The 50,803-nt window shown below is 41.8% G+C and overlaps 2 protein-coding genes across 2 annotated transcripts in view; both read right to left on the bottom strand.

The window, feature by feature from the left end:
• Positions 1-1,243: 1,243 nt before the first annotated feature.
• Positions 1,244-40,535, bottom strand: LOC116505854 (cytochrome P450 2K1-like). Its single transcript, XM_032213294.1, has 10 exons — positions 40,496-40,535; positions 37,377-37,600; positions 35,145-35,307; positions 32,550-32,699; positions 23,971-24,131; positions 23,225-23,398; positions 16,303-16,447; positions 15,590-15,774; positions 4,124-4,265; positions 1,244-3,934 (listed from the first exon to the last, which is right to left on the bottom strand). Exons 2-10 carry the CDS (start codon positions 37,557-37,559, stop codon positions 3,750-3,752), a joined length of 1,488 nt encoding a protein of 495 aa, XP_032069185.1. The 5' UTR covers positions 37,560-37,600; positions 40,496-40,535; the 3' UTR covers positions 1,244-3,749.
• Positions 40,536-46,629: 6,094 nt separating this feature from the next.
• Positions 46,630-50,803, bottom strand: part of LOC116505856 (cytochrome P450 2K6-like) — a 14,478-nt gene continuing 10,304 nt past the window's right edge. The window contains exons 7-9 of the mRNA XM_032213298.1: positions 49,905-50,089; positions 47,038-47,179; positions 46,630-46,853 (exon numbers count right to left, since the gene is read on the bottom strand). Coding sequence (XP_032069189.1) covers positions 46,669-46,853; positions 47,038-47,179; positions 49,905-50,089 — 512 coding nt within the window. The 3' untranslated portion in view covers positions 46,630-46,668. The remainder of the gene's footprint in view (positions 46,854-47,037; positions 47,180-49,904; positions 50,090-50,803) is intronic.

The raw sequence follows: 50,803 nt of genomic DNA, 5'->3' as shown, positions 1-50,803 counted from the left end.
TTTGTCCTGCACAAGGCAGTTTGAAGTTCCCAGCACGGACAGCCGTTCTGCTTTGGGCTAGCCCCCCTCTCCCTGCAAGCACAAAAGCTGCAAAAATCGAGGAGCATTTGCCAGCAAAACAATTTCTTCTTTCCTTCTTGCCTGAAGGATAAGAAAACCTGATAAGACGTCAGATGGAAGATCCTCTAAACAGGTACGTAGCCAGGAATTCGGAGGCAGCTGGTTTTTTGCTGCCACCACCAGCAGGCTTCACCCAGGAAGCCCAATATTATTATTGTTCTTGTAGAAGGAGCCAGACAGGGCACAAGAGATGGGTCAGATGTGTCATCAGTCTAGAGTACCTTTGCAGCCACAAAAGTCCAGTGCACCTTGAATTCCATTGTGTCTTGTCTATTGCCAATTGTCTATTGCCAATTTGCCTTCACCATTAGTAATTCAGATTCTTGAAGAAAACCTACGTTTGCGATAAACCTTTATATTCAGTTGAACTGCTCTGACCTCTGATTTTCCTGTGTTCGACATTAATGTGAACTACTAGTCATGGTTCAGAACCCAGAACTGCAGCAAGAGTGGACAAGGTGGCTGTACACTCTCTCAGCAGGTGCCAAGAAGGCATGTAAGACCAAATGTGCAATTTATCAGCCAATTTTCACCAACTGATTCAACAAGTTCACATCTTGTCTCAACCAGGGTTTCCACAACAACTACAACCACCAGCCTCATCTGCCCAGGCAGATGAGGAACAACAACGTCAGCCCCCTTCTGGAGAAAGGTCTCTATTGGCACCCGAAGAAGCGCAAGATGGCCTCAATGGGGCACCAGTCGGTCCACTCTGTCCTCAGCGAAATATCGCTCTACGTCCTGCTGCAGTCGCCAGAATTGTTGCAGAAAATGACAGGCTTTAGACTTCTCAGGATACAGGAAAGGTTTATTTGGCAGCCAGGTTCAAAAAGTTAGCAAAAAATGGCTAACGTTGCAAATTCTGAACAACCTTCATTATCGAAGCACGCATTCTTATACATTCTCAAAGGCAGCGTAACACGGAAACACTTAATTCATTTCTTATTGGTTACCTTGAGGAAAAAGGCTTATAAGGAGATGGGGCCTTACTTCTCCTTTTGTCTTGAGCCATAGGTACTGACTACGTGCCTTTATGAGAACTTTAATTGAACCTTGTGGTTTGGACTTTTAACATAGGAACATCTTGTGGTTAGAGGCTGATGACATTTCCCTGTCCCTTTAAGCAAGCTTCTAACTGTCCCTTTTGCCACGTCTTCATTCTTATATTTTTAATTCATATTTTATTCTACTTTATTCCCCCCTTCTAGATTCTGTTAATGCCCACAATTGAGTCTAGCCTGTTAGATTAACAATATAAGCATGCAGGATACATAATAGCAAAAAAGCAAGGAAACAAGCAATACACATTTTAGGGCTTATCTTCCAGAATCACTTTCTCTACTTCTAAGAGTGCAATTTGAATATAGGAGCTAGTATCTGAAACTTCATTTCCATTGAGGGTATGTGGGATTAGGCTTTCCATTAACATTAACTCCTTTTCAGCCCGTATCTCTTTTACAGACCTCATAATGAGCTGCTCAAGCAAGGGTATTATGCAAGGGAGGAAGGCTAAACTTGCGATTCCACATAATAAAAGAAATAGCATTTGCTTAATCCAACCTGCTCCCAGTAGCCAAGAGAACCACACATCTGTTCCTTTTATTTTTTTGACCAATAGAGGAAGCTCGATCTCGTAGTTCTTGAACCTCCCCCACCCGAACTGCTCCTGATCTATTCGTATAGAAACAACAATCTTCTCCCAGGAATACACATAGCCACCCTTTTCAGCAGTTAAAAGATCTATGGCACGCCAGTTCTGTAACACGGTGGCTGCTAAGGAATTTATTTGGTCTTGGACTGCAATCAAGGTGCCAGCAATTTGGTTCAGGCTTTCTTGGAATTCTTCTGAATTCTTCTGAATTGCCTGAACTGTGTAATGGAATGGATCATTCCACCTACACCCGTTCCAACTGCAGTCCCTATTCCCAAGATCACTAATAGCAGAATTAGGAGTAGCACTCTTTTCTGGACATGTCCCATGAGGGTACATGGAGGGCCTGTTCCCCACTTACCACCCCCATTTTAAGGAGGAGGTGTATTAGAGTGCATGTGCCAGTCCAATTGGTGGGTAAACATAGATATGCATTTCTCCCACATAGAAAGAAAACTCCATTTTCTCCTACACATATGCCGATGTTCATGGAGAAGGCATGGGCTTGGAAGTTCCTTTGTAAACACAAACTCCCATAGTGGATTGTATTGAAAGCCAAACAGGAAGTCAGGGTGGTTGGAATGGCCTTGGGCAGCTTCCAGTGGTCAGATTCCCCTCCCATCAGTTAAAACAAGTGGAGGTAGGAGCGAAAAAGTGACTTTCTGTTGGAAGGGCTTGTGAACAGAGGGAGACATGCTGCGAGTCAATTTTACATCTACAAGGGTTTTCCTGGGGGCAAGGTACATTTCAGATGGGCATTGTTCCTCTGATAGTGACCCCACAGGAATGCCAGGCTCCTGATATCGTTTGGTACACAAGGAGGGTGACCCTATAATTTCTACACCAACTGCTATGGGGCCAATAATGGGGAGATGGCTCATCCCCAGTCTTTTAAGTGCGTCATACAGATCGCCAAGTAGCTGGGCTTTTGCCATTTTAGTTCCCCATCTACATCCCTTGTCAAAGACTATCATAGCTCTGGTCTTTTCCCAAAGACCTGACTCAATTGAAACAGCATGATAAGGTGAAGGTCCAGCAGACAAACACAACCAGTATTTTTGACCCAGGGCAGGGTCAGACTGATTAAGCTTTGACCTAACTCCAGCACTCTTAACATATAGTTCTCTTTTCTGCAAAATGTTGCAGGGGCCCATTTTTCCTATGCTTTGCTTTTTCTTACAGGGTTTGTCAGATAGTTGACTTTAGGTGTTGGTATTGCTTACGGTTCCGTCCCCAAGCATAAATAATGCGCTGTTGACGGGAGCGGACCTGTTCCACATCCTGTAACTTGATTCTACCCTGGTCCCCGGGATTTTTGACATCCCTGGATCTTTCTTCAAGAGCAAGGGGGGTTGTTCGGGTATTTTCGCAACATTGGGAACTACTATTAAAGACGTCATCACTTAGCAAGCCCAATAACAGCCCAAAAAAATGTAAACAGAAATAGGAAGGAGACAGAATAGTAAAAGCCAAAGGAAACAAATGGTCCTAAAAGAAAAATTCAGTAATAATGATACAAAGCACTTTGTTTTTTATAATTTCCAGTTGTTCTACCCTATATTTTATGTGTCTATACATTATTGCTATTCAGCTTTTACGCAACATATGAAACCTGAACAATAGATAGCTTGGTCCAGGGATTAAGACACCAGCCCAGAAAACAGGAGGTTGGGAATTCAGGTCACACTTTAGCAATGAAATCCAGCTGGGTGACTTTGGGCTAATCACCAGGAGACTGTGAGTTCTAGCTGGCGTAACTTTGGGCCAGTCTCCCTTCTTAACCCAAAGAGCTTTGGGAAAATAAGGGTAGGATAACTTCCTTGAGTTATTTGTAAAAATAATAAAGGTGGAATTCCAATAAAATAAAGGTAATGAATATAATGTAATATGTAATCAGGTTGTCAGATTTTGACTCTCTGTCAAAGTAAAGGTATTTAAAAGCTGAGAAAATAGCTGATTATGAGTTTTTTCTGTCAGATCAGGATAACACAGCACAGGTCTTGTAAGGCACGGGAGGGGTCGTAAGTCCAAGAACAGGAGTCAGGTCCAGATCATCTTTAGATGTTCCTGAAGGCGGCTGGAAGGTAAATCTCTGGAGGAGGTTGGTAAAGAAAAGGAAGAGCTCCATTTTGGCAAGGTCCTCACCAGGACATATTCTCTGACCTGGAAGAAAGCATTGATGGCAAAAAGGTGGGTTGTTTTTTTTTTTTTGGCTTCTTAAATTATTTTACATGGCTTTCCATAGTTGCATTGCCTCAAAGGAATGATTATAATCTTTTTAAAAAAATCTTCCTAACTATTCTGTTGCACTGAAATTCTTTCCAGCTTTTCACATATACAGAGTGATGTTACCTGCAGAGAAAGCCATGAACGCATCCCTCTTCACAAATTTTCCTTCAGAGTCAAGAAAATGCTCAGGATAGAATTCATGAGGTTTCTCCCACTGGGATTCATCATGGAGCACAGAGGTCAGCAATGGAATGATGTACATGCCCTAAACATTGAAATTATATAAAGAGGAGTATTGTCAGCCTCTGTTTTGCTGCTTGCTTTTTGGATGCCATTGAAATGGGGAGGGGGGGCATGGTAAATGGGTGAGGGAAGTATTCTGTGCAGGAGAGACTGTAATAAGGGAGTTGTTCTCACCATCTACTGCGCATGTGGCAGAGAGGGGTTGCCGCCAAGGCCAACTGTCCGGCATACCAACCTGATGATGATTTTTGAAGTTGTCTCCCACATGACACCTATGGGGTGTTTGGATTGGACTATGGGATGGGGTTACCAAGGGGAGGGGGTTGGGTCACATATTGATATCTATGATTACGTGCGCTTTTGCCTCAGATCTTGCTTTGCCTAGCTACTATCTACTCATGACCAGTAAAAGTACTCTTAATTCTTCAAAATGGAGTTGAGTGGTTTCTTTCTTGGTTACTGAGCAAAGCAGCCCCGACAGTATTTTCCATTTAACACATTATTGTAGAAATTATTACAATGAAATTTATGCCATCGTTTTAAAGGTAAAACAATTGACAACATTATTATAGTCTAAAATAAAAATAACATCCTGAAAAAGACATCCATTTGAATAACCAAAAGTACCCAATAACGACAGTAATTTGTTCCATCTCGCTAAGTCTTTTGTAATATCATTCCATATTTTAACATATTTTCTAAAACAACATGCAATTCATACTGGTCAGTGTGACCCCTAGATATTTAATCTTAGTCTCTTTTTTTTAATCCTTTTTTCCATTTTATTGTGAACATCTTTCTCTTCCTTTGATTAATTTTAAAACCAGCTAATATGCCCTAATGCTTCAGTTTCTTCATTAGATGTTCTATACTATTCTGGTATTTCTGTGCTATCAAAACTAGTAATATGTGCTTTCTGGCATGTATAAATAGATTTAATCCCTCCAAGAGAATTATCCCAAAAGGCCATATCTTCCACAACTCTGAAGATAAAATCCCAGTTCAAATTATCAAAGGCTTTCTCAGCATCCAAAAGGATCACAGCTACTGTCAGCCTCTGCTTCGCTATCGCTTCGGCTGCCATGAAACGGGGAGGGGGGGGCATGGTATTTGGGAGGGGTTACTCATTGTGCTGGAGGAAGGTTCTGGAGTTCACCGGCTGATCGGACTACGCATGCGTGGGTGTTTCCGCCAGGACTAACGGCACCGACATTCCATCTTTGTGATGCCTTTTGAAGTTATCTCACACCTGACACTTGGAAGAATTATGATTGGACTGGAACTGTGATGCCAAGGGGTGGGGAATGGGCTATTCTATATATCAATTGCTTTTGCGCCTAAATAATCAGACTTCGCTTCGCTATGCCTTTAATCATTCTTAATTAGTAAAAGTACACTTGATTTCCACACATGGAGTCTTGTGGTCTTTCTTTCCTAATTAATTAATGGAGAGGTGCTGACAGTAAGCGAAGTCTCACCAACACCCTACCAGGAGAATACAATATTCCGTGGGGGGTGAAAACTGCAAGGAGAAACAGAGAAAATGTCTTCGCACGCAAGTGATGAAGAAATTGAAAAAGAGACTGCTGATTTATCATTACCCGAGAGGATGGCTGAGCTGGAAATAGCGGGCCCTGCGATCCCCCCCCCCGTTGGTCCTTGTCTGTGGGACAAAAAGAAGATAGTGCAAGCTGGGATGCTGGTGTTACCAGAAGAAAACATCAGGAGAGGCCGTTTGAAGCGGGGGCCGAACGAAGACCCCGAGAAAGAGGTCAACCGGAGAACTTGGAACAGAGGTACTCTAGGCAAAGATTCGGGGAGGGTGAAGAGGCCGAGGGGGAATGGGAGCAAGCTAACCCACAGACAGCTTCACACACCCCCAGCCAGGGGAGCTGCCAGGCCAGGCGCCCAACCCCCCAGAAGACGCAGAATGGCTAAAGTCCCCCCCTTAACCGTAAAGTATGATGGAAATCCTAAGAAGCTGGGCTTTTTCATTATGCAAGTTTATAACTTCATGGAGATTTATGGGCCCGATTTAGAATCAGATGCCATGAGAGTGCGTATGGTGTTGCTTGCTTTGGAGGACGAAGCTGCTGATTGGATGATGGGTCTGCACCAAACCAACTCCCCCCTCCTGAGGAATTTTGATGCTTTTATGACTGCATTCAAAAAACGATTTGATGACCCCCTAACTGAGAAACGGGGTAAACTTAAATTTATGGCCCTCACACAGGGAGATAGGCTGGTGACTCAGTACATTCAGGAGTTTCAACACCTTTGTAATTATATGAGAGGATGGGGTGAAGAAGCCCTTTTGGATAAGTTTGCTTTGGGCTTGAATGAAGACATTTATCAACAATGTGTTAATCGCCACCTTCCTAAGCGCATTACTGCTTGGTATGAAAATGCAGCTGATATTGAGCTTGATTTAATTAGACTTCAACGTGCAAAAGAGGAGAGAGAAAAAGAGAGAGAAAGAGCAGCAAGATCTCCCCCCCCCCAACACACAAGCCCCCTTTCCGAGTGAGGAGTGAAGGAAAAGGAGGCCCCACAGGCAAAGTCAAGCCGTTCACATGCTTTCGTTGCGGGAGGGGAGGCCACCGCGCTCCGGAGTGCCGTGCTAAACTACCCACGACCCCCCCCACCCCCTGCCAAGAGGGAAGGGAAATCAAACAAGGCCCCGGACAAAAAGAAAAAGGAAGCTGCGTTCGCTGCAGATTCCACCCCCCCCCGCGTTTCGGACAGGCCCTGGAGGGAGAAGCTGACGTCTCTACCAGCTCCTCTGATGACTCCGATGACGACGCCTCACCTCGCTGGGTGAGTTCAAACAAAGGGCCCATGCTAATCCCTATAGAGTTAAAAATTCCGCCCGATGGGGTGTCAGAAAGCCTTCCCGCCCTCCTTGACTCAGGCTGTTCCCACTGCATGATCAATCCTGCTATGGTGAAGAAACTGGGCCTCAAGTTAAAAACTTTGAAAACCCCTATTGTCTTTTGCCAGATAGATGGGTCCATAGCAGGGGGTGGCCCAGCCCATTTCTATACTGAACCTCTAGAGATGAAAATGGGCTCCCACACCGAACTGATCTCTTTTATTGTGGCTCCAGGGATGGACAGGCCCCTCATTTTAGGCCTCCCTTGGCTTCGAAAATGGAACCCTCGCATAAATTGGAGGGAGGGTTGGTTGCGCATTCGCACGAACACACCTCCTGAGGGGAAGGGCGTTTCCTCAGAGCCTGTTAACTGCAGTTCTGCTTTGGCCGCCAGAGGGCAGGAGAGGATTGAAGGAGAAGAAAAAATTCCAAAAGTGTATTGGGACCTGAGAGGAGTTTTTAGTGAGGAATCTTCAGATATACTTCCGCCCCACAGGCCTACTGATTGTTCAATCGACATTTTACCCAGGGTGAAACTCCAAAAGCCCCAAATATATTCCATGTCCCCTAGGGAGATGGAGGAAATGAGAAAATTCATCGATAAAAATTTGGAACGGGGTTTCATTGAGCCTGCGCGCCCAAAAGTAGCTGCTCCTATATTATTCAGAGAGAAGAAAGATGGCTCCCTGAGACTGTGTGTTAATTTCAAAAATCTTAATGGGATCTCAGCCCAAAACCTTTACCCGCTGCCATTGATGAAGGACATGTTAGCCCAATTGGGGAAGGGCCGCATTTTCACTAAACTGGACCTCAGGGAAGCATACTATAGAGTCCGCATAAAGGAGGGGGATGAATGGAAGACTGCGTTCAACTGCCCTCTTGGTTGCTTCCAATTCCGGGTGATGCCTTTTGGCCTGCAAGGGGCGCCTGCAGTTTTCATGCAATTAATTAATGAGATCTTGCATGACCACCTTTACAAGGGCGTTATCGTATATTTGGACGATATCCTTATCTATACTCAGACATACAATGAACACGTCGCTTTAGTATGCACTGTCTTGAAAAAACTCAGGGCCGCTGAACTGTATGCCAAATTGTCCAAGTGTGAATTTCACCAGGCGAAGATTGACTACCTAGGGTATCGTATCTCTCCCGCTGGCATTGAGATGGACCCTGGGAAAGTAAAAGCGGTCACTGAGTGGGAGGCGCCCCGAACACGCAGACCATTGCAAAAAATTTTGGGTTTTGCTAATTTCTACCGTCAGTTCATTCCTTCTTTTGCCAAAATTGCGCTTCCTATCACTAATTTGTTAAAGTCCAAAGGTGGGCCTAAACCTAAGCCTAGCAAACCACTGGATTGGACCATGGAATGCCAAGCTGCTTTCGAGAAACTGAAACGCCTTTTTGCTGCGGAACCGTTTTGAAGCATCCCGACATGGACAAGCCTTTCGTTGTCCAAGCTGATGCCAGTGACGTCACTGTTGGGGCCGTGTTGCTGCAAGCCAATGACCAAGGTAATTTGCAACCTTGCGCTTACACCTCCCACAAGCTCACGGACACTGAAAGACGTTGGGCCGTTTGGGAGAAAGAGGCATTTGCAGTGCGATGGGCCCTAGCCACATGGCGCCATTTTCTAGAAGGCGCTAAGCACCCTTTTGAGGTGTGGACTGACCACAAAAATTTGGAGGCTTTGAGGACCCCACACCGTCTATCCCCTAAGCAAATGCGCTGGGCCCAGCATTTCAACCGGTTCAATTTCACACTCAAGTACATCCCTGGGGGGAAAAATTTCATGGCTGATGCTTTGTCCAGACTCCCTCAATACAACTGCTCTAAACTGAGTATTGTTCAGCCCGTCGTTCCCACATCCAGCCTCGCGACTCCGGTGATCACTCGCCAGCAAGCACGCTCGAAAGTAGAGGTGTCTCAAGATTTTCTCTCTGACCTCAAACACGCCCTTCCCCAGGATGACTTGTTCCAGCAGCATCTGGATGAGTGCACGATGAGGGACGATTTACCGTGGATCGGAGCCAAGCTTTATGTTCCTGCCTCTCTTCGTCTCGTCGTCCTCCAACGAGCTCACGATTCCAAATTGGCGGGTCACTTTGGTTTCGTAAAGACTTTACATCTCGTGAAGAGACAATTTTGGTGGCCCTCTTTGAAAAAAGACATTGAACTTTATGTTGCCAGTTGTCCGGTTTGTGCTGCCGCTAAAAGGCCACCTGGAAAGCCACAGGGCCTGCTTCAATCTGTGGCCCGACCTGTCGCCCCTTGGAAGGAAATTTCGATGGACTTCATTGTCGAGCTTCCCGAGAGCCAGGGGCACACCGTCATTTGGGTAGTTACGGACTTATTCTCAAAACAAGTTCATTTTATTCCGTGCCACAAAATTCCTTCTGCTAAGGCTTTGGCTAGACTCTTCATTTCCCACGTTTACCGTTTGCATGGGGTGCCTGATCGCATTATTTCCGATAGAGGTGTCCAGTTTACTTCAACTTTTTGGAAGGAATTTCTTAAACGCATTGGCTCCGCCCAGGGCCTAAGCTCCGCCCACCATCCTCATACTAATGGGGCTTGTGAGAGGACTAATTCTGTTTTGGAACAATATTTACGTTGTTTCATCAATTATCAGCAAGATGATTGGGTTGATTTGCTACCGCACGCTGAGGTGGCCTACAATAATTCTGTCCATAGCAGCACTGGTTTCACCCCTTTTCGTGTTGTGTTTGGTCAGGATTTTGTTCCTATTCCTGAGTTGCCTCGTTACCAACCGCAAGTTTCTTCCGTCGCTGAGTGGAGCGAACGTCTGAGCCATGTTTGGCCTTTGACTCTTGCTACTTTGGATGCTGCACATCGTGCTCATAAGAAACAAGCTGATAAGAAGCGTGCGCAACCTTCTCAGTACAGGGAGGGTAACCTGGTTTACTTGTCCACCAAATTCCTTCAAACCACACAAAAGTCCAGAAAATTGGGGCCTAAGTATGTCGGTCCATTTCCCATCATCAAAATCATCAATCCTGTTTCCGTTCGATTGCAGCTACCTAAGCATCTCAACCGTGTTCATCCCGTGTTCCACGTTAACCTCATTAAACCTGTTTGTGTTTCTACTTTACGTCCGCCTGACGACCCTCCACCTGCTCCCTTGTTGATTGATGGTGAACGGCACTTTGAAGTTCATGAAATACTGGACTCCCGCAGTACTTAGTGGCTTGGAAGCATTTTCCTCCCTCTCATACCGAATGGGTTGACAAATCCCATGTTCGTGCCCCCCGGCTGCTTCAAAAGTTTTATGCTACTTATCCTGACAAACCTTGATTTTTCTTTTCTCCCACCCCTCTTCTCTCTTCTATGTTATGTTGTTTGTCTGTTTGTTTGTGTTTTCTCGTTTTCCAGGCCTGACCGCCTTTTTCCGGGGGACGGCCGGATGTCAGCCTCTGCTTCGCTATCGCTTCGGCTGCCATGAAACGGGGAGGGGGGGCATGGTATTTGGGAGGGGTTACTCATTGTCCTGGAGGAAGGTTCTGGAGTTCACCGGCTGATCGGACTACGCATGCATGGGTGTTTCCCGCCAGGACTAACGGCACCGACATTCCATCTTTGTGATGCCTTTTGAAGTTATCTCACACCTGACACTTGGAAGAATTATGATTGGACTGGAACTGTGATGCCAAGGGGTGGGGAATGGGCTATTCTATATATCAATTGCTTTCGCGCCTAAATAATCAGACTTCGCTTCGCTATGCCTTTAATCATTCTTAATTAGTAAAAGTACACTTTATTTCCACACATGGAGTCTTGTGGTCTTTCTTTCCTAATTAATTAATGGAGAGGTGCTGACAGCTACTTGTTTCTTATTTGTATTAGGCATACTCCATTATATCCAAACAGTTCTTATATTGTCCCTTAGTTGTCCTCTATATACGAATCCACATATATCATCTATATAAATAGAAATATAATGGTTGTTTGTTCAAAATCGCTAATCTCCTAAAGTTCTTCACTGATTGCTTTGAAATTTTGATACAACGTTGCATTTGAATACGCTAATGTTTTTATATATGTATATTATATAGATGTCACACCTGTGACAGGTAAAAACATGATTTTTTGTAAAAACATGCTTTTTTGAAAACCAGCACCATCTGGTGGACGTAAAAGCAACAAACACTATATTAAAAATTTCATGATTCCATTTCAATGTGTCCGATTGCATTGTTATATTGAATTTTGTTATATTGAATATATTGAAGAGCCTAGGTGGCGCAGTGGTTAGGGTGCAGTACTGCAGGCCACTTCATCTGACTGTTATCTGCAGTTCAGCGGTTCAAATCTCACCGGCTCAAGGTTGACTCAGCCTTCCATCCTTCCGAGGTGGGTGAAATGAGGACCCAGACTGTGGGGGCAATATGCTGACTCTGTAAACCGCTTAGAGAGGGCTGAAAGCTCTATGAAGCGGTATATAAGTCTAACTGCTATTGCTATTGCTAATTTTCATAGATTTTGATTTATTTTCATTTTGATTTAATTATTTTGTATGACATTGCATTGGAATTGAGCTGTGTCATTTACCATAGTGTTCATTTAGTGAGTATAATATATTCAGAACAGTTCGGCCTCTCTCCAGCTTTGTCCCAACGGTCCCTTTATATGTGTGGCTGGGCTGCGGCCGCACTCTTTCCCCTTTCTGCCCCTCCTCTGATGAGCTTTGGCCATTTCCGCCATGGGGAGCTGAAGCCCTTCAGCCTCCCCTCCCCTCTCTCCCCTCCCCTTATGCTGGGCCTTTGCTGTCTGCTGTGGGGCACCACCTACGCCATGCCTCGGCTGCCTCCCCCTGCCCTTAAGCTGGCCTACCCTCGGCCAGCCCAGTGGAACTCCAGAGGAGGCGGAGGCAGAGCATCTCCTCAGCCTGGCCAGCCACGCACACTCTCCACCACCCCCCTCACAGTGAGCCAGCTAGCCTTCACCAAGGCGACTCCGATGGGGCAGTGGCGACGGTGTAAGCCTGAGGTGCAGTGGAGCTGGGGCGGCCCTGGGTGCCCAGTGAGGTGGCACACTGAGGACTTCTCCTCCTCCGAGATCCTGGAAGTCTGACTTTCCTGGGTCACCAACTTGGGGGAGCCTGAGCGCAGCTCCTCCGAGGAGATGCTCAACAAGTTCCACGAGGCCGACAGCCCTGGCGCCATCTCCACCAACCAGACTCGCCCAGCCCAGCAGCCCCGAGTCCTGACCAATAGCAGCACCCACCTGCCGCCCCACTATGCCCAGACTGGGCCACAACAATACATGGCCGGGTACAGTTAGTCATGAATAAAATACTATAAGATCTGAAGTTAAATCTTGTGCTTCCTTTGGTAATAAGGCAAATTCATCAAATTCTTTAATAGCAATAAAAATTCATCTTCAAAACATAAATTGTGATATAAAGATGATAGTCCTTTTAGCCCTGGTGCCTGGACTTTTTAAATTTTCTTTATAGCTTCCAATATTTGGAAGATTATTATTATGGGACTGTTCATTATTTGTTTCTGAGTGAGTTTTTGTAAATCCTATTTCTTCAGGTATTCATCAACATTTGCCAATAACCTTTCACGTAAGAATAAATAAAATCATGAAAGCATTTCTTTATGTTGTTATATCTATCAATGTTGTATTGTCACCCTGTATCCTTAATATAGTTTTCTTTCTGCTTTCTTTTTATAAGCCAACAGTTTTCCTGACTTTTTAGAAAACTCAAAATTTTTCTGCTTCACATATTTTAATTTAGTTTCTATTTCTCTCACAGCTAACATAGATAGTTGTTATAAAAACTTAATTTTATGTAAAATACCAGTAGTGGAGTCTGTTGGGGTTTTCTGTAATTCATCCTTTTAACATTTTTCTTCTAATCTACGGTGCATTTTTTCGTGTGAATTGTAGTGAAAATACCCTCAGCTATAACCTTGCTATTGTAACAGTCTTTACCTCCATATTTTTATCCAAAAACTCCATTTCATTTTTTATGGTACTCCCCAATCCATTTTTTGAAGTATTGCTTCAATTAGTCTCCATCTTAAAAAAATGCTTTTGTTTTAACTGTTGAATTAATTGGATTCCAGTCAAAAAAGGTATTTGGTAAAATGCCCAACTAATCTCTCTTATTGGCCCTTTGAAATCCATATGAGATTTCACATACTAGTTCAAAAAAGTTTAAGAAAAAAACAAGGAAATAGATTATCATCTGCATTCAGGGTTCAACAGGATTTAAAATTGCATATTACTTACAGGGAATCCTTGACTTAAAATCGGTCACTTAGCAACAAGTTGCACTTATAAGAGACCCTGAAACACAATAGATTTGAAGTTCCAATGTCCTGGTCTTCCCATCTAGTATGGTCACGTAGCTACCGTGTTTCCCCGAAAATACGACAGGGTCTTATTTTCTTTTTACCTACAAAATATGGCTTGGGCTTTATTATGGGGGGAGGGTTTATTGTTTTGGGGTCGCCGGGCAGCTGCTCTCTTGCGAGCTGGCTCCCAAAGAGCCAGGCACAGCCTCATGGGTGAATGGCTGTGTTGCGCTGTCACAGCAGCGCAACACAACAGCCATGAAGCGAGTATGCTCACGAGCAGCCACCCAGCAAACCCTCTTTGCAGCCAGGAGCAGCGCCATTCACTGACCTACAGGTATCACCAAGCCGCATGAGTGCCTGTTCGCCACCGCCTGGCTCCCGTGGATTGATGCCTTCCAAATGCTAGTGAATGGCGCTCTGCATGGATGGAGAGGGGGGTTGTGTGAGTGGCTGTTCCACTCTCACTCACCTACCTCCCAGACTCACCATGCATGGCCCAGCTCTCATTAAGGAGCCAGGGCACCTACGCCGCCATCCCAGCCTGGCTTTTTCTGTGGCTTCCAACCCGTGTCTTGCGGCAGTGGCCGCTCTGGGCGCACGCTCTATGGTTGTGGGCCAGCTGCCTGCAGAGTGTATAACCATAGAGCGTGTGCCCAGGGCAGCACTGCTGAAAGATTCGGGTTGGAAGCCATGGAAAAAGCCAGGCTGGCATGGGGGCGGCGGCGGAGGTGCCCTAACTCTGTAATGAGAGCTGGGCCACGCATCGTGAGTCTGGGAGGTGGGTGAGTGACAGCGGAAGAGCCGCTCATGCAACCCCCCTCTCCAGCCATGCAAAGCGCCATTCACTGGCATTTGGAAGGCACCAAGCCACGGGAGCCGGGCGGTGGTGATCAGGCACTCACACGGCTTGGCGATACCCCTAGGTCAGTGAATGGTGTTGTGCCCGGCTGCAAAGGGGGTTTGCCGGTTGGCTGCTCATGAGCGTGGTCACTGTTATGTTGCACTGCTGCAACAGTGCAACACAGCCATTCACCCATGAGGCTGTGCCCGGCTGTTTGGGAGCCCGCTCGCAAGAGAATAGCCGCCCGGCAACCCCCCTCTTCAGCTGGGCACAGCGCTGCTCACCAACCTAGTGGTATCCCGAGGGACCAAACAACGTGATCACCTTTGCCTACCCCCAGCTTCCCGTGGCTTGGCACCTTTGGGATACTGCTAGGTTGGTGAGTGGCACTCTGCCTGGTCGGAGGTGAGGGGTTGTCCAGGAGGCTTATATGTGCGGGGGGGGGAGCTTATATTTTTGCCCACCAGAAAAATATGGCATGGCTGTATTATGAGGACATGTCGTATTTTGGGGGAAACACGGTATATTTTGGGTACTTGGGAACCATCTGTCATTTATGGTTGTTTGCCAAATCCCATGATCGTATGTCTGCAATTTATGTTTTTGCTAGAAACCAATATTTACTTTCAGTTTCTGGCCAAAAACATGCTACAGTGAATACTGGGTTCACTTAATGACCACAGCATTCATTTTATGACCCCAATGTTTGCTTAATGAGTGCCACAAAAAAGGTCATAACATTGGGCATGGTCACATGGTGATGCATTTTAAGTCTATCATGACTGATGATTAAAATTGTGGGCTCAATTATAGTCATGAATTGTTTATACCAGTGTTGGCAAACCTTTTATGCACCAAGTGCTGAAATGGGAGTGCGTATGTGTGTGCGTACTGGAAACCGGAAGAGCATCCACCTGGTACACATGCACGTGCTGGGTGGCTGATCTTCCGCTTTCCGGTGCATGCATGTGCACTAGCCAGCTGGTCTTCCAGTTTCTGGAGCACATACATGTGTGAAGACCAGCTGGCCAGTGCATATGTGTGCACCAGAAACAGGAAGAGCAGCCGCCCACCACGTAAATGCACACTGGGAGGCTGCTCTTCCAGTTTCTTTTGCTCCCACATAGGTGAAGCCCTTCTGGCAGGCACACCAGAACCCGGAATAGCAACGGGTGACGGCTTGAATGCCCAGAGAGGTGGATCTGCGTGCCACTTCCAGCACATGTGCCATAGGTTCATCACGGATTTATACTGTACAAAGAAAGGTTGGAACATTAACAATGGGATTATTTCACAGTCCTCACCTTGGGAATGAAGAATCCTTTGAAAGTTATGTCCATGGTGGTTGCATGGGGCAAATTGGTTGGAACAATATCAGCAAACCTTTGAATTTCGTGAATTACAGCATTGGTGTAAGGCATTTTGAATCGGTCTTCTGTCCTTGGCTGACGAACCCCAATCTCTTTTGCAATTTCTTCTTGGACCTTCCCTGGGAGAATAGAATCACATCAAGATGATACCATAATTTGAATTTTGCTTTAAATGAGAGTTTATGCAAAAATTCCAAGTAGAGTAGAGAAAGTCTAATTCATAGTAGAGATCTGAAGATAACCGATTGTGATCTATGCTTGTAATCCCCCTCCCATTTTTATCACTATACCTCTTATTTTATGAAATGCTTAGTGAAGTAGAAAAAATCAATTCAGGTAACATTATGATTGGAATATATCATTCTTAGCAAAAAGCTGTTTTGGTCTTATCTCATATTCAACAGTAATGGGAGGCGATAGGTGCATAACACATTATGGTGCAATTCCCCAAAATTTCTGAAAGTATACAGTATGTGTGAACTCTTCACATAGCGACATCTTATATTCACTCTCACTTCATGTTAATTCATTCAAATATACAGTAATAGGAAGGGCAACTTATTCTTGCTTCTTATTCCCCCTCCCCTTATTATTTGTCAGATAATTATATATTTTTATTGAAATTCAATCAAAAGAAAACTGCTTACTTTGAACCTCTGGATACTTCATCATTAGGAGTGTGGCCCAGCACAATGTGTTTGAGGTTGTTTCCATGCCAGCACCAAATAGGTTATCCACAAGAGTTTTAAGATTATCATTATGGAAATAGCTATGTGTTGACTTCTTATTCTCCTGAAGAATGTAAAGAAAAGGAAATTCAGTGTATTTCTTTAATCTACATACCTGAAAGTTGTTACCATGGCCTCCAAATTTCCAGTGTCAGGATACTGTGAGCAGTGTTCCCTCTAAGGTGCGCGCCTGCGCGGCCGCACACATAATATGGAAATACCGCGCAGCAGTTTCCTAGTGCCGCGCATGATTTTCAATGTTACACTTCCTGTTAGATGAGAGGCCACTCTCCACTCCCGGCGCTAACTTTTGTGCTCCTGGGCTTTCTTTGCATAATGGTTGGAGTCCCTGCCGATTCTGCTCCAAGCTGCGGAACATCCAGGCTGATTTATTTCACAGAAGTTATACCTCTCCACTCTCGGGGTGGAGGCAGGGAAAGTTTTGCTCTGTGGTTGGTTGTGCAGCCGGACTTAGGCGGCGGGGAGAGAAAGCGGGCGTCTTCCGCCCTCTCTTGCTCACACTTGCCGGTTCCCAGGACAATCTAGAGCCAGCAGGGAACGAGCGACGGCTGTTGGCTCCCATTCAGATTGGATTGCGCCCACCTCCTGTCCCCCTCCTGGCAGAGGCTTCACTTGACTGAATTGGGGAAGCTAATTAACCGACCGCTTTGGGGGGTTCCAGCTGGCTTTCGGGGCACAGTGGTATGGGGCACCGGGCAGAGAAGGCACCTCTGTTCCTGTTCCTGTTCCTCTTGGTGTTGGCGGGTGAATCTTGGGGAGGGAGGAGGAAAAGTGGCTGCAGAAAGGGATAATGAACTGAGGCGGAGGGGGAGATTTTAGTGAATGTGAGATCATGCTTTTTGCAAGACAGAGGGTGATGGTCTGGAGCCCTCAATAAAGTAGTAAACAATAAACACCCCCTGCCCCCTCCCTCCTTAGCAATGAATTAAAAACATTTATCTTGAGTTTTCACATTTAAGTAAAATGGTAAAAAATGGGTATTTGCAACGGCTCCTTTAAGAGGTGCATGTAATTATTGTGAACTTTCCAGTTGAAAGATTTTTAGGAGAGGGGGAGGGAATGTTATCTTTTTTGTTCCTGCTGTGTTTTGGGGAATGTCTCCCCCAGTATGGAATACTCAGTTTTTGCGCACAACATGCAAAATACTAATTACTATCAATTACTTAAAGCATAATCACTTACCCTATTTATTTGCCAAATGCAAATAGTTGCAAGATATACTGAGTGTCAAGAAAAATATTGAAATTAGGAGATACAAGCAACAATAATAGCTTTAGAATAATTGGTCATCCTCTGTTAAACCTAGCAGATATAAATATGAACTGTTATTCATAAATACTAGGAAAATGTCCTTTCATGAAAAATTACTTTTTCAGTTAACTCTGCCTGGCATTAGTTGGGGGAACAGAAATATTAGTTGGCCAATTCTTAAAGAGAGCACCACAAAGAACTTAAAAGATTTTTAAGAGAGCTGGGTTTTTCATTTATATTATATGTATGAACAGAATTAACACAAATTGCAGATACCAATCAAAAATAAAGAAAAAAGGATGAAATAATGCTCATTTTTAAAAACTCAATGAAAATAAAAACAATATACCAAGAAGGTGGCATACTGGTTGTGATTTGATCTCTTCGGGGGATCCCGGGGATCCCCTATACAAGTATTTTAATATTGCAGACTTGCAGTATTATAAATCATACTGATATTATAGAACACTTTAATTAAGCGGGTCCCTTGAATAAACATAACTTTGAGTTTCAAATAACACTGATTTCGTTGTTGTCTTAGGTGACATCTGTGAAAAAAATTCAGGTGCTCAGGCATGAAAATGTACCACTCAAACACTATACTTTTCCGCTCACACTGAAAAAAAATTAGAGGGAACATTGACTGTGAGAGTTGTAATTCACAAGAACTGGAGTGCACTGTTTTGCTTATTGGTACTAAATCTTAGGAATATTATTTATAAATGGGGAAAAGGTTATCATTCTATTTACAGTGTTTATGAGCATCATTAACTCTAGACTGTAGATTTATGCTTATATAAATCCTTATTAAAGAAACTAAAGCAAAATATAAGCATCCGGAATATGTCATGTATGTATTACCTACAAATAATTTTTAACCCATGGCCATTCTTATGGCCATTCATTCCAGGAGCGTTTCAAGTTAAAATGATAGTAAACAAATGGTGGTTGTAACCAATTCTTGCAGTTCCAACCATCTGAGCGGTCCCACAATTACATGATCCGGCTTTGGTAAGTGCCATCTAGAACTTACTATAGTTCAGTAGCTGTGATTATATGCCTGCCTTTTGCACTCTTCCTTGCTGTTTCCTCCATAAAGACAATGGGGAGCCAGCAGGGATTTTCTGGGGTAAGTCTCTCCACTTATGCACAGGGATTCCCACCACTAAGCAATCCGGTTGTGCTTCACAACCATCGCTCAGTAACAGAAATTCCAGGCTGAATTGCTTTCATAATTCAAGGATTATATGTATTGTGTTGCAAACTATAGTAGAGTGGCTTGCAAAGTAGACTTTAATTTAGCGATCACGTTTTTTTCCTTATCAAAAGGGCTTTAACCAAAATTTGAGGCGGGAGGGAGGCCAATTTTCATGATCTTTAGAACCTAGTTCCAAACCAAAACCATGAGATAACCAATCAAATAAAGAGGTAGGGAGTAAAGAGAAAGAGAAAGAAAAATAAATGTTAATAAAGTAGAGAGTGATGGAAAGGATGGAAAACCCAGTTACAAAGTAGGAGATATAAGAAACATACCCAAGACTCATAAAGGACTCAAATGATATACACTAATGCTTCATTCTGAGGGAGCAAACAGAGTAAACTTGAAATATTAATACATGAAGGCAGATATGATATAGTTGCCATTACTGAAACTTGATGGGATGAAACTCAAAACTGGAATGTACTGATGGAAAGATACATTCAAAAGAAACAGACCAAACAAAAGAGGAGGTGGAGTTTCATTATATATAAAAGATCACTACATCTCTACAGAAATACACAAAACCAAGGATGAAAACCTCCAAGAATCCATATGGGTCAATATAAAAGTGGGGGGGAGGACATTGCTATAGATGTATACTACAGGCCACCTCACTAAGCAGAAGAAATAGATGAACTCTTTGCTAATCAATGAACATATGTATATAGGAAACCTACCATAGTAGTAATGGGAGACTTTAACTTATCTGATATCGAATGAAAGACAAACTCTGCAGCAAGTGGGAGATCAAACAGGTCCCTAACCAACTTAGCTGAGAACTTTGTCATCCAAAAGATAGAGAAAGGAGCTAGAGGAAAAACTATACTGGACCCAATTCTTGCTAATAGAGAAGTTATAGAGAGAGTTGAAGTTGCCGGAACATTGGGTGAGAGTAATCATTTTATATTGGAACTCAATATAATGCAAACACAAGGAATAGAATACAATCTAACCAGTGTCTTAAATTTTAAAAGAGCTGATTTTAACAAACAGAAAGAGAACCCAAGAAAAAAATCCATGGATTAAAATTCTAAAGGGAAAATCAACTCAAGGAGCATGTGAAACTCTGAAAAATATGATTAAAAAGTCCAGTCCAACACAATACCACTGAAAAATAAAAAGAAATTCAGGAAGAAACCAACATGGTTGCACAAAAATCCCTCTATAAACTGAAAGACAAAAAGGACAAATACAAAAAATGGAAAGAGGGACTCATAAATAAGGCAGAAAATCATCAGATAGCCAAAAATCTGCAAAAATGAACTGAGAAAAGCAAATGAATAAGCACTTGCAACAAAAGTGAAAGATAAAAAAGGTTTCTTTCAACACATAAATAACAAGAAAAAGTCAAGGAAACAGTCAATCCACTAGAGGGAGAAGATGTCAAGGAGGTAAATGGCAGTAGAGAGAAAGCAGAGCTGTTTAATTCATTTTTTGCATAAGTCTTCATAGAAAAAGAACCCATAGACCAACATCCCAAAAACATAACTGTAAAAGACAGACTAGAAATAAAAATTAAAATAAGCAAGAGAATGGTAAGAGAAGGCCTGTCTGACTTGATAAATATAAATCACTGGATGGATTACATCCTATAGTTCTGAAGGGGCTGGCAAATGTTATCTCAGAACCATTGTACCATATCTTTTAAAATCCTGGTGTACTGGGAAACCATCAGAGGATTAGAAAAGAGCTGATGTGGTCCCCATCTTCAAAAAAGGAAAAGAACTAGGACCCAGGAAACTACAGACCAATCAGCCTTACATCAATACCTGGAAAGATACTAGAAAAAGTAATAAAAAACAGATCTGTGAATATCTAGAAACAAATAAAGTTATAATAAAACCAGCACAGGTTTAAAAGCAGATCATACCAAACCAATCTTATTTCATTGTTTGAGAAAGTGACTAAATTAGTAGAGCAGTGAAATACTGTGGACATAGTATTCTTAGACTTCAGCAAGGAATTGAAAAGAGTAGACCACAATCTAGTTGTTCTAAACTAGAAAATGTGAATTAGACTGCATTATCACCAGATGGATTTGTAACTGGCTAATAAACAATACTCAACAAGTAATCCTTAAAGGTGCTACATCTACATGGAGGGAAGTAAGCAATGTGGTACCATAATGTTCTGTCTTAGGTCCAGTACTCTTCAATATCTTTATAAATGACTTAGATGAGTGAATAGAAGGGAGCTCATCAAATTTGCAGATGTCACTAAATTGTCAGGAATAGCCAACACCCCAGAAGAAAAGCTTAGAATCCAAAAGACCTTGACAGACTTAAACAATGGGCCCTATCCAGTAACATAAAATTTAATGTGGAGAAAAGCAAGGTTTTACACCTAGGCAGGAAAAAACTAAAGATACAAGTACAGTTTATGTGAAACCTGGCTCAAAAACAGTAACTGTGAGAGGGGTCTTGGAGTCCTAGTGGACGATCACTGAAATATGTGCCAGCAGTGTGCAGCCACTGCCAAAACACCCTAATATAAACAGAAGCATAGAATCAAAAATATGAGAAGCATTAGTACCACCTTATAAATCCTTAGTAAGACTATACCTGTAATACTTCACCCTGTTTTGGTCACCACATTACAAAAAAAAGATGTTCAGACCTTGGAAAAAGTACAAAGAAAAGCAACTAAGATGATTAAGGCCCTGGAGACAAAAACATGAAGAACGGTTGCAGGAATAGGGTATGGCCAGTCTAGAGAAAAGAAGGACTAGGAATGACGTGATAGCAGTATTCAAGTATTTGATGAGCTGCCACAAAGCAGAGGGGGTCAACTTAGTTTTCAAATCACCAGAGGCCAGGACAAATAATCAAGCAGAAAAGCAGCCTGGAATTAAGGAGAAACTTCCTTACAATAAAAATAATTAACCAGTGGAACAGCTTGCCTTCAGAAATTTGGTGCTTATCACTGGAGGTTTTTAAGAAAAGGCTGGACAGTCACTTGTCTGAAATAATATAGGTTTTTTTTGCTTGAGCAGGAGGTTGGACTAGAAGACCTCCAAGGTCCCTTTCAGCTCTATTCTGATTGATCCTAAATGTAGCAAAGCTGATTTTGGTTGTGTTTGTGGCATGCTGGCTAAAATGTGTCCACAGTGGCAGGTTTTGTGTTCTATGGTTAGCAGGGAGCCCTAACACTCATAATCCTGCCACAAAGAATTATGTCAAGGTCTTGATTGACCAAAAAGATAATGAATACTAGGGTTAATGGGCTCATCTGTTTATGGTCAGGGCTAAAGAAGATTGTGATTTGTAATAATGAGAAACATATGGTAAAGACCATGAATTACTGAATGAATTGAAATTAAGAAAAATTAAAATCTTTTCTCTTTTGGAATTTAAGAGAAAATGGGAAAGGAACTTGATCTAAATAAAGACAGCTTGATCTTGTAGATTGGCATTTATCAATGTATGCAGGGGAATTAAAATTAGGATTAATTGCCACAGAAAGGGCAGAAATATATGTTAGAATACATGAAGTCAGGACATCCTTCTGCTGTGGCTGTGTATGGAAGTGCATAGGCCGAGTGACTGTTGCATGTTATGTTCCAGTGAACTTTCCCCACCTCTCTGCCATTTCTTCTCAATACATGCTTGGTCAATACTTTCTTTCATGAAGAGTGATTTAATTTTAACTCACATGAAGAAGAAAGACTTCAGGTTTCAGAGCTCACCTCTACTTTTCCATGGATTTCCTTAGACTGCAATTTCTTTAAAAAGGGAGAATGGCTTTCCTCTTCTCCTGCACTGATGAGTTTCTGGACCAATAGGAAGATCACATATCCCAACCCATATCACAATAATTAATATCCTAATGTTTAAAAATAAAGATAAAAGGGTTGCTTCCCAAGGACCCACCTGACCATCTCCCTACTGGAGTCATCCTTCCATAAGAGACAGTAGAAGTGATACTACAGGTAATCCTTGACTTATGACCATAATTGGACATTGAGAAAACTTGTTGTTAAGCGAGACTCCCATACGACTGCTTCACTCGACGGCTACAAAAAACTAATGTTGCTTTTTACAGGGAAAAATTCCAGTCAGAGTTGTACAAGCAACGTAGTAGCTTTAGTAAATATGCGAGGAATAAAGACATGACATGAACAGTGAATCTGTTAGCCATTCACATATTCACTCCTTGCTTTCACTCCGGGAAATTGTGTTCCCTGACATTTCTAAAGGAAAATTTTCCCCCAGCTACAATTATTGTGGCACCAGCAAGAATATTTGTAAAACATAAGAAAGAAAGAAAAAATCACCCATAATTTCTGTCATACATAAAGTGCTTTATTACCTGTTTCTGACGAACAAGAAATGCATCAATAAAAGTCCTCGGGTTATTTTCGTCAAACTCTTTGATATCTTTGAGGAATGTGGACTCTATGAAATCATGGTACTTTTCCCGGTTATTCATTACTGTCCTATGAGCACCCAGAAGGAATCCCAACTTGGGAAACACATTATACACCTGAAACAGTATAGAATAATAAGAGAGGCAGCATTATTAAGAGAGCTGAATACTATGACTATATTCTCTGGTAGATATCCCAAAGCATTTTTATCCATTTGTTTCATAGTCTACAACACAGGTGTCAAACTCACGATATCATGTTGCCATCACATGACATATCACAACTTTTCTCCCCTTTATGGAACTGGAGTGGGCGTGGTCTGCATGTGACGCATTTGATCTACAGGCCACCAGTTTGACACCCCTGGTCTACAAAATCATCATCATTATGGTCAGCTATGAAATACGTGGGTGCTAAAGAGATGATAAATCACTTTTTCTAATTAATTAAGATCCAAATATCACAAATTAAACCTTAATAAACTGTAGGAATGAACTTTTTCTTCATATAACCAATTTTGTTATATTTAAGTACAATGACAATAAAGATTATACTTATACTTATATGAAAAATTACATTACCAATAGACCTTAATAAACTGTAGGAATGAACTTTTTCTTCATATAACCAATTTCGTTATATTTAAGTACAATGACAATAAATATTATACTTATACTTTATACATTACCAATATAGCAGGGCTTGTTGCAAGATGTATATTTTCTTCAACTAATTCCAGTATTCTTATAAGTGTAGCATCTTCATATTCAAACCTCTTGCCAAGTAAAAAGAAAACTATGATATTGGCAGCTGCAGCTTTCAAAATTGTTGCTGGATCAAATGGCTTTCCTGGTTATGAGCAATAAATTGAAACAGAACTGTGAAAGAAGCCCAGAATTAAACCTGTTCTTCAACACCTTAAATATTGAATATCAGATTGCTTATACATAGCATTTATCACAGAAACCAGCTTGCACTCTGCATAGAAGATAGCAGGAGAATGCTTGTTTCTGAACTAAAATTTACTGGCAGTAACACAAAGAATAATTCTGTAACCCATCCTTTTAAAACAGAAATAGTTACACATTAATGTAGTCAGTGATGGGATTCAAATAATTTAACAACCAGTTATTTGCCCTAATGACCAGCTGAGTAGGCATGGCTGGGTGGTCATGTGACTGGATGGGCATGGTCAATTTGGCATCACTCACATTGATGGGCATCTCGCCCGACCTCTCTTCACCACATACGGCCCCACCTCGCCCCTCCTCTCCCAGCCACTCTTTGTCAAACCTGGCCGCTCATCTCGCTGGACTAGGTAGTTTTCAAATAAAAAGAATGCTCGCTTTGTGCAAATAAATAACAAACATCTTGACTTCAGGTTTGATGCATCTTGTAAAGTATTACTGCTCATTCTAGTCTCCTTTCCTACTAGCAGGTCCATGTCAGATTATAATTTGCTACAACCTCTCTTGTTTTTTGCATGATTCTATGGGAGATAATTCTGAAATGTTATCTGTGATGTTTGCAGCTTTACCAAGTTTGTTTCCTCCAACATTGTTTTTGTATGCAATTCTTATAAGTTATTTTGATATTCCTTCCTCCTTTTTAAACAAAGTAGTGGTTAAGGTGCTGGCCTAGAAACCAAGAGAGTTGAGTTCTAGTCTCATTTTAGGCTTGAAAAAATGGCTAAGTGATCAATCACTCTCTGCCAGCCCAACCCACTTCTTAGATTGTGGTTGTGGGGAAACTAAGAGGAGGAAGTAATATTAGATAAGTTCACCGTGTTGAGTTCCTCATAAAGTAATAAAGACAGGATAAACATCTAACAAAATAAATAAATCATTTGTGAGAATGATGTCCTTCTAAAGGAGAAGGGGTGCTGATTGCCTTGTCACATGCCATACACTACTGCATTTATTTCATTTTTATCCACTTTATTTTTCTCTATTTTTTGGTTTATTCTTCAATGATGGAATAGCCTGTGAAATTCTTACCTGTCTCACATGCCAGGTTTATGTGGGAAAACATCAGGGAAACACATCCATGTGACTGACAGGCAATGGCAGCAGAAATCACTAAGCAGCTACATTAAGACAGAAAGATGGAAGCACCAGTATGCACAAAGCAGAGGATCTCAGGGTGAAGAGAGCTGAGACATCCATCTTTCATCAAACTGGCATATTACGGAACTACAGAAAGGTAGGAGAGTCATCCATGCCCTTTTTATGTCTTCTTGCCATTGGAAATTGCCCCGGATCTACAATACTGGTGTTCTTTTTAATGATCTTTCACTTTTAATCTAGAGAAGTGCTGACAGGATTTAAAAAGCAAATTCAACTATGCTCTTTTTTCCATTTAATCAATTTTTGCCAAACATCTCCCCAAATGACAATAAAATAGCGTTCACATCTCACAATAAAATGGCACAATAAAATAGCACTGTTCCAATGTTTGAGGGGCTTCTAAAAAATGAGAGGGTCAGTCTATTTTCCAAAGCATCAAAAGGCACAAGAAACAATGGATGGAATCTAACCAAATGGAGGAGCAACCTAGGACTAAGGAGAAATTTCCTAAGGGTGAGACCAATCAACCAATGGAATAGCTTGCCTTGATAAGTTATGGGTGCTCCATCACTAGAGCCTTTAAAAAAGAGACGGGACAATTATTTTTCTGAAATTATACAGGGTCTTCTGCTCCAGCAGGGAGTTGGACTAGAAGACCTCTGAGGTCCCTTCCAACTCTATCATTCTATGTTCTCTATGTTCTAAATTGGGTGTTTCACAGCAGAAGCAATACAGGCCCTGAATCATCCTGTATCTTTTCCCCCAGAAAAACACAAGTAGTAGCCAATACTGTAGCAGGGCTTGGGGAACTCCAGGGAGTATCAGCTGATCACAGAAGGGTTACTTAATACCCTTATAATGAAAATGTTTGTAATCTTCTCCTTCTTCCTGAAGGCAATAGTGATAGCAATAGCATTTAGACTTATCTGCCGCTTCACAGTGCTTTACTGTGGTTTACAGGATCAGCCAATCTGGGTCCTCATTTTACCGACCTTGGAAGAATGGAAGGCTGAATTAACCTTCAGCCTGGCGAGATTCAAACTGCCAAACATCTGGGAGCTGGCAGTCAGCAGAAATAGCCTACAATACTGCGTTCTAACTACTGTACCACCACAGCTCATAAGAGGTTAATTCTGTTATATACGGATGGACGTAGCTGGAATTGTCATGTCCCCGTGGATTGTTTTGCCAAGGCATAGGAAAGTTAAATTGCTGTCATTGGTCGGCAGGCTTGCCGGAGCTGAATAAATGGAGAGCTCCAGCAGCCTGCCAGCAGATCGCATTGCAACACATAGGGAAAATAAAGTGTTGAACGTTTCATGAGCCTGCCATCTCTTCTTTGCCCGTGGCCTTCTAACACTGGAGATGAAGGACAAAGGAATCTGACCACCCACCTCCTGGCATCCGTGGCTATCTTAGAGCAAGGACACCTTGTATCGGCCAGCATCAGGATGGCATCACAGACATCCCCCGCACCAGCAATCTTCGACCCATACACGGAAGTCTGGCACATATATATGGGGAGATTTTGGATGTTCCTGGAAGCAAACAATTTCCAGGATTTGCCAGACAACTGCAAGCGCACCCTATTCCTCACCTACTATGGAACAAAGACCTACAAGACGCAAAGACACTCATCACCCCCGCAAATGTGGAGTCCATCTCCTGGACAACCCTGCAAAATGCCTTGGAGGACCACTACACCCCATCTGCCACTCCCATAGTAAGCTGAAATGAATTCTACCACCAGCGCCAGTGCGTGGGGACTTTGTAGCCAGCCTTAGGGAAATCGTCACAAAGTGTGAATTTATGAATCTGAAACAGATGATGAGGGCCAGATTATTCTGGGGATGAGAGACCAGTCCCTACAAAAGAAACTTTTGGTCCGTAGAGTGGTCACTTTCAAGGATGTGGTAGAGGAGGCGAGAGCTGCAGAGTCCTCAGACAACTTCACGGGAGATATCAGGAAGGCAAGTGGAGTCCATCTCACACAGAGGGAGCCTGACTGGGCCATGGAGTTTCCGGAGAATGAAAATGAGTGGGAAGATGGGGATGGAATCCATCGCATCTACCTGGAGTGGCAACCAAACCCCAGGGACTATGATAATAAGCAGCTGCACTGTTGAGGCTGCATGGGATTTCATGTCCGCTCAGCTTGCCATTTTAAAAAGACAGTCTGCTGCCGCTGCCAATGGAAGGGCCACATAGCCAAAGCTTGCAGAGCCACACAGCCCAAACTGTTGCAACCCAAGCTCAAAGGGAACCCGGGGAGATCGAGGCACCCCAAACCAGGCCAACAGAAAAATAAACACCGGGATGATCAAGATCCTGGGACTTGGCATCACAGGACTCAACCACATCTCCAGAACTGAACTAGACCAGCTGGTGGTGGTGGAATTCAGGGGCATGTTCTATGGGTGGCTAGTTTAATATACGGGGAAACCCATTACATTTAACCTAGACTCCAGGGTAACCCCTATATAAGGCTCAAGCCCCAAAGAGTCCCCTTCACTCTACGGCTCAGGGTGGACAAGCAACTGGACAAACTCATTGCTAAAAGAATCCTGGTGCCGATTGACCATGCCGCCTGGGAGACCCTGATAGTCACCCCTGTGAAGCCTGATGGCTCTGTCCGCTTATGCACTGATTACAAATGCACACTGAACGGAGCCCTTCAACAGAGTGCATATCTGGTGCCAGTAGTTCAGCATCTGCTCCATTCCCTGGGAAGGTATTCGCCAAGTTGGACTTAGCACAGGCATACCAACAGTTTCCCATGGATGATACCACAGAAGCCCAGATGATAGTAACACACAGGGGGGCTTTCAAATGCACAAGGCTACAATTTGGGGTCAGTGTTGCCCCGGGGCTATTTCAGAGTTTGATGGAATGCTTGTTGCAAGGAATTCCAGGGGTGGTGCCATATTTTGATGACGTCCTTATTTCAGGAAAATTCATGGCACAGCTCATGGACAGACTATGGCAGATATTGGACAGGTTCCAACAAAAAGGGCTTAAAGTCAACCAGGACAAGTTCAAGGTGGGAGTGGAGCAAATTGAGTTCTTGGGATATCTGATAGATGGGTCGGGCATCCATCCTACAGGTGCCAAAGTAAAAGCCATCAAGGAGGCCCCCACCCCAACCAACAAAAAAGAACTGCAGGCATTCCTGGGGCTGCTGAACTTTTATAGTATTTTTTTGAAACAGAAAGCAAGTGTTGCTGAGCCCCTGCAGAAACTCCTGGGGAAGATGAGGCCATTTGTCTTGGGACAGAAAGAGGATAAAACATTTCCCTCTATAAAAGAATTCCTATCATCAGACAGTGTCCTCATCCAATACCACCAGACCTTGTCACTGCTGATCACCTGCAATGCATCCCCCTTTGGAGTAGGACTCATCCTCAGTCACTGCCTACCAGATGGATAGGAGGCTCCAATAGCATTCTATTCCAAAAAGCTGTCACCGGCGGAAAGGAATTATAGCCAAATTGACAAGGAAGCTCTGGCTGCAATAGCAAGGATCAAACGTTTCCATGAGCATGTTTATGGAAGGAGTTTTGAGCTGATTATGAACCATAAACTGCTGCTGGGTCTCATTGCTGCTGACCAGCAGACCCCAACATACATGTCTCCCAGAATGATTCAATGGTCCAAGTTCCTGGCAGGGTATAATTACAAACTCACCCACCGGCCCAGGAAGAGCATAGCAATGCAGATGCACTCAGCCGTTGCCCGTTACCAGAACTAGTTAAGGATCCAGCACCCACCTCCCAGATGATGCTCATCGATATCGAGTCATCCAGTCCAGTCACATCAAATGACATCGCAGAACACACCCGAAGAGACAAGGTACTGCAAAAAGTTTTGAACTGGGTGTTGAGGGGGTGGCCACAAGAGAGACTGGGGGAGGAATTTAAAAACTTTCCTAAAAAACAATCAGAATTGTCCACCCTCAAAGGATGCATACTATGGGGGGAAAGAATAATCATATCCCATAAGTTAAGGAAGCAGGTGCTGGAACCATTGCATACTGGCCACCCAGGAATTGTATGCACGAAAGTGTTAGCCCGAAGCTACATTTGGTTGCAGAGCCAAGGTGGCGCAGTGGTTAAATGCAGCACTGCAGGCTACTTCAGCTGACTGCAGTTCAGCAGTTCAGCTGTTCAAATCCCACCAGGCTCAAGGTTGACTCAGCCTTCCATCCTTCCGAGGTAGGTAAAATGAGGACCTGGATTGTTGTTGGGGGCAATATGCTGACTCTGTAAACCGCTTAGAGAGGGCTGAAAGCCCTATGAAGCGGTATATAAATCTAACTGCTATTGCTAACTGCTATTGCTATTGCTGAACATGGATAAAGACATTGTGGAGTGGTTGGCAACCTGTCAACTTGCCAGGAAGCATGACCAGAACTGCTGACAACACAAGTGCAGGAATGGGAGGTGCCCAAGGGTCCATGGTCAAGGATCAACATAGACTTTGCAGGACCAGTGGGGGGCCAGGTTTTCCAGGCCATCATCAATGCCTATTGCAAGTGACTAGAAGTGGTGACCATGCCATCCACCACTAAGGAGGCCACCATACAAGCACTATGATGGCTGTTCACCACCCACGGAGTACCGGATGTCTTAGTGTCGGACAATGGTTCCTAGCTGACCGCGAAAGCTATGGAATCATTCATGGCAGAGCAGGGCATCTGGCATGCATTGATTGCTCCATTCAAGCCAGCCAGCCAGCAACAGACAAGCTCAGCAGATGGTGAGGCTGACCAAGGAAGCCCTCACCCGAATGGAGCCCAGCAACTGGCAGGAAAAATTGACCAGTTCCTACTAGCCCAGTACATCACACCCAGTGTGACCACACACAAGAACCCAGCTAAGCTGTTGACGGGCCAGAGGCTGATGTCCCAGTTGGACTGGCTGCACCCAGATTACCATCTGGTAACACCCCTGGAACCAGCCAAGTCAACCAGGGCACTCAGCATTAATGACCTTATTTTCACACAGAACTATGCCAGGTACCCAATCTGGGTAAGGGCCAGGGCCATCACTGGCCCTAAGTCATACCGGGTGGAACTGGATTCTGGCAGATCTGGAGAAGGCACATCGACCAGCTCAGACACCAGTTGAGAAACATCGAATTAAGGCACCAAGACAACTGGTCTAACCTTGCTGCCAAGAGGCTCAATGTTGAATAACCAGAGTCTTTGCCCCACAGACCATACACAACTGTCTACCGGGAGCACCACAGCCAGGAGCCAGCCCTCGCTAGCAACAAGCCAGGCAACCTGTTCTCAATGCCGATGCCAGAGCACGAGGCCTTATCTGTAGTTGCCAGCATCCAGCGACATGGCGCAAGGAGTTCCAGCAGGTTCCGTTCCAGGAAGCTGGAAAGACAACAACCTTAACTGCATTGGCTGGGGACCCATCAACAACTGAACTGCGCAGGCCCAGTAGAGACTTGAAACATCCCACCTGCTTGTGTGACTATGTTACTTACACCGGCAGGGATTGGACAATATGCCAACTAAGGGGGGGAGGGGTGTTACATATGGATGTAGATAGCTGGAATTTGCATGTCCCTGCAGATTGGATTGTCAAGCCACGGGAAATTTAAACTGCTGTCATTGGTCGGCAGGCTTGCTGAATAAATGGAGAACTCTGGCAGCCTGCCAGCAAATCGCATTGGAATAAATAGGGAAAATAAAGTGCTGAACCTTTTGTGAGCCTGCTGCCTCTTCTTTGCCCGTGATCATCTAACAAATCCCACCCCTAGATGGCCATTGATGGGTTTCCTGGGTATTTCCTGCCCTAATCCTGTCAGTTTATTCTGTCAGTGAATAAAATTGAAGGTGTGTGACAGTTTCATTTCTGCTGTTTTGTTATCACAACTAAGTTTTGCCTGTTAAGTGGTTCTTGACTGTCTGCCCGGAGCTATTATTTAATGGGGGGGGGGGGGACCACTTTTGCACTTTATTTTCACCTGGTTCACTGAACTGCACAAAAGGTAGCTACTGGTTCGGCTAAACTGGTGCAAACTGGCTGTATCCCATTGTAGTACTAGAGCTATGTATCTTTTGGAGTGAGAAGCAGTTACATTTCTGATGACAGGTAAAATGGAGCAGCAGCATTCTAGTCCCTGTGTTCAATGTGGAAGTAGAAGAACAGACCATGTTGCTGGCAGCATGAAAAATAAAATGACTAACACAAAAACTTTTAGATTAACAAATACATCTAAGGCTTCAGAGGACACAGTTCCTCTCTCTATAGTCAAGAGCAGAGCCTCAGCTATTCACATCAGAGAAGAAGCTGTCACACTTTTATCTACAAGATGTTTCTGCAGTTATTCAGAATGAATGCATTCCTTGCAAAGTGTTAAAAGTTTTTAAGGATATAACTCTCCAACCATGATTTCAGGACTGAGTTAACAGAGAGTCATATCATCTAGGTCAGAGAGTGTCAACAGAGCTAATAGACACAAGACTTATAAAAGGATGTACAGGCATTTTTATATTTAAACTTTGAAATATTTCTCGGAGGATTTTGCATCCACTATTTTGTCTCTCTTTCTTAATAAAATTTATACAGGGCATGGGCATTGCCATAATAATTTCAATAAATACAAATAAGGGTTTTGATAACTTTTATGGACCATAATCATTCTTCATATTTTGAAATGTGGCATTTCTGATCACAAGCAGGAATTTAGATATGGTAATAAATGCATATTATACTCCAGGGAATAAAGTTAATAAAACTCTGAGCTGTGGATCTAAGGGGAAATTGTGCAACAATCTTCATATGATATTGTGATGATAATTTTACATGACAGGAATGCACGGTTGGGAATCAATGAGAAATACAGAAAAAGTGATCGGATCATTTGTAGAATGTACATGAATGGTATTGGTTTATTGTTTAGGTTTTTTAAAAACTTATTAACTGATTCCAGTTAATTGGATAATATGAATATCACTGACTCAATGCCTAGAGGTGTAGTAAACTCAATTCTTAACACATTTTCATGTACAGAAATAATGCTCATATTGGAAACTGCATCATTCTGTACTCTTCAATAGCTAATTTAGTAGAGCAAATTATAGAAAAACCTCACAAATAACAGTTCTTGGCATATTTTTCTGAAAAGATTCCTCTAGATGCTGAAAGATACAATGGTAAATTTGCAGGAAGAAATATCAACTCACCTTCATAAATCTCAAATGCCTTTGTCAAGATACTGCACTCTTCACTGATTTTGTCTTCAACAATCTTCTTGCCCATTCCATAATCCCGTAATGCAGAGATTGAAAACTGCCGGATCTGTCTCCAGTTCTCACCATGAGAAAAAATAATGCCTGAAGTGGAGTGGTAAAGATAAGAAGAAAAATTAGAAATGAGAGGTTAATTTGTAGATTTTGGCAGGAAAATTCCACCATTATAAAACATACGTTTTATAATCTACCATAGTTAGAGTATCAAAAATGAAGGAAAAGTTTGTTTGGAGTGCATCTATCATATACCCTTGACTGAAGATCAGTACACTCTTCTACCTGAGATGGTCATCTTCTTCCACTGAGTGTGTGGCTTTGAGAAGGATGCACCTGGAATAGTTAGGAAGGAAGTGGACACCTGCCTAGCCAGCCAAATCAGCCAAATCAACCCTGGTAATCAATAGGGTGATAGATGTCGCAGCCACATTGACCTCACATCTAGCAACTAGATCAGCAAAATCCATTTATAAGAAGTGAACTATGAAAACACTTGTGTAATAATTTTAATGCCATTACAGATGTAAAACTTGAATATAGACTTAGGTAATAACCTAAGCAAAAAAGTAAAAAAAAATATGTTACACCCCTTTTAGGCGGCCTGCATTGGTTGTCGGTTGTTTTCTGGGTGCGATTCAAGGTACTAATTATGACCTTTAAAGGGATCCATGGCTTAGGCCCAGGGTATCTGCAAGACCACCTACTGCCACCAGTAGCCTCCCACTGCCCAGTGCGATCCCACAGAGTTGGCCTCCTCAGGGTGCCATCGGCCAGACAGTGTCGGCTAGCGAACCCCAGGGGGAGAGCTTTCTCTGTGTGAGCGCCTTCCTTCTGGAATGAGCTGTCCCTGGAGCTTCAGATAATCCCCGACCTCCGGTCCCTCCGACGCGCCCTAAAAAGTTGGCTTTTCCAGCAAGCCGGCCTGGCCTGAACAAAATAAATTAAATCATGAATTTAATTGTTAATTTTAATCTAATTTTTAAAATTGTATTGTTAATATTAATTGGGTTTGTTTTTGGTTACTTTATTTAATTTCCTTTTTAACTTTTGTAATAGGTGTTTTTTTTAATGTTGTACACCGCCCTGAGTCCTTTGGGAGAAGGGCAACATATAAGTCCAATAAACAAGCAAACAAATAAACAAACAAACAAGTAATGGAAACAAAGTTAGTGTGGGCTAAAAACTTTGGTTATTCTATAGAATTGGATAAATGGCAAAAGTTGTGGGATCGAAATTATAAATTAACAATGTGTACTGCATTCAAAGAAAATTTATATAAAATGTTTTACAGATTGCACTTCCCACTAGCAAGACTAGCCAATATGTTTAAAGATATGTCAGCTAAATGTTGGAAGTGTAATCAGACTCCAGGCTCGTACTACCACTTGTGGTGGATGTGCCGTAAAGCAAAAACATACTGGACAAAAATACATACTTGGATAGAAAAAAATGATAAAGGAACATATAGATTTAAAACCAGAAATATTTCTGTTCTGTATCATACCAGAAAAATATAATAAATAAATATATATTTAACATTACAGCAGCCAGAATTGTTTTTGCACAACATTGAAAAGGTGTGGAAATCCCTACAGAAGAGAAGATAATTTTTAAAAATGTCAGAATGTGCAGAAATGGATAGATTAACACTTGAAATTAAAGAGATGGAAGATACGGAATATTTTGAAACGTGGGATTTCTTTTATCAATGGTTAAATAACAATAACAAAAGCTAGAACATTTAAAGTTATAAGAGAAGAATTAATTTTACCATAAGGGTTTATTATGATATGTTTATTATTAATATGATTTAATATTAACAATTAAGTATTAATATTATGTTGAGAAATTATTATTATTATATGATCACTACTAATGAACATTATAATGATGATGAAGACAATGACGACGATGGCTATTGCTCACATTAACTATAACCAGACAACACATTGTTTATATAGTCATTGACACTATTGCTCTTAAAAATATTTTAAAATAAAATGAAGGAAAAGCAAACATTTATTTACTTTAGCATAGCCAATGCCATAGGTAATGCTCTGATCAATTGGTTGCTTAAGTGTGAATGTTAGCAAGAGAAGGTTTAAAGTATAAGCTGCCTATGATGAATAAGGATTGCAGTCCAGCATGTAAAATATCCTGGTGTCTCTTGCAAAGAGAAGTAGTAGGAGATCATCTAAATGAGGCTCTGGAGAACAGCCCCCATTTCTTTTCTTAGACATTGGACCAGCCAATTCCAACACTACAAAGATCGAACATCACTGGTTGCTGCCATGTCATTTAGGTAAAGTTCTCTGGGGCAGCAACACCAGCATTACTGTTACTCCGGTGAACAGAAATTTTGGTGCAAGTGTGTGTATTGGTTGAAAAATGTTTCTTTTTAATACATTTGCTATTATTACATTAGCAAATAGCCATTATCTGCGGCAGTTGCTAAATGAGAATCACATATACATAATATTGATTAGATTTTTGCAAGGATTGTCAACTACAATCCAGAATGAAATAATTTACCAAAGCCCTTTGCATAATCCTCAAAAATGGGGACGATGGGCCTCTCTGCAAATGCCTTTGCCTGGTTCACCAAAGCCTCTTTGACTGTCTCATAGCCAGTCAGCACTACCATTTCCTGGGATCCCATTTGAAGACGGAAAACGGGACCATATTCTTTTGACAACTGGAATTCAGCAAATGAAAAATGAGAGACAATTTTGATCAACAATTAAACTCACATAAGGACAATTCTGTTAAAAAATCATATCTCACAAATCCAAAATTGAAGTAATTTTTTTCTTTTTTATGCTATAAGTTATAGCATAATAATATAGTATAGTGGCACGCGGAGGCCTCTCTGCTGGCATGTGAGCCTCAGCTGAGCTCCACCAAGCATGCACCGCCTGCCAGCTGATTTTCAGGTATCAAGCCATTGATATACATCCAACAGGAACAGGAAGTGCTTCACAGGAGGAGATAGAGGTAAATCGTAGAGAGGCAGGAAATGCATCACTGAACAATGGAGATGAATGCTAGCAAGGAATAAAGCTTGCGACATAACTCCTTTAACAGTGTAGGCATGCACTGAGGGGGGAGTGCGGGGTTGTGGGGGTTCCCTGGACATCATTTTTGGTCCCAGGAGGCTTCAGGGGGGCCTGCTAGGCCCAAACTGGGGCATGGAGGGGTCGCACATGCGCAGGGGTGGCAGGGTGCAGGAACATGTTGTCATGCTCATGCATGCGCTTTTGGCATGCAAGGACAAAAAGGTTAGCCATCACTGGTATACACACACTCACTACACTACACTACACTACACACACACAAGAACACACACACATGGCATTGCAGTGTGGTTAAAACACTTGAAAAAAGCTTACCAAATTTTTTATTACACCTTTAACAAAAATACAAATATTATTGTCCATTGGATACTCATGACAAAAGTTCACCAAGGTTTTTGTAAATTTTAGATGAATCAGCTGTGCAGGACTGATTTGAAGATACAGCCACAAAAAATCGGCTTTTATACCCTTTATTGTGGAAGAACATTTTCAATAATAATAATTTCAATGTTTTTATTTCTATTCCTTCATATGCAGCACCATTCTTGATCCATCACACGCAACACTGCCTAAAAACTATAGATTAACTCATTTCGAATTTTTATTACAAATATTTCACATTCTTTTGTAAAAACTTTAGAATTTCATAGCAGAAATCTAGAATAAATCCCTGGAAGTGGGAAACATTTCCAATCATATAATGCTTTAGCTAAAGGTAAAGGTTCCACTCATACATATGTGGTAGTCATTCCTGGCTCTAGGGGGTGGTGCTCATCTCCATTTCAAAGCCGACCAGTCAGATTTGTCCAAAGCCGTCTCCGTGATCATGTGGCCAGGATGACTAAATGGCGAAGGCACACGGAATGCTGTTACCCTCCCACCAAAGGTAGTCCCTATTTTTCTACTTGCATTTTTATATGTTCTCGAACTGCTAGGTTGGCAGAACCTGGGACAAGTAACGGGAGCTTACACAGCACTAGGGATTCGAACCGCTGAACTGCTCACCTTTCTGATCGACAAGCTCAGTGTCTTAGCCACTGAGCCATCATGTCCCTTTTAATGTTTTAAATTCTGTTATATTTAAAGTAAATGTAATGTAAGTAAGATTCAAAATTAAGTTTTTCATTCAGCATTTTGGAAAAATACTCTGGAGCAGATAATATGGAAGAAAGCTTTAAACATGGGCCATTTTGCTAAAAAATATATCTTCTTAAAATATGTTAGAAACTCTTTTAGTACATGTAAAGAATTTTTACATTTTCCTTTCCATCAGGGATGTCAAACTCCAGGCCCACGGGCAGAATGCGTCAGGTGGTGGCCATGCCCACACCTAGTTTAGCAAAGGGGAAAAAAGTCCCAATGATGCTGCTGTGATGATGTGATTTTGGCACCCCTGCTCTACATAGTCATAGGCAATTTTAACAATCCGTTCAAGAGTCAGATAAACAATTAGAAAAATGTATATCCTATTAACAAAGATTTTTGCTTGTATAATCCTTGTGCATATATAAACAAATGCAACATCAAGTTAATGTCATTTTTATACATTTTCAAAGACTCCTTAGAACCAACCGGGAGCATAGCAATCTTTTTCTAGTTAACTGGAGAACCTGATAAATTGCTAAACTTTTATATCAGCATCAATACACTTTGGCAAAGAACATTCATAGTTGTTAATCATAAGGTTTACCTTTATCATTGTCTTAAAAGGCCTCTTGAAATCCATTATGTGCAGATTTCCCAAAATAGGTATGGTCCTGGGTCCAGGTGGAAGGTTTTGGGAGCTGTTACTCTGGGAACTACCCATTTTGAAAAGGAATAAAGCTGTTAGAATGAATACCAATAATAATAAAAGAAGTCCAGTCCAAGCCATTTCCTTTCAGAAGAGGTTTTCAGCAACAATTGGAATGAAATCTGCAAACAGAAATGATACAAACATGTATTACAAACTATTGCACTAAGCAGAAACTCAGCTAGCGTTTCTACTGAATCCTCATACTGCCCCTTACACTAAATCACTTGCCTTTATATTCTATCTTCTCCCTAGGAATTTGATTTATATTTAGTTGTTTATCATTCACTCTCTTACTCCGTGGGCAGTACTTAATGAAGGCATTGCAAAACAGATTTAAACTTATTTGAACTGCACAGCAATCCATTATTGGGAACACTGGAATGTACATTGGATTATGAAATCCTTTAGCTTATTAACATTTCAGATAAGGAATCAAGCAAATGGAACCATTTAGTCCACAGGTGTCAAACACGTGGTGTCACATTTGTCAGCGTTCCATCAACCTGCTCAACCCAAATGGGGCAAGCTAGAAGTCTTGTGCGTATGCCCAGTTGCTTGACAATTGACATGCTGATTAAGCATCAAGTTCAACCCATGTCCACGACTGCTTCAACTTTAAGGTGACCAGATTTTCAGATTGGTAAAGAGGGACACCATTGACGGGGAGGGGCCCTTGATTAAAAATTTTATATTTTGTCAAAAGGTCACCCCAGGACACTGAAACCAGCATAAATGCGAATCTGTTGCCAAACAAAATTTTGATCACGTGACCATGAAGATGCTGCAACAGTCGCTAAGTGTGAAAAATGGCCGCAACCACTGACTTATAAATAGACTAATGTTCTGAAAACCTGACCTAAATTACTATATATTTTAAATAGCTGTAAAGCTATGCTGAAAAAATTGTTCTCAAGGTAATGTGATAAATTCAATAAAAAGAAGGGAATTCTTCATGAACTTAAGGAGAAATGAAAGTATTGGATAGTAAATGGGCAAATAAAATTACCAATCAAAGAGAATATTTGCACCTCAGGGTTGAAATGAGATGTTCTGTCCTATTCTTTCCTCTTCCTCTCTTCTCTCTCTGTCTCTCTCATCCTTTCTCTTTGTCTCTCTTCTCTTTCTCCTTCTTTTCCATTCTTCCTTCACTTATTCTTTCTTTCTCCCTTCTCTCTCCTCTTTGTCTCTTTCTGTCTCTCATCCTCTTTCTCTTTGTCTCTCTTCTCTTTCTCTCTCCTTCTTTTCCATTCTTCTGTCACTTTCTCTCTCCTTCTCCCTTCTCTCTCCTCTTTGTCTCTTTCTCTCACCCTCTTTCTCTTTGTCTCTCTTCTCTTTCTCCTCCTTTTCCATTCTTCTATCACTTTCTCTCTCCTTCTTCCTTCTCTTTCCTCTTTGTCTCTTTCTCTCTCTCTCTTACCCTCTTTCTTTTTTTCTTTCTTTCTCTCTCCTTCTTTCCCACTCTTCTGTCACTTTCTCTCTCCTTCTCTGTCTCTCTCTGTCTCTCTCCCCACTTTTTTCTTCCTCTCTCCCACTCTTTTATCACTTTCTCTCTACCACCCAACCTGTCCCCATACTTATCTTCGACTGATCATGTTTGCAATAATTTACCTTTTCTAAATAGGCGCAGTTCCCTTACCGGATCCCTCGCTCAATCAAACACACACACACACACACACACACACACACACACACACACACACACATTTTTCTCCAAACTTTGGTCACAGCATGGTTCTGACTTCGGCTGGTGGGAACAGCTTTCCCCTTTCCCCATCCAGTTTGGCAGCGAGTCTAGCAGAGAGCTGTCCCCATTCCCAGTGACCGGGCCGGAGCGGGGGTAGCGAGAAGGCAGGCCCGGCTCTTCTTGGCTTCTGCCTCTCCTTGCAGCATACAAGAAACCCCATGATCTCTGGTCTCTCTTAAGATACGGAAACTAAGCCCGGCACCTGATACAGATGTCACAAGGGAAACGGCCAATAGGAATGGCTCGTGGTCACAGATCAAAAGAGGAGATCGCGATGGAGAAAGAGCATCCATTAGTGCTGCCCTCCCTCCCTTCCCTACTTCTGCGCATCTCGAGACCACCACGTAAACAGAATTTGCCCCGAAGTTTTTCCCGCGGACAATGAGCTCTTCCTCAGACCTTTTACACACGTGAAAGATTAAAAAGCTAAATTTATGGCCACGCATGCCTGGAATGCCTGCAAAGAAAGAAGGGGAATGTGGGCAAATGTGTGAAGGAGAAAGAGCAAAAACCAACCTGTCCTTGCGCCATTCCGACAATACAGCCATGCGCTGCCAGACTCCAAATAAGTTCTAACTAGGTTACCCAGCCCATGCGAGCGGCAGTGGATGGGCGGGGGAACGAATGAGCGGCTCACTTGTTCTTCGCCCATCCGCCCGCTCACATGCTACAGTACCCAGCCCATGTGAGCGGCAGCAGACGGGTGGGGGAACGAATGAGCGGCTCACTCATTCTCCACCCATCTGCCCGCTCACATGCTACAGTACCCAGCCCATGCGAGCGGCTGCGGATGGGCAGGGGAACGAATGAGTGGCTCACTCGTTCTCCACCCATCCGCTCGCTTACATGCTACAGTACCCAGCCCATGCGAGCGGCAGTGGATGGGCGGGGGTACGAATGAGTGGCTCACTTGTTCTTCGCCCATCCGCCCACTCACACGCTACAGTACCCAGCCCATGCGAGCGGCAGCAGATGGGCGGGGGAATGAATGAGTGGCTCACTCGTTCCCTGCCCATCCGCTCGCTCACTTACTATAGTACCCAGCCCATGTGAGCGGCAGCGGATGGGCGGGGGAGTGAGCGAGTTCCGAGTGCCAAAATAAAGCAGGTTTTTTTGAGAATGGCCCGGGACGCGGGAAAAATTATGAAAAGGCATGCCTGTCCCGCCAGATGCGGGACGTCTGGTCACCCTATTCAACTTCCCCTTCCAACCCCGTTGCGGGTACTTGGAGGTTGGCTTGGAAGGCAAAGGGATGGATGGGTGCACTCACCATTGGGTCATCTTTGGCATTTTCCTCCTCCAAGGCCTCCCCGTTGGTAGGACTCTTCATCACCTTAGGTTGGGGGTCCTCTTTCTGAGGCTGTTGGCCCAGATGACTCCTTTCTGACCCGCTGATGAAGCAAATGATGACATTTGAACCCCACACTGTGGCTGCCACCTGCAAGTCCTGGCAGACCCCAGATCAGGAACATGGAGGATGGGTGTCAGCACTGGACATATAATGATTATTACAACTATAATCAATCACAGAAAGGAAGCAACTGAAATCTAGCTAAGAACAGAGTAAATTACTGAATGATTTTTACTCTCCCCTTTGTTGAAGACACCACTATTGGTTGGCTTCCCAGAAGCCAAACAAAACACCATATGGCCAAATGTGATATATGAACCACTTTGTTGATTTGCAGATCTGCCCTTGCATACCAATAAAATTAAACTCCTGGTTTATCAATGTATAAAATTATACCTCCAATTTCAATTTCTCTATCAATTAGGAAACCAGTTGCTTTATCTGAGTTGTTTCACAAGTTAAATGGTAAGCAATTATTTTCCTATTCTATCACATTAATGACAGCTTTTAAATAAATTACGACTCCCCTTAGGAAAGGACAGGTGAGGCAGGTGTCTGTAGTTGTTTTGGAAGACCAGGTTGAGACAGGATGTGAACTTGTTGAATCAATTGGTGAAAAATTGCACATTTGGACTTACATGCCATCTTGCCACCTGCTGAGAGAGTGTACAACCGACTTGTCCACTCTTGCTACAGTTCTGGAAGCTGTGACTAGTAGTTCACATTAATGTCAAAGACAGGAAAATCAGAGGTCAGAGCAGTTCAAGTGAATAAAAAGGTTTATCAAAAACATAGGTTTTCTTCAAGAATCTGAATTACTAATGGTGAAGGCAAATTGGCAATAGACAATTGGCAATAGACAAGACTCAATGGAATTCAAGGTGCACTGGACTTTTGTGGCCACAAAGGTACTCTAGATGATGACACATCTGACCCGCCTCTTGAGCCCTGTCTGGCTCCTTCCACAAGAACGATAATAATATTAAAAAAACAAGATTAAAGTTTCAAAATCCTCTGTTAACAAACTTTTATTGTAATCAACTTGTAGAAAATTTACCACGGCTTCTTACCTATTCCAAATCATTCCAAGAGTTAGCATTGATTCATCCTGGATCAAATATCCATTTTTCCTTCTTAATACCACCTCTTATCAATAATTGTCTGGTTAAATATAATGTTCAATATCCAAAGTTGATCTATCTTCCCCAAAAAATCCAGATGAAATTGGTTTCCAGTTAAATGTGATAAATCCATTCCTCAATTTTCTTCAATCCTCTCCAGGAAGACTAATTTATCTATTTATCTACTCTGTTTTCTGCTCTTGCAGGCTTGAACATCAGGCAGGCAATAAACTCAGAGAGTTCTAAGTATGTAGGGTCCATATGTAGGTGGTTGACTGATTTGACTGACCCTTCCTTCCCCCTCCCCACTTTGCCCCCCCTCCCCATATGTCGTTGGTTTTAATGTCTAATTTTAACTGTTTATGTTTTAATTCTGTATGTCACTGTAGGCTGCTTAAAGATACCCTATGACCATGATGGCGAACCTATGGCACGTATGCCAGAGGTAGTATGCCAAGCCTTCTCTGTGGGCATGCACGCCATCACCCCAGTTCAGCCAGTTGGCCATCAGGTTTCCAACATGAGCATGTGCTCTGGCCAACTGGTCGTCATGTTTCCAAGGCATGCATGTATGCTGGCAAGCTGGTCATTGGGTTTCCAGGGCTCTGGTGCACGATCACATGCTTTCCGGTTTGGGCACTCTGTGCCTAAAAGTTTCGTCCTATGGTAAGTTGGTTGCCCAATAAAGTTTATAAATAAATAAATAATAAAATATTTTTTGACAATGAATCTGTTACTTTCAGATCACATTCCTTTCGTGAATCTGATTTATCTGCATTTACTTGTATCTGAATATTTTCTGAAGCCATCATTTCATTCAACTTTTCTTAAAAAAACTTTCAACTAGGAATTGCACATTACCATGTGTTATTTTTTCATATGCCAGCCACTGTAATATGTGTCTGTAATCTGATATCTTATTGTTTTATATAATTTAGCAATGGTAGATAAGAGAATTCTTTAAACACAGGAAACATGCACGAAATTAATATCCATCAGAATAAGAAAATAGAGAAGCAGGGAAAGTATTTTCTGGATACCTTGATCCAAATATATAAAGAAAGATTAAAAAATAAGCTCCCCACTTTTTGCAAAGTAATAAAATACAAAATCCCTGTAATGAATATCCAATAACAATATAAATTAAGTGAAAGCATTTTCATTACCCAGAAACACACTGTGATTTCCTTATGGAAAAATGAAAGTTATTCAAAGCAAGAAAATAGATAAAAGGAAACAGACAAACAAACCAGGGTAAAGTCTATCAGGGATTTACAATAAATCAGCCTTCAATCAGCCGATCAACTTTTAGAAAGAGGAAGCAAAGAAAATAACATATAAATATTTTTTAAAAAACGGCATGCTTAAGAAAACAAACTGCCAAGAGGAAAGATAGCGAACTCGTGCCTTTTTGACCACTTCCACGAGAAACTGCAATCTTCAAGATTCCTCTTCCCAGTGTAGCTGGGTCTACACTCATCTGAAAGCTGTCTTCAGGCATTGCTACATGCTCCCATTCATAACCAGGGAGCAACAATGCCAAAGAATCAGCTTCAGCAGCAAAATCAGCAGATTGTTGGCAAAAGAGAAAAAACCCGGGGACTAGATGTCTCATATGCAGGCCACGCCCATCCAGCACAGCGAATAGGAAAAACATTATGAAATGTTAAGTGATGGCAATGTGACACCACGTGTTTGACACTCGTGGACTAAATGGTTCTGTTTGCTTGATTCCTTATCTGAAATATTGTTAATAAGCTAGAGGATTTCATAATTCAATGTACATTCCAGTGTTCCCAAATAATGGATGCTGTGCAGTTCAAATAAGTTTAAATCTGTTTTGCAATGCCTTCATTAGGCAGCACCCACAGAGTAAGAGAGTGAATGATAAACAAACAAATATAGATCAAATTCCTAGGGAGGAGATAGAAAACCAAGGCAACACTCAAAGTGATTTAGCATAAGGGGCAGTCTGATTATTCTGTAGAAACACTAGCTGAGTTTCTGCTTCGTGCAATAGTTTGAAATACACGTTTGTATCATTTCAGTTTGCAGATTTCATTCTAATTGTTACTGAAAACTGCTTCTGAAAGGACGTGACCTGTCAAAACCGCGCTCAACTAAACCGCGCCCGATTAAACCGCTCCCGATTAAACCGCGTCGCTGATGTCATCAACGGGGCGACAACAGCCAGCGCGGAGAAAGAAGGGCACTTTAAATAGCACTTTGAAAGCAAGCCGATTCAACTTAAGGTAAGGGTTAGGTTTAGGGTTAGGTTTAGGGTTAGGTTTAGGGTTAGGTTAAGGGTTAGGTTTAGGTTTAGGGTTAGGTTAAGGGTTAGGATTAGGTTTAGGTTTAGGTTAAGGGTTAGGTTTAGGGTTAGGTTTAGGGTTAGGTTAAGGGTTAGGTTTAGGGTTAGGTTTAGGATTAGTTTTAGGGGGGGTTAGGTTTAGTTGTTAATTTTAGGTTTAGGGTTTACAGCGTGCTTCTGTCTCCACGCTGTTGTCGCCCTGTTGATGACATCAGCGATGCGGTTTAGTCGGGCGCGGTTTAGTCGAGCGCGGTTTTGTGGTGGAACCCTGAAAGGAAATGGCTTGGATTGGAAATTATTATTATTGTTATTGCAACAACAGAATTGTATCACAGCGACCAGTTGTTTCGCTGGATTTGGCATTGATTACTAGTTGGGCCCCACCCAGAGGCCTAGGACGTCGTAACGTATTTTCGTAATATGCGTGCAGCCAAGCAGTGCGGCTTTTTGCATTTGACTGATGGTGATTTTGTCAATTTTTAACTGTTTTAAATGTAATTCCAGCGCTTTTGGAATAGCACCCAGTGTGCCAATTGCCACTGGAATTACCACTGCTGGTTTGTGCCATAGTCGTTGAATTTTGATTTTTAAGTCCTGGTATTTTGCGATTTTTTCATGTTCCTTCTCGGCGACCCTGCTATCACCTGGTATTGTGATGTCTATGATTGTAACCTTGTTTTTCTCAACCAGTGTGATGTCTGGTGTATTATGCGCCAATATTTTGTCCGTTTGTATACGGAAATCCCACAAGATCTTGACCATCTGATTTTCAGTGACTTTTTCAGGCTGATGTTCCCACCAGTTTGTTGCTGTTTTAATATTATAATTTTTGCACAAATTCCAATGGATCATTTGTGCTACTGAATTGTGCCGCAATTTATAATCAGTCTGTGCTATTTTTTTACAGCAGCTGAGTATGTGATCAACAGTTTCATCAGCTTCTTTGCAAAGTCTGCATTTGGCATCATCAGAGGATTTTTCGATTTTGGCCTTAATGGCATTTGTGCGGATAGCTTGTTCTTGCGCAGCCAGGATTAGTGACTCTGTTTCTTTCTTTAATGTACCTGTTGTTAACCATAACCAAGTTTGTTCACTGTCCACTTTATCTTTTATTTTTTCCAGAAATTGGCCATGCAGTGCTTTGTTCTGCCAACTCTCCATTCTTGATTTTATCACATCTTTTCTGTATTCTTGTTTTGTCTGTTGGGCCTTCAGTAGATTTTTGTTCTTTACTTCGATTAATAATGTTCTTGACTTTTTTTTAAATAATCAGCCAGTGCATGTTTTTCTTCTTCAACTGTTTGCTTCACTTGTAATAATCCTCTGCCACCTGATTTTCGGGGCAGGTAGAGTCTATCAGTATCACCGCGTGGATGTAAACTGTAGTGCATTGTCATTAGTTTCCTGGTTTTTCAGTCCAAAATGTCCAAATCAGCTTGTGTCCAGTTAACTATACCAGCTGTGTATCTTATAACTGGTATTGCCCAGGTATTTATGGCCTTGATTGTATTTCCACCATTCAATTTAGATTTCAAAATTTTCTTAACTCTGTTAGTGTACTCTCGCCTGACAATGGGGTATGGGGTTCTTGGTCAGAATGGGCAGGTGGGTTCCTACCATTTCGTACTGGTTTGGTCGAACCAGTAGTCATTTGGCGGCCCAGGTTGCTGGAACCAGCAGCAACCCAGGCCTGTCACATCCCCAAACCAGCTCTCACAGCAGCGCCACAGGAGCTGCCATCTTGTTTTTTGCTTCTGCACATGCACAGAGCAATTTTAGTTGTACTGTGCATGCCCTGTTGGGCAAAGAGATGTTAGTTCATGCTGCATTCCGCACTGTGTCATTGGTTTTGGGAAGAGCCCCTCCCCCACCCTACCATGATTTCCTCAGAATTCAATTTGTGATGGATGCATTAGTTGGAACCTGACAGAGCTGTTGCTGAAGGCCCCATGGCTGATGTAAAATATTATTTTATTGGTTGTTGAAGAAATAATAGAAATGACAAATAGGTTATAAAGCAAATATATAAATTTACAATTAGGACTATTGCAAAAAAACAAACAAATAAGATTGCTTTTTAAAAAGTAATTAAAATACTCAAAGTAAAAGAAACAAAAATTTCTAAATAGAAACAGAAAGGAGAGAAAATAGTAAAAGCCAAAGGAAACAAATGGCCCCAAAAGAAAAATTCAGTAATAATGATTCAAAGCACTTTGCTTTTCATGATTTCCCGCTGTTCTTCCCTATCAGAACCTATATTGCATATGTCTATAAATTATTGCTATTCATCTTTTGGGCAACACGTGAAACCTAAACAATAGATAGCTTGGTCCAGTGGTTAAGACACCAGCCCAGAAAACAGGAGATTGTGAATTCAGGTCCAACTTTAGCAATGAATTCCAGCTGGGTGACTTTGGGCTAATCACCAGGAGACTGTGAGTTCTAGCTTGTCAGTCTCCCTTCTTAACCCAAAGAGCTTTGGGAAAATAAGGGTAGGGCAACTTCCTTATATGTAAAAATAATAAAGGTGGAATTCCAATAAAATAAATGTAATGAATATAATGTAATATGGCATCAGGTTGTCAGATTTTGATTTTCTGTCAAAGTAAAGCTATTTAAAAGCTGAGAAAACGGCTTATTATGAGTTTTTTTCTGTCAGATCAGGATAAAACAGCACAGGTCTTGTAAGGCACGGGAGGGGTCGTAAGTCCAAGAACAGGAGTCAGGTCCAGATCATCTTTAGATGTTCCTGAAGGCGGCTGGAAGGTAAATCTCTGGAGGAGGTTGGTAAAGAAAAGGAAGAGCTCCATTTTGGCAAGGTCCTCACCAGCACATACTCTCTGACCTGGAAGAAAGCATCGATGGCAAAAAGGTGTTGGGTTTTTTTTGGCTTCTTAAATTATTTTACATGGCTTTCCATAGTTGCATTGCCTCAAAGGAATGATTATTATCTTTAAAAAAAAATCTTCCTAACTATTCTGTTGCACTGAAATTCTTTCCAGCTTTTCACATATACAGAGTGATGTTACCTGCAGAGAAAGGCATGAATGCATCCCTCTTCACAAATTTTCCTTCAGAATCAAGAAAATGCTCAGGATAGAATTCATGAGGTTTCTCCCACTGGGATTCATCATGGAGCACAGAGGTCAGCAATGGAACAATGTACATGCCCTAAACATTGAAATTATATAAAGAAGAGAATTTTTCATTTAACACATTATTGTAGAAATTATTACAATGAAATTTATGCCATTGTTTTAAAGGTAAAACAATTGACAAAAACATTATAGTCTCAAATAAAAATAACATCCTGAAAAAGACATTCATCTGAATAATCAAAAGTCTACCCAATAATGACAGTAATTTATTCCCTCTCACTGTCTTTTGTAACATCATTCCATATTTTAATATATTTTCTAAAACAACATGCAATTCCTATTGATCAGTGTGACCCCTAGATATTTAATCTTAGTCTCTCCTTTTTTATCCTTTATTCTATTTTATTGTGAACATCTTTGTCTTCTTTTGATTAATTTTAAAACCAGCTAATATGCCCAAATGCTTCAGTTTCTTCATTAGATGTTCTGTACCATTCTGGTATTCCTGTATTATCAAAACTAGTAATATGTGCTTTCTGGCATGTATAAATAGATTTAATCCCTCCAAGAGAATTATCCCAAAAGGCCATATCTTCAACAACTCTGAAGGTAAAATCCCAGTTCAAATTATCAAAGGCTTTCTCAGCATCCAAAAGGATCACAGCTACTTGTTTCTTATTTGGTATTAGGCATACTCCATTATATCCAAACAGTTCTTATATTGTCCCTTAGGTGTCCTCTAGGTAGGAATCCACATATATCATCATGAATAAAATCCCATAAGATCTGAAGTTAAATCTTATTCTTCCTTTGGTAATAAGGCAAATTCATCAAATTCTTTAATGGCAATAAGAATTGATCTTCAAAACATAAATTGTGATAGAAATACCATAGTCCTTTTGGCTCTGATGCCTTGTCTTTTTAAATTTTCTTTACAGCCTCCAATGTTTGGAAGGTTATTATTATGGGACTGTTTATTATTTGTTTCTGAGCTTATGTGAGTTTTTGTAAATCCTATTTCTTTAGGTATTCATCAATATTTGCCAATAATTCTTCTTGCCTTTCATGTAAGTGTAAATTGCTAGTTGTCACCTACAAAACCCTTCATGGTATTGGACCTGGGTACTTGAGAGACCGTCTACTGCCAATTACCTCCACTAGACCAATTAGATCCCACAGACTAGGCCTCCTCCAAATTCCATCAGCCGGCCAGTGTCAACTGGCGACTACCCGGAGGAGAGCCTTCTCTGTGGCTGCTCCGACCCTTTGGAACGAACTCCCCGTGGAGATTAGTACCCTCACCACCCTCCAGGCCTTCCGCATAGCCCTTAAAACCTGGCTGTTCCGACAGGCCTGGGGCTAAAGACTCGCTGCCCCACTCAAATGGTATGATTGTTATGCTTTTAACTATGTATGGTTTTTATGTTTTTGTTATTCTGTTTGTATTTCCCCTCCCTTTTGAGTTGTGAGCCACCCTGAGTACCTTCAGGGAAAAGGGCAGCATACAAATAAAATTAAACAAACAAACAAACAAACAAATAAAATCATGAAAGCATTTCTTTATGCTAAGCTTATCTATCAAAGTTGTGTTGTCATCCTGTATCCTTAATAGAGTTTTCTTTCTGCTTTCTTTTTATAAACCAACAGTTTTCTGACTTTTTAGAAAACTCAGAATTTTTCTGCTTCACATATTTTTATTTAGTTGCTATTTCTCTCACAGTTGAACATAGATAGTTGTTATAAAAACTTAATTTGATGTAAAATACTGGTAATGGAGTCTGTTGGGGTTTTCTGTAATTCATCCTTTTAACATTTTTCTCCTAATCTACTGTGCATTTTTCTTGTGAATTGTAGTGAACAAAATACCCCCAGCTATACCCTTGCTGTTGTAACAATCTTCACCTCCATATTTTTTATCCAAAAACCTCATTTCGGGTTTTTTTATGGTACTCCCCAATCCATTTGTTTTGAAGTATTGCTTCAATTAGTCTCCATCTAAAAAAATGCTTTTGTTTTAACTGTTGAATTAATAGAAAAGGTCCACATAATCTATCTTTTTGGCCCTTGGAAATCCCTATGAGATGAAATCTTGAAAAGGATTTATGCCTTTGTGAAAGAGAGTATATCCTCTTGAATTTCCATTCTTTCGTCTGCAAGAATCTGTCAGTGCCAAATTCTTCCATCAAATAAAAGCAATGATAATTTGCCCTGATTAGGTTAATTGCTTTGACAGAGTCCCGAAGGTGCTTTCTTTTGAAAAGCAACTGAACTTTCTTGTTTTGCTAGAAAACTTCTTCAATTCTGATTGAATGGTGGAGAAATACTAGTTCAAGAAGGTTTAAGGAAAAAAACAAGCAAATAGATTATCAGCTACCTACAACAGATCCTGAAAAACAATAGATGTGAAGTTCCAATGTCCTGGACTTCCTACCCAGTATGGTCAGTATGATCACATAGCTATATTTTGGAAATCAGCCCACATTTATTGTTGTTTGCAGCCTCCCATATCATATGACTGCAATTTATGTTTTTGCTAGAAACCAATATTTACTTTTTGTTGCTGGCTAAAAAGTGCTACAGTGAATACTGGACTCACTTAATGACCACAGTGTTCACTTTATGATCCCAATGTTTGCTTAATGAGTGCCACAAAAAAAGTTCATAATATTGGGCATATAAAGTGGGCACATGGTGACCCACTTTATATCCATTATGACTTATGATTGAAATTTTGAGCTCAATTATGGTCATAAATTAAGATTGGAACATTAACAATGGGATTATCTCACAGCAATCACCTTGGGGATGAAGAAGCCTTTGATAGTTACGTCCATGGTTGTTGCATGGGGCAAATTGGTTGGAACAATATCAGCAAACCTTTGAACTTCGTGAATTACAGCATTGGTGTAAGGCATTTTGAATCGGTCTTCTGTCCTTGGCTGACGAACCCCAATCTCTTTTGCGATTTCTTCTTGGACCTTCCCTGGGAGAATAGAATCACATCACGATGATTCCATAATTTCCATTTTGCTTTAAATGGGAGTTTATGCAAAAATTCCAAAGTACATTTATAGTACAGATCTGAAGATAATCATTTGTGATCTATGCTTGTAATTTTTCTTTCTTTTTCCCTTTTATTCACCATATATCTTATTCTATGACTATGCCCGTGCAGAAAAAGTCTTATTTATATTGATTATTTATATTTTAAGGTATAGAGATTATGAAATGATTATTGAGATATAAGAAATCAATTAAGGGAATATTGTGCTTGGAATGTATAAATCTTAGCAGAAAAAACTGATTACAGATAAACAGAGTTGGAAGGGACCTTATAGGTCATCTAGTCCAACCCCCTGATCAAACAGGAGAGCCTACACAATTTCTGACAAATGGTAGACCAATCTCTTCTTGAAAGTCTCAAGTGATGAAGCTCCCATGACTTTCGAAGGTAAGCTGTTCCATTGGTTGATTGTTCTCACTGTCAGAAAGTTCCTCCTTATTTCTAGGTTGAATCTCTCTCTCCTTGGTCAGTTTCCATCCACTATTCATTGTCTGGCCTTCAGGTGCTTTGAAATATAGCTGGACCCCCTCCTCTCTCTGTGGCAGCCCCACAAATATTGGAAGATGGCTGTCATGTCTCCCCTGGTCCTTTTCTTCACTAGACTAGTCATGCCCAGTTCCTGTAACCGTTCTT

This window comes from Thamnophis elegans, chromosome 3 (genome assembly GCF_009769535.1).
Source record: "Thamnophis elegans isolate rThaEle1 chromosome 3, rThaEle1.pri, whole genome shotgun sequence".
In the NCBI taxonomy this organism is placed as follows: domain Eukaryota; kingdom Metazoa; phylum Chordata; class Lepidosauria; order Squamata; family Colubridae; genus Thamnophis; species Thamnophis elegans.
The sequence above is the reverse complement of the archived record's forward strand: the minus strand, read 5'-3'. Positions and strand labels throughout refer to the sequence as shown.

Bases quoted from the DNA above. Each gene is read 5' to 3' on its own strand.
- LOC116505854 (XM_032213294.1), bottom strand. From the start codon at position 37,559: ATGGCTTGGACTGGACTTCTTTTATTATTATTGGTATTCATTCTAACA. The intron at 16,448-23,224 runs GTAATAAAGCAC...TACATTCTTCAG, and splicing joins TTCTTGTTCGTCAGAAACAG to GAGAATAAGAAGTCAACACA. The intron at 3,935-4,123 runs GTAACATCACTC...GCTTTCTTCCAG, and splicing joins GTTCATGGCTTTCTCTGCAG to GTCAGAGAATATGTCCTGGT.